This window comes from Lissotriton helveticus, chromosome 8, assembly GCF_964261635.1.
Source record: "Lissotriton helveticus chromosome 8, aLisHel1.1, whole genome shotgun sequence".
Classification (NCBI taxonomy): Eukaryota; Metazoa; Chordata; class Amphibia; order Caudata; family Salamandridae; genus Lissotriton; species Lissotriton helveticus.
Window position 1 is genome coordinate 543,517,675 of NC_136069.1, and position 72,089 is coordinate 543,589,763.

Consider the following 72,089-nt stretch of genomic DNA (forward strand, 5'->3'; position numbering starts at 1 on the left):
ATTCGGATGGAATACCTTCATTGGAGAATGTGTCGCTCATAAACTCTATTAAAGATTCGGTAGTGATATCATTGACCATTTTTGTCACCACCCAGTGTGAATGGAAGTCCGTCAAAGTGAAAATAAATCTTTTATTCATACCAGCTCTGTTGATCGAGCCTATGATATCTAGCGCCAGTTTGTCCCATGGCTTACTAGGGATGAACACCGGCGATAATGGGACCTCTTGAATGCAAGCGCAGCAGTTCTTCATCTTGCTCTCCACCCATGAGTCCATGCCAGGAAACCAGTAATGCTCCCTGAGTCTGTTCTTTGTTAGGCTTCTCCCTAAATGTCCTTCATGGACTAGATCGATGAGTTTGTCTACCAAGATCTTTGGGGGTATTATTTTGTCCTTTCTCTAGAGTAATTCTTCATTGAGGCTAATTTCATTTTTCACCTCCCAGAATTTGCTCAATTCATCATCGACTTCTTTGCGACTCTCAGGCCACCCGTTTACAGTCAGATCCTTCAATTTGCATATAGTAGGATCATTGTTCATACTTTCTGCCCATTACTCTTTGCTTATGGTACTTGAATGTACTTGCAAAATGGGGAATTCTTGAACCTCAAACTGCTCCACCTTGTTCAAAGGTACTCTTGATAAAACGTCTGCTGCCTTGTTATGGTCTCCTGCAACAAACTCCACTTTGAAATTAAAACTTTCTAGACCTAACACCCATTTGGCAATCCTGGGTGTGCAGCTGGTAGCCCCCTTAGAACTAAATATGTACATCAAGGGTTTATGATCTGTACGGATGGTGAATCTAATGCCCCATAGGTAAAACTTAAAGTGTCTCATGGCCCAGAAACAGGCTAGTGCCTCCTTTTCTATCACCAAATAGTTTTTTCTGCACTGCTCAGGGTGCGAGAGGCGAAAGCCACTATTCTTTCTCTGCCTGCGATGACTTGAGACAGGGTAGCACCTAACCCTTTGTTACTGGCGTCCGAGGTAAGCATAGTTTTTCTTGAGGGATCAAAGTTACACAGATATGGGGCATTTAGAATAACTGACTTGATGACATCAAATGCATTCTGGTGTACATCTAACCATTTAAATTGGGCATGACTCTTTGTGAGATCTCTGAGACCTCCAGCAATGTCTGCAACATTTTTTGCATACTTTGCCATATATTCCGCTAGTCCCAAGAAAGACATTAACTCTTGCTTGTTTGTTGGGGCTTGGGATTTTTCTATGGCCTCTAGGAGGCTGAGCTTAGGACGGAACCCTTCTTTGGATATTGAGTGCCCTAAGTAATCTACAGATCCCACTCCGATCCTGCACTTCTTTTCGTTAAGGGTGAGACCTGCATCTTTGAATTTCCTAAGAACTGACCTGAGATACGTATCATGTTCCTCATTAGTGGCACCATATATTAAAACATTGTCTTGAATGCATATAGTATGAGGGATTCCGTCCAATATGTGCTTCATGATCTTTTGAAATACCGCAGCTGCGGAAGCCAACCCGAACGGCATACGGAGGAACATGAAGGAACCTAAAGGAGTGGTAAAAGTAGTAAGTTCTCTTGACTCAGGGTGAAGCTCCACCTGGTGGTAAGCGCTTGATAAGTCTAGAACACTAAAGCAACTTGCCTCCCCCATGGTGCTCAATGCTTCGTGAATGCGGGGAAGTGGGAACCTTTCCACTATAATGCTGTCATTCAGATCTCTGAGGTCTATGCATAATCTTATTCCATTATTATCGGCCTTCTTAGCAATAACTACCGGAGAAACCCATGCACTGCAATCTACAGGCCTGATAACTCCCAGTTTTTGCAGTCTGTCTAGCTCCTCCCTTTAAGGTTCACCCATTAAGTGTGGTATCCACAGTGCCACCAGATTAACAGGACACTTCAGTTCATTCTCCCCTCAGGATCAGTCTAATCACTGTCAACATTCTACAGCAGACTCCAGGGGTAAGGAACATTTCAAGGGGTAGGAAAGGGAGGGATGGAGGAAGATACCAAGTACTATATAACCTCAGGTATAAACCACATACCTTAACCTGTGTAGAGCTAGCTCATTTCCCAATCTTAATAATAGGATTTTAGCAATCTATAATAAGCATATAAATACATTGTGGATATAACATAAGTAGCAACCTGTAACATGTATATACATACTTAAGGATTATAACAGCAACACTTTGTATTTACTAAACCATGCAAAACCAAGCAAAGCAGCTTTGCCTGGCTTATTAAATATCAAAAATGATTTTGCCTTAGAGCTGTGCCACAAAAATAACACAACCTTGACACAAAATCATGATAAAATCGGTCCCTAATTGCGTTATGCGGACAAATTACATATTTAAATATCATTCAAAAGAATTCATATGACCAAATTAAGGCAGGGCCTCTTTAAAAAAAATTATATTTACTATACATTGTATTGACCTAGCATCTGTGTTTTCCCCATCCTCTGAAGCAGTTTAACATGTGCGCAAAGGAAGAAAAAGGACTGTAACTCACATCACAGCTGACAGTGACCCAATCCTCAAACGGATGACATCAAAACATACTTAAAGTAAGAAGTGAATAAATAATGAGCCAATTATCAGAAATTTATGTGTTTGTAAGGTAGATTTGCATACTTAAGTAGCCTTCTTTACTGGTCTAAAAGCATAACTTACTCACACAAGTATTTTTAAATGAGTAAATCTACAAACCTGAGGGGGTAGTGGTCAACAAAGGGCAGGAATAGGCTCTGAGTTTGTGGAAAACAATAAACATACATGTATTTGGGCATCAACAAAGTGTTCTACAACCACTTACCCCACTGGCAAGGGTGGACAATTTACTCCTGTCAAACGCAAGAGCAAATCAATTTCTGAGTGAGAAACGAAAGGGAACACCCCCAAAATGTGTGGGTTGTTATGGAAGTGGTTTCTCAATGAGACAAATCACTTCTGCAGTTGGTTTTAAAAAATCCTTTGTACAAATGTGATGGTATTTCACCATTACAATAATGCATCTTATAAAATTAGTATGCACGAAAGGGCCTCCATATTTTTCAAAATGCCTGTTCACAAAAGTATGCCTGGAAAACTTCAGATGTCCCAGCTTTCTATGTGTAACACAGGAAACTTTTCTGAATGTCATTACTGTGTAAAACTAATCCTATGCATGGTCATAAATTTAAGAGTATAGATTTATATTATCTTTAGAAATTGAGCCCAATACATTAGTTTGAACAGAATCTAATTGCTTAAAACATATTTGTAAGAAATGGGTGTCTGGTTGGCAGGTTTGCACCCTGTCCAATTAGGGACCCTTCCCTCTAGTCAGGATAAGGGGATTACACTTCTAAAATAATCCCTGCTCACCCTCTTGGTAGCTTGGGACGAGCAGCCTTATCACAGAGGCAATGTGTAAAGCATTTGCACATAACACATAGTAATACGGTAAAAACACTACAAAAGGACACCACATCAGTTTTAGAAAAATAGCCAATATTCATCTGTGTAAAACAAGACCAAAATGATAAAGATCCAACAAACAATAGTCAAAATAAAAAATATTGCAAAAATAGACTTAAAATACAATTCCTTGAAGTTGGTAGCTCCTTCTGGGATATCACGGTAGCTTGAACAAACAAATCCAGCAGGTCAGGCCGGCCGTGGTATCATGGGTCGGCTACAGTGCTGTGAAGACCTTCAAATAGTTTCTTGAAAATGCATGTTGTTGTGGACTTTGCGTTTAGATACTAAGAGGTGGTGTCAGTAGGCGTCGGTGCAGGAGTCATCAGGCCCTTGATGTCACACACGTTGCAGAGCAAACACCATGAGGTTAAAGTCAACAGTGCCGGCAGGAATCAGGGCTTTGGTGCTCCGTGGAGTAGTGCGACATGAGGTACCCTCAAGTCACGGTGCAGGCAGCAGCTCAGTGATGGCATCCTGAGGCATCATAAGACCAAGGATGCGTTGTGAAGTGGGACGGTGATCGCCGCGCTGCTGGCAGGTCATGGTGCAAGCAGCAGCGTTGTCATTGCTAAAGAACTGTTGTCAGTAGACAATGTGGAATCGATGGCGCAGGCATTGATGGGCCAAGGCTGCAGTGTGAGATGGAGTGGTGCATTGAGTATCTTACGAGAGGGCCTTCAGGCCATGGTGGACGCAGCGACGTCGATGTTGGCGTAGAGCAGCATCATTGGGGATACCAGGGCGGCGATGTGAAGCAAAGGTGGTGCATGGTGTGGTGTCCTCAGATCACGGTGCACGTAGCAGATCAGCGGTGAAATCAGGATTGAGATGCAAAGCGGGCAGTTCTCTCTATGGTGCCAATAGGTCATGGAGCCGGCAGCGTGTGGTTGGCGGCGTCTGGTTGCTTTTTCTTCTGTTGCAGCACAAAACACAAAGATCTCATTGCTGGTAGAACATGATCTTGAAGTCTTTGCTGTTCCTGAGACTTCTGGAACAGGAGACAAGCTTTGCATCAAGCCCTTGCAGAAATAAGTTGCAGAAAGTTCAGTCCAGTACTTTGACTGCACACGACAGAAGCAGCCACTGCAGGCCAAGACAGCAAAGTAGAAGTCACTCCTAACAGTTTCTCCAACTCCTCTTCTTGGCAGGTTACTTAGTCCAAAAGAGGTCTAAAGTTCTGGGGTCAGGGCCCCAATATTTATAAAACTTTAATCTTTGAAGTTTTAGGTAGAAAGTCTGTGAATTCAGTGAAAACCAGTTCTGTTCTCCCTGGTCTTGCTTCACTTCAGGAAGTGGAGACAGCATTGTGCAGAACAGACACAGCCTATTCAGGTGCTAGTGAAACATCCTCCCACCTCTCTAAATGCAGAAAGGTCTATTCAGCCTTGCCCAGGAAAGGCAGTACACACCCCAACCTCGCTGAAAAAAGTGTTGGTTTAAGAAAGAGGGAGCGACTTAAAAAATATCGCATCCTGGGAAGTATGATCATTATGGTAATGGCTACGCATCCTATCGCGGATAAAGAGAGTCCCCAATCCAGAAAGGTAGTGTCTGTCTGATACGGCAAAACACATTTATCCAAATAACGGCCCATTTTTTGGGGGGGGGGGGCAGTTTCATTTAGAGCAAACTCGACCCGAAAGTATCAGAGCGCTTTAACTGAGCACCAGTTGCATTACAGATGGATTGACCAGAATCACAGGTTGTTGGAGCCTCCCCGCAGACTCGAATCAGATTTTCCAGCTTCAAAGTCAGCAGTTCTAGCCATTTAGCCAGACCCTCATTTGCCATCAAATGGGATTTTTGAACCCCTAGATACTTTAAGGTATCAGCAGTCCAGATTTGTGGTGTATCAACAGTCAGTATTACTTCCTGGGGGCCCAATGGTCTTAGAGGGAACAGATACGATTTGTTCCAATTGATAAGCGTGGTATTTTAGGAGACATGCTTTCCACTGGTTTCTAATTGACGTGTCCACAGCTGGCACTGTGGAAAACTGGTGCAGGTAGGCCTCTAAAAGAGGACAGTCATATAGAGAGCAATAATACACACAGGCACACACAGTTTACTAGTATCGGAAACTAACCCATGTGCGAGTCCTCCCCTTGCAGATGACATGTATACACTATCTGGCTTGCTAGCCGGAGCAAAGGACCGCTGACCCACTACATCCCACTCCAAATTCGATCTTCAAACAGAGTTCCTGAAATCCTTTGAGCACTGGTGATAGCCTGGTATCAGTCTTTGAGGGTTCAACAGGCAAAGTCTTGAAGGTGCCCGTTGGTGTTGTGGTTGGGTCGTAGACTGTAACAATGGTACTGACTTTGGATGGATGTTCTGCCTGGATGAGTTGGAGTTGGCGGTGAGTCAAGATGCACCACCCCTGATGGAGAAGAATCTAAGGTGCTGGTATCTTCTTCCACTTGGCACAGGGTATCTCGGTCAGGGTACGTCAGGTTTCAAAAGTTTGACTAAGATGACACTGAGGGGACCTCTCTAAACCAGGAGATATTTTGAGATATTTCCTCACCCCCTTTTGGGGTGGTTACCATGGTGCCATTGTTGGTCATTACTGTCCAGGTGCCTGGCCCATGGGCGGTCCAGAATTTTCCAGAATTACTGTCACTCCTGGCCGAAGGAATAAGGCCCTGGCATGGCATCGGATGCTCGGTCTTCGGTACGGCCGTTCTTGCCTCACCTGGGTTTCCTGGAGGTTGTAAGGTGTCGGCATCCACCCTGGGCACATGGGGATCAGGTCTCTCTGTGGGCCTCTAAGCATAAGTGCCAAAGGAGTTCAGAGTGTCGTGCAGTGCAATTTGGGGAGGTGTTGTTCAGGGTCCACTTGTTCCACACTGGCAATGCGTAGCATTTTATTTCATGCTCTCATAAACCGTTCCACATCTCCGTTGGCCTAGGGCCATTGGTGGGTGATCCGGCAGTGATGGATCCCACACTGACTGAGGAATGTGGCAAATTCAGCCCCTTGGAATGGTGGGTGGTTGTCACTCTGGATCTCAGTAGGGAATCCGAATGTGGCAAATATGTTCTCCAGGACGAGGGGTATATGAGCCAAAGCGGTCAATGGGACTGGTTCAACGATTGGGTACTTAAAATAAGCATTTTTCAGGACGATTGTGTTCTTCCCTCAGGGGAAACTCCCAAAATCTATGCTCACCTTCGATCATGGGATGGTGCATGCCTCTTCTGTGATGATTGGGTCTGGCTGATTGGGCGCGCTTGTCAGTTGACACGCATGGAAGCGGCGTACTATGTCCTCAACCATCATCTCGAGTTCTGGAAATAAGATCTTTTCTCTCATCCTCGCTTTCATCTTGGTTACTCCTTGGTGACCCCCATGGGCCAGTTGGGTTGCTCATTGTCTCAGAGCTTGAGGTATTCCCAGCTTCAGTCCTTGCCGGATTATTCCATCTGACGTGGCGCTCACCTCGTTCCTCACCCTCCATATCTTCCTCAGTACTTCATGGTCCTCCAGCACCCACGTGTTGGCCTGCTGAAGGTACATATTCTATGACCCTTCTTGGACCTCTTGAAGAGTTTGGGTGTATATCTGGTCTTGTTCAGAGGCTTTCTTGATGTCTTTGAGCGTCATCACCTGAGGGAAAGCCGCTACTGAGCTCATTCTTATGTACTGTTCTGACCCCTCAAGGTTGTCGGTCTCTTTCCCGGGGGAACGGGTGTCGGGAAAAAAAGTCATCTGGGCTCTTTGCCCCTGGTCAGTAGACTACCTCCATCTGGTAGGGCTGGATTTGCACGGCCCATCGCTCGCTCTGGGGAGGTGGGTGAAAAGGGGACCCAGAGGCTGATGGTCGGTCAACACAGTGAATGGCTGGCCCATCAGGTACAGGTGGAAATGGTTGTAGACCCATTTTATCGAAATCCCATCTCGCTCAATTTGAGCCTACCTTGCTTCGGTGGGGGTCAGAGACTTGCTGGTGAATGACAGAGCTGCCCACCGGCCTGGTTCCTATTCCTGGGCAAGCACCGCCCTAGCCCTTGGAAGAGCTCCGGGAACTGGTCCAGTATCTCGTCGACTTGATGCACTTGGGCACTCCTGGCGAATGAAACCAAACCAGGTCTTCTGCAGTGTGACTGCTGATTAGGGTGTCCGTATCACGGTCTATGACCTGGAGGACGGTCATGACCTCCTGGTCCTCTGACCTGACAGGGATGGATATCTTTCCTCTTAGTGGCAGTGGGTTTGGCTCGCATAGGCGAATATCTTGGTCTGGGATGGGGTAATTGGTGCTCGAGGTTGAAGGCGATGGAATTTCTGGAGGCCCATCACATTCACTTAAGCCCCAGTGTCAGTGCTTGCTCTCACCTCTGATTCCCTCAATCCTGACTACACATGTGGGTTGTGACCTACTGCGGTGCTTGAGTTCTTGTGTGATCGAGATTAGGTATGTGTCCACCTCATCTTCCTCCGTAGGCAAGTCTTCCAGCCCTTGGTACCTTCGGCTGGCTTTTGAGGTTCTCCAGCTGTGCAGAGTCTGCTATAGACAGCTGTTTCACTGCTCGTGAAGAAGGCCTTTTGCCTTGGGCATTTCATCTCCTGCACACTGCTGCCAAATGGTTGAAAGTACCTGTAGTAATAAATCACTACTAGATGCGGGTACAAATCTTACGTTTATTAGATAAAGATATCACAGGTGCTCCCAGCTTGGCGGCTTCAAATATCATCCTCGTTCTAACCCGCACTCCAGGATGTAGCGCGGAACATACCAAGGGAGCAGAGAAAGAAGGGGGGGGGCAAAGAGGGTAAGGGGAAGAGGATAAGATTACAACACACCTCCCTCACTATGGAAAAGGTGAAGAAAGGAGAAACAGAAAGGGACACCAAGAAATGGGTAAGGTACAGGTGGAAAAGCAGGGTAGGGGTGATGGAAAGGTAGAGCAAAGCAGCATATGGGTAGGGGGCATGGAACCCCTTAATATAGATAGAATAGAAGAACAGTAAAGACTGCACACTAACAGTGGTACAATGACTCTGAACAGTTTGTTTTCCAATAGGCATGGCAGGGAAAAATGCTTATTTGAAACCTACAGCATGTCCTGTAATGATTTCCTGAATAGCCCTGTCACATATTTATCTGAAGGAGGCAATATAATGCTCTTTACAGTTCAGAATGTATTAGGTAAACTTATCAGGTTACGTCAACCAAACATTAAAAAACTGTAACAGTCTGGTGCAACAAGGGTGTGCACCATTATGGTGTGGGAAATCCAATTCAATGGATGCACGGGGAAGTGTTTAAGGCATCCTGACATTGGTGGAACACATGTGAAAATATCACCACCTTTCCACCCTTGGCTCCCTTGTGTCTGAGGTTGCCACACCGTCTATTTCTCCCTTGGATCCCGAACTCCTCATGCTGGAATTACCATCCCCTTCCGGAAAATTGAGAATGGCTGCACTGTTCTTTTCCCTAGGCAGTAGCTTGGGCCAGGACCACACCCCGAAGACTACCTCTGATGAAATGAGTCTCTCTTTTCCATGTCCTTATCCATGGCTGGATTAGACCTTCTTCTGCTCTCATTTTCTTGGCCATGACAGTATTACAACCTTTATAGTATTTTGTTTTCAACAGCCCCCGTTCATTAGCTTGAGCCTCATCAGCCATAAGTATGTCCTCCTGTTCCCACTTGGACTTGCCATAATAGAACTTATCTGTGTTTTCTGGACACTTACACTTCGGCTTCTTCCAATGACCATAGACAGGACTCATCTTCCCTTCCATGACTTTTAGTGGAGATCCTTTAAGATTACTCTGCGTTTTCTCACTTCCCCTCTCCATACAACCATAAACAAACCTTTGTATGTATACATCTTTGTTCTCTCGTTTTGACTCAATGTAACTCGCACCTCTCTCTCTTTCCAGATCAAAATTGTCCACATACTCCTCTGACACCTTGGTCCTGAACCCAGCCCACTTAATTCTTTGCCGCCTCTCAATGCGATTGGACTGGTTGCTTTTATACATCTGCCCTCCTTGTTCTTTGGCTGTGGTATTTACACACTCCACCACACTTCCAAATTTTACATCAGTCTCAATTTTTTGTTCCCTACAGTCCAACCTCTCTAGTTTCTTACGTATTTCTCTTTCCTCCACCTGACTTTGATAAGTGTTTTTTTTCTTGATGCGTTCGTCCCTAATGGCTTCTCTTCCATACTCCTTTGTACTTGCAGCTCTTTCAATCGCTGTATTACTCTTGGTTGGCTGCCAGCAAACATTGACCATTTCACCTCTGATATCTTGTTTGCTTTGACTCCGTGTCTGCTCATCCCTGTGTCCTTTTAACTTTACCTCTAATGAAATCCTCAACTCCTGTTGATCTCTCCACCCTAGCATGTTGATACCATCTTCCATTATGTATATAGTACACCTCATATTGTTTCCTTTATTAACTACGTCCATGACTTTGTAACCAATAGCTTGTATATCTTTCCCTGCATAAGTTTTCAGGAATGTGTTGGCTTCTTTCAATTCATTACCATATTTTTCCGCAAATTTTCTGTCCCAATCACTTTTGCTTACCTCACTATATCTTGAACCAGAGTCTGTAATCATTTCTGTCTCAATTTCACCTATAATAACGGTACATCTCTGAGATAACTTCCTATCAATTGCATCCTCTTTGCCGACCATTCTTCCTTTGAACCCTTCATCCCTTTGCGCCTCTCCACTTGTGGCTTGTATATAATATTCATCCCACCAGTTCAAAATGTTCTCATAAATATTCCTCTCAGTTCCTTTCGTGAATACGATTTCCATATTGTGATACATTTTCCTTCCTCCCGTACCTAGGTTGTGAAGTAGAATTTCTGCCTTTACTTCCGGTGAAAGAGATGCTACATCTTCCTCCCAGACGGACAAATAGATTTCAAAATACACTTTCCACTTACCCCACTTAGCAATGCTATTATTAAACTCCTCCATGAACTGCACAGGGGAAGGGAGATTATACATTCGGCCCGCTCCATGTTTAGTGTGCTGCAATACACCAGAATTACACAAGAAGATGCCACCGCCACAGAAATACAGCGCCACGGGACACTGTGGAACACTGCTAGTAGATTAACAACGTTGCCCACTTGTACACTTAGGGATTTTAAGCACTTGCGTTTGATAGATATGAGGATTACGACAAGGCTCCTAGAAAAGACTGCTAGGATATCCCTTCAGAAAAATGACATGAAAAAAAAAAAAAAAAACCCTGGCTGGTTCGCTGGTGTGGGATGATATGATGGGTGGCAATTGAGGACGAGGGGAGAATGTTGATATGGCGTACCCTTTATCTCATCGATACAACTGTCATGCGCAGAACAAGGATTTTCCTCGCACTTTAATGCTTAAAGTGTCCACACGGTGGCAGTGTCTTCCCCGTTATGGCTATTATCAGCGGGATTTGAGTAGGATATCAATAAACGTGACTGAACTCGTTTGCAAAACAAAAGGCTGAGGAGGGTTTATCTCCTCACGCTAATGATGCTGATTCCCCTCATTATCTCTTTAGGAAACAGAGTACGCAAGGCACACCTGCCTCAATCATTTTTTCCTCACTCGTACCCTTTTCATGCGAACTTTAGCTCATTAATCAACTCTGTTTCCACGGCTCTTGTTTTCAATTTCCAGACGCAGTGAGAACGATTAACACCCAAATCGTCCTCGCACTGCCCAGCTCTTCACAAACACTTCAGCTGCTCACCTCACAAACTTTCGACATTTACTTGGGTCTCACTCCTTCCCATTTCACCCGGACTACCACCTTTTCCAGAGCTCCGCTCCTCTCCTTTCATTGGTTTTGACTGCTCACCTAACAAGCTTTCGCCTCTTCCAATACTCTACAATTCGGGTCTTACTTCTCTTCACAAACTCAACGCCCGAAGTAGGTCATCTCTTCCAATGCCTCAGCTGCATCTTTCACGGACTTTCACCTACAGAGCCCATTTCACAACTTCATCACCAGGGCTTTTAATTACACTTCAAAACGCGGTGGGAACGATTAACTGCAAAGTCGTCTCCCGCTCCGCTCCGCTTCCTCATTAACCTCTGCTGCTCATCTGACGAACTTTCGCTTATTTCAAAGTTCATCCACTATGTCACTCAGAGTACTACCACGGTTAATCATCAGTTACTGGAACAAAAGCCCGCTACACTTTCTGTCCCTCAAATGTTTTCCATGCAGCTACCATGTACTGCTCAATACAGTTTCGTAAGTATTAGTCACCATAAGTTCCGTTTAACGCTCCTCTTGGTGTTTCGATGGCTCAACACTATGATGCAGTTCAGCTTGGTCCCCTGCGGTTAATCTTCCTTCCAAAATTCATGTAAGAATACTCCCCAATTCTCGGAGGCTTATAATTACTCGCCTCCCTTTAATTCTGGGAGTTAGGTGTTAATAGCTCCCCGATGCTGTCACTCACTCATGCCTCTAATACTTGGCGCTCACCTCAAAACAGTATCTTGCACGAAATCATAAAAGTGACAGCGTTCCTTGCTCCGCTCCCTTCTCCTCATGCAGCTTCCAAGGTTCACCTCACAGTCTTGTGCGTCTCGCTCGGGAACCACCTGGAGTGCTTTCACCTTCCTTTATTTTCTCCAAACTACACACCGGAAGAGTTTAGGCAAACGAAGTCCTCCTTCTACTGCACGTTTTCAGGGCTGGAACTTCCCGTCGACGACTCTGCTTGTGATAAGAACAAGACCTGCTGCGTCTTCTCCTCACGAGAGCTCCCTGCCTCTCACCGACAGCATGACAGTCCTCGCAAACCACATAGGGGACTGAGCATGGTGCCAAGGGACGCCCCTTCAAAACCTGGAGCGGAACACTGCTGCCGTGAGTCGTCCGCTTCACCTCGAAAACGACAGCCTCTCTCCTTGTCTCCCTCTCTCAACCGGCCTCTCGTTAGACCGAATTTTCATTTATCAACTGGGTGAGACTTCCTTGTGACTTTACTCCGCTCAAGCATAAAATATATGCAGGGGGGAGGCACCACACTGACCCTGGCTCAGTGTCCCGTCCTCATCGCCATAAATGTAGTAATAAATCACTACTAGATGCGGGTACAAATCTTACGTTTATTATATAAAGATATCACAGGTGCTCCCAGCTTGGCGGCTTCAAATATCATCCTCGTTCTAACCCGCACTCCAGGATGTAGCGCGGAACATACCAAGGGAGCAGAGAAAGAAGGGGGGGGCAAAGAGGGTAAGGGGAAGAGGATAAGATTACAACAGTACCACACTTTAAGGAGGTCTTGCCTTGCACAGGGCAGTCCTTTGCTGTATGTGGCTCATGCCCACAGTATCTACACCGTGTCTTGGACGTTTCGGGCCTTGTTCTCTTGGATTAGTCACTCCACGTCTTCGATCGGAGAGCGTCAGCATGCTCTGATTTGATAGTCCCCGATTTTCCTGAGTCTTCTTGAGGGCCTGGTCCTTCTCACTTGCTCTCGCAGCAGACAGATCGTGGGTCAATGCCAATATGAGTATGTCTTCTAGAGAGATTTGTGGGTGGCACAAGATGAGGACTCTCAGAGTCTTGTCCCGGCACCCCTGGATGATCTGGGCCCTTATCTCTTTTGACTGGTCATCTGTTGTGCACGTGCTAGCCAGTTCCTGCAGGCAGGTGCAGAACAAATTGATCGACTCCCCTTCTTGTTGGTGTGCCTGACGCAACTTGAATCATTCCAAATCATGTTTGAGTTGGTGGTTGAAGTGTGCATCTAAAGCCGCTACCGCAGCTTCGTAATCCGAGGCGATCCCAGTGTTTGGCAGGTGTTTGAACAACTTGAGTATTTCATCTCCTGCATAGTGGAGGAGTAGAGACCTTTTCACTGCTCCGTCGGTCTCCCTCGTGGCTCCAGATCTTCCACCTCGGAGACGCTGTTGCTGGGTCTTCCAGCTCACTGAAAGTTGGTAGTACCCCTGTGAGTGCGTGTTGCACTGGGGCTCTTTGTTGGGCTAGTGCCTGGTCTTCATATGCCATGCTGCAGGTGGGTGATAACCTTCCTTATTCTTTCTGTTCTTCTCTGCCTGTCTGTGCCTCTCTGTATCTTTCTCTTCTTCTTTTCCTTTTATTTAATTATTATATATTTAATTTTTCTTTTGTATTATTCTCATTCCTCTTGTAGATGTAACTTGAAACTGTGTGATGTGGTGCTTTCCTCCCTTTCAGTTACCTTCCCTTGGGGATGCTCCACTAGCTGGTGCTCAGCAGAAACCACTACTCCTCCTGAAATGCTCTCGCTTGGAGCAGGCACCCTGCCGACACCAACACACTCCTTCAAATGCACTCTCGTAGAGCACAAACATGTGATCTTCCTTCCTTCCACCCGGGGCGCCTACGTGTTAGGCTGCTTCACCCCCTCCATTGGCGGAATCTGTCCAGCAGGTGGTGCGGTGGCACACACATGCAGGGCTGGTCTCTCAGGGAGGGGGGAGTGCAGGACTATTGCTGGACGTCACTGCGCTGCAAACCTGGGATGCTGGGAGGGCTTCGTTGAGGGTAGCACTCACCCCTGATGGCCGACATGCACACCCCTCCTCTGTCACTGTTGGTGCCACGGCGGGCCTCCAGGCGACCAGCGCTGTGGCTGATGGACACACCAGCCGTGGAACGGAGCCAGAATCAGAGGTGTGGAGCATGGATATCAGCTCCGCTCATCACCAGTGTTGTGTCCACAGCTGGAACTGTGGAAAACTGTGCAGGTAGGCCTCCAAATGGGGATAGTTAAATAGAGAGCAATAAAACACCCAGGCACACACAGTTTACTAGTATCGGGAGATAACACATATGCGGGTCCTCCCATTTTATTCAACACCGCAGGCCACGCCTGACCTGCTGATGACATGTATACAGTATCCGGCTTGCTGGCTGGAGCACAGGACCACTGACCCACTACACTAATGAACATCAAGGCGTCATCTGACTACCATGCAGCTCTGTGTTGCTTGCCGCATATATCAATACCCCAATCCTAACTGTGGGTTCATAATAAACAACCCAGCTGTTCTATGGCTAAGATGGAAGTACCTGAACACCCTGCCTGGTTCCTCTATAAATCTGCCATCTGTCGGAATATATCTTATCAGTATGAACCGTTGCCAACGATTGAGTGTATATCAATCGGATTCAATGTAAAATGTTCCATGTCACCCCCACCTTTGCCGAGAACACTAAGGCCGCAGTAGAATATCCAAGACCATTTCAAAATTAGATGTGGTCCTGACAGAAGGGATTGGCATTGAATGCATGAGATCTATAATATAAAACAATTGTCTAAAGTTAATATGTCTATCCTGATACCTGAAGCGTTGCAGCCTTGTTTGTGAAGAATAGTTATTATACTATCCACAGTGGCCTCTGGCAGGACTCTATTCGGTATGCTTCCATCAATGTAGTTGCCATTTGGCAGATGGAGTTACATTTTCGTAGGAAACACAGGAGACAAACACCAATCCTGGTGTTTGTCTCCTGGAGAGGTGATCAATGATGATCTAAATTTCTTGTACATTTAAACCTGAATATTTATCATAGTGTTGCCTCACCCTTGCACCATCCAGGGGGGTGCAAAGGTGAAGCAACAGTAAAGTCAGATGTATCAAGCCATGCAAAGCCACCTTGCGTGGCCCTGCATGGCCTGATAAATCTAGAGTAATGCAGTCAGCACACATCACTATCTTGCGTTAGTGGTAAATCTGATAATGAATCAAAGTGCTGTCTCCCCAGAGGAGGCGGATCAAGGAGAAATATCTTTATTTCTCCTTGTTGTTTCTTCTTCCTACGTGTGTTGCATTATGTAACACACATTAAAAGTGGAAAATGCCTCTGAGTATTTTTTTTTTTGCAAGAAGGTGTTCACAAAAACAATCCTGCCTACAACACAGGCACCCTTGCACAATGGTGCAAGGGTGCCTGCATTGGCCCAAGGCAGTATAGTGTGTGGCAGTGCAAGGAAAGGTCAGGAATGCACTGTATAATGTCTTAAATACAGCACATTCCTTCCCTTTCAGGCAGTGCAGCAAGGTGGCTGCTGGTTTGCTCTGTGTGAAAGTATGATCAATCAGGGCCTCTGATTTTGCTTGGTCCAATATAAATCTTGGCACACAAATGGGGCTTAAGAACTCTTCGATATGTAAAAATGCAAAAGGGACCTGGAGTGCCATACAGGGTTCAATAGTAAGCAGCAAACATTTTATTTATATCAACCTGCATGGTTGCCAGAACCTCTGTGTGTGTTTGTATAGAGCATACAGGCTTATGGGGGGTCTCTGATAAAACCAGTCAAGCTAGTATAAGACCTGCTCTCTCTCTCACTCCCGTTGGAGGGTGAGGTATTTATTAAAATTTAAACATCAAGGGCATAGGCAACATGACAGTGAGCATGCAGGCGATGGCAAAGGGGATGACAGACATGACCCAGTGCTTGAGTGCTCTATGCGACAAATTAGATAGGGACCACTCAGAGATGCGCAGAGATCGTCTGTGTAAGCGGCAACAGACAAAAGCATCGATCCACTTTGCCCCTGCAACCTCCCTGCTGTGCCGCCGTTCTGTTGCTATGCAGGATGCAATTGTGCACTGTTGCACCGATTTGTCAAGGGGGATGGGTAGAGTCACCTCTGCCATGGAGCTGATGCTAACGCAACAGGCAGCCACTGCTGGAGACACAGGTGTGGGGTAAACGGATGAATCATCCAGCAGGAGTGGCTCGAGCACTCCTGTCCCTGAAATGCGTGGGAGTAGCAGGCGCCAATCTGCTGAGCCAGGCACCAGCGAAAGCCTTGAGAACCAGCCTCATGCATCCCGTGCTGTACTGCGTGGATGCAAACATTGAAAATGCCCTCAACCCACAGGACAGGTCAGGGTAAGGTTAACTGTGACCACCCAGTCATGATAATAGACATTGTAATACCATGGTGTGGTATAATTTGAATGCCGTAGTGACAATTAAACCACGTACTTCATACACTAAGCCTGTCTGTGTCTCATTACTTACTTATAAATATTGGCGTGTGATCTCAGCCCGTCTCAGTCTCCCATCTGTTGCTAGTGCTGCTCCTGTTGCATAGGGCTCTGCTTGTTCTGTGTCATCATCAATGTCCTCATGATGTGTAATCTCCACCTCTGTGCCTTCCTTGGTGGCAAGATTGTGCAACATGGCACAGGTCGCTATAATTTTGCAGCACAGGATTGGAGTGTACTGGCGTGCACCTCCGCTCTTGTGGAGGCAGGGGAACCTGCTCTTGAGGAGTCCAAATGTGCGTTCCACAACGTTGCGAGTAGATCTGTGATCCACATTGTAACGCCTCTCACTCCTGGTAGATGGATTAAGGTAGGGGGCGAGCACAAAGAACCACAGGGCATATGCGCTAACCCTGGGCGTAGTACGCGTATTCGCGCTACGCGAAGCTATGTGAAGACGTTCTTGCACTACGCGAGCTTCGCGAGCTTGCGTAGTAGCTTGCTGGACCCGTTCGCGAGCCGTTTTTCTTGCTCGGGAGCGCGTTGTGCGTGTTCGGGGCGCTGTCTGCGTGTTCGGGGGATTGTAGCGTGCAACCTTACCCATGTGGTGGGCTACGGGCGCGGCCATCTTGTTTTTTCAATTGTCCCGCCCGCTCGCGTCCCCTATTTCCTCTTCCGGGTCGCGTATAACGTGTTCGCGTGGTGCACGTCTTGTTCGGGAACACAACTACTTGTTCACGCTGGCAATGTGCGTGTTCGCGTAAAATCGCTCGGAAACTTACCCACGTGGTCGCGATGGGCACGGCCATCTTGTTTTTCACACTCTATGCTATGGTCTGGGCCTAGTTTTCTATCCACCTTTTATCTTTGCAATCTTTACCTATTGTCACATTTTTTCTTACTTTTTTTACTTATCATCTATCTCTCTCTGTCCCCAAGTTTATATTTTGCATTTTATTTCTACTTTTCCACCTTTTTTTTAAACTTTTCTACTGTTTTATTTTATTTCTTTATTTAAGCTCATACTTCTTCCCCCTAACTAGTTTTTTTCCTTTTGTTCTAACTTTTCTTTTCCACCTCCACCTCCACCCCAGAACCAGGGCAAAGGGGAGCAGCAGAACCGGCTCGAAGGGCAAGGCGCCTGCGCCCAAGAGCCAGCTGCCTTGCGGCAGAATGCGACCTTCAGGGGTGAAGGCCCGGAATCTTTTTGGGGAGGCGGAGGTGGCCGCCCTTGTTTTTTTTATCCAGCGCCACCTCCCCTTGACCTTGGCAGCAGGCGGCAGGCCAGGCTCTGGTTACCTCCCAGAGGAGCGTCACCGCCGGTGGGCGAAGGTGCGCCGGGCAGTCTACAGTCTCTCGGATATCCGGCGCACCCACCAGCAGCTTGCCCACCGGTGGGCAGACATTCTGGACAGGGAGCAGGACCTGTTGGAGCTGCTAGGTGTTGAGGTCGTGAGGCTTGGTGAGTAGCTAGTAATAATAATAATTTAATATATAATCTGGTAGTATAATTATTGTGTATAATTCTTGGACGAATAAGTAACACGTTTACTGGTGTGCTTAGTTACATTGCAGATTAATTCCGTCTCAAAATCTTCTGTTATTGTATGACACATGTGGTGCTCGCCACCTCTTACTGGTTTGTAACTTTGCGCTAGCTTGGGCTGGTGATTATTGATGTTAGAGTTTTTAGATAACTGAAGTTAGTTAATGCTATTGCTAGAGTCTAGTCCTTACATTGTCCTTTAGTGAAATAGTGGTGGATGGATAGTATTAGTTCATATTTTTTTTAACGGTCTGCATGACGCCTCCTCTGTCACTGAATGCTTAGTTAGTTCTTATTCATCCCACCCTACCATAGAACCGGTTTGAAGTTTGTTTACTGAGTGGTCGGCTTAGCAGCAATAGCATGGTCGCGTCATTCAGTAGCAGTTCATATGACGCAAGCAACCAACAATTCTGTGTATGCACAAATTTATGCATGTGTCCTCCATCTCATCTATGCATGTTTGCGGGCAAAAATAAAATAGAAATGCCGACTTACTGAACAATTGGCCCGTCTGGATTCTGGAATAGGTGGTGTAGGTCAGGTTGTACTGGCTTCGTTAGTATATTCTGCAATCAGAATGTTTATGGAACATTTGATTAGTGTTCTATAAGTAGACAGTCTGTGAATCCGGCAAGCCAGTAGTCATTTATACTTTGAAGTCAATTTTATTGGAATTGTTGCTTCCTAAAATGTTTGAGAGGATTTTTTGAATGATGTCCTTGTTTCACAGCACTCAATGTTTCTCTTTCTTTATTATTTCTTACATGATCAGCACCACCCAGGGGCAATAAGACGGGGTCCGAGTCGGCGGGACAACCACAAGAGGAGCGCTCCTCTACCGAGGATCCTGCTGCTGGCCCCAGTAAGTCCTACAGTGCTTATATTTTAAACAATTATATTTCCCTAACTTTTTAACGCATCTTATTTGTTCCAACCTATTAAGCCTCTTTCCTAATTCAATGTTAGCAAAACCATCTTTGGTCTTTAATTGGTTTTCCAAATTTTGGGTATCCAATGCCATCCCTGACTTTCAGTTCCTTCAAACTACCTCTGCCCTATGACTCTCTGTGCTACTACTATTAGACTGTGTGTAGCTAAGCTTGCCCTGTTGGCCACTCTTTAGTTAAGGTATTCTTTTGAATAAAGCTGTGATAGAATAGCTGTAGCCACTTGGTCCACTTTTGCGTTGTTCTCTGTAATATCTAGTCTATGTCAATTCCCACCAACAAAATGCGCAACCAGATGTTTGCCTACTAATTTTTGTTCGGTAAGTATACTACTACTACTGTTGTGGTTATTATTCTCTGCACATACAGAACTAAGCACAAGAAAATAGGATGTTGGTGATAGGGAGGTTGGACCTTACTTCTTACACCCTAGTCACAGAACTCAGTCAGAAGAACCCACAATCCAATGACCGTCTACCTAGCTAAGTGTCTCAGTCATAGTCATTTGTCCCACTCCTGCCCCCCATTTGAAGATAGTTATATATATATACCCAATGATTTTATCACACAACCCAGAACAGAGTTAAAGAACACCCTTTTGCTCACTCACTCGTTTCAGTCCACAACACCCCAGACACTCAAAAAATAATAACCACAGAGTCTATGTGCCAGTTCAAAAACTTTATTTTTTTAATAACAAGTTTTGTATTGGTAACTTGTAACTTGTAAGTATTTCCATGAAAAACATCCAGCTCCACCATTGTATTGTATTGTATTGTAAGGGGAATTTATAAAGTGCGCTGACACCATGGGTTTCCTGGCGCTGGCAGACTACTGGGGGGCTGGGAGGGTTTAGCCAGATTGAGGGAAGAGCCAAGTTTTTAGGGATTTACGGAAGAGGGTAAGGGAATTGGAGGTTTTGAGAGGGAGGGGGAAGGAATTCCAAAGTTTGGGGGCCAGAAATGCAAATCTCCGGCCTCCGGATCTGCAGAGTTTGACAGGGGGAATGAGTAAGAGGTGCAGATGAGAGGATCTCAGGTTCCGTGAGGGGCTGTAAGTCCTGATGAGAGATTTCAAAAAGACAGGACAGGAACCAGATAAGGATTTAAAGGTGAGGCAGCCGATCTTAAAGGCTGCCCTCGAAATGACGGGGAGCCAGTGCAGTTTTAGAAGGAGGGGTTTGGCGGATTGCCATTTTGCGATCCCAAAGGCCAATCTCGCCGCTTGATTCTGAACGAATTGTAGTCTGCAGAGAGATGTTTTGGGCAGACCATGATAGATAGCATTCGAAAAATCTAAGCGGGAGAGGACAAGGGCCATAATTACTTGCAGGAGAGCTTCAGGAGTGAGGACATAAGCCACCTTCCTGATCCTGCGCAGCTGGAACATGCAGGAGGAGACAACTGTCCCCACCTGGGGCCCGAGGGAGAGACCGGAGTCAATAGTGACCCCTAGGCTTTTTACCGAGGCCACAGGGGTGGGGGGAAGGCTAAGTTCTGCCGGCCAAAAATGCGGACCCCAGTGGGTAGAGCTCTTACCAGGGAGGAGAAGCTCCGTCTTTCCGGGATTCAGCTTAAGCTGATTTTGGCACATCCACGATTGGATGTGGGACATAACTGCCTGAAAGTTGGGAATAGCAGAGGGGGAATCAAGAGGGAAGATGAGTTGCAGGTCGTCCGCGTAATTGAAAACGGTGACGTCCCACTGCCTCAAGGAAAAGAGAAGGGGTCGAAGATAAAGATTGAAAAGAAGGGGGGACAGAGAGGAGCCCTGAGGGACCCCGCAGGGCAAGTGCTCCCGAGGAGCTCTAAAAGTGCCCAGGCTAAGGGTCTAGACCTCCCGGTCAGGAGGGATTTGACCCATGCCAACGCCAGGCCCTGGATGCCAGCTTGCTCGACACGGTGGAGAAGGATGTTGTGGTCCACCGTGTCGAAGGCAGCCGACAGATCTAATAAAACCAGGGCCTGGGGGGTACCCTTGTCAGCACCGTCTCTCAGGGCATCCAGCACAGCCACGATGACAGTCTCCGTAGAGTGGCCAGGTCTGAAGCCGGCCTGGTTAGTCTCAAGAAAGGTGCAAAATGAAGATTAAATACTATACATTTTGTACATCTAGTGCACGATAGACAGTGAATACAACTATGCCAGTTTTTAGCAGTCATGGCAAAAAGTGCAACATGGATAAGCAAAAGGGACTAACATTACTGGTTTGTCAACCTCTTTAGTTGTATGCAACACTCATGTTGCCTCATTGGTGTCTTTCTTACTGTGCAACAAGCTGCGAGTTAACATGGGCAAAGCAGTAGACCTTGTTCTAAAATGGTTATATGGCTCAGGCTAACTTTCCAAAGAGGAGATTAGGAGTAGAGATTAGATGACCCTAGGGACCATCTATTAAATTAAAACTAAACTCGGTTTCATGTGACTGCTGTACAGTAGGACACAATTTGGACTAGCAGTTGCAACGATTTATGGTGTATGTAACTGTATTTTCAATCTTCCTTCCTGGTGAAAAAAGTACAACTAGTAAAATAGGGGGAGGTGTGCAGGCATCTAAAAAGGTGTACTTGCTTTTATAGCTGCACAATCACTACCAACCACCAGTGCTGACGGGCCCAGCGGCGATGCGATTGCCATCCAGGAGGGGACAGTGGCTGCGGCACCTGCAGGAGCATCAGTGGGGGAGGAAAGTTCAGCAGTGGGCGGTGGTAAGTTACATTCATTACTTATTTGCATTACTAGGTGGAAGGGGAACATTTCCCTCACTGTGCTATGAGACTTAAGAAAGTATGAATTTGAAGTTGTACTCGACAATATACAGTGGTTGAAGAAGACACCCTTTGCAGCATTACCAGTGTGAGTTGAGTAAACAAGGCCTCTTCTAGCAGACTCCAACTCAGCTGTGAAAAGTTATGGAGAAGACTAAAAGTCAGATCAGATGACCTTGAGGGATGTGTTGAACAAAAAGGGAAAGAAGTGAACTAGGGTGGAAGGACTAAAGAGATGTAATAATATTAATAAGACTACCATAGAAGGATACTTTGGAAGGTTCATGCACCTGGCTGATATGAATCCGATGCATGGGTTGATGAAGGATGGGTAGAACTGGAAGGTGAAAGAAAATGCAGGCCTCGTTGGGCAAAACAACAATATGGGTGCATGGATATAGTGGATAGCAAGAATCATGAGCGGAGTTTGTGTCAATGAAACCCAAGCCAAGGAAGGAGTGGATGCATGGGTGGTTGCTGGTGAAAGTGAAACCAGCTAATGTGATAAAAAAGAATGATAGACATTTACTTTTAATGGGTGGATGCCCCCTAAATGTATTGTATTCATCATAGATGGAGACGGTCACTGGAAGCAGAGTCTTACTTTGAAAATAAAAAAGGAGACTGGTGTTCTTCTGTGTACTCAAGTCAACCCATAGTACTAGGGCAAGTATAATGACGGAAAAAACTTCAACAAATGCTACAGGCAAGGGAAACAGGAGGATAGATTAGATAGATACTATAATTTGACACCAATTGTATGTACTGCGCTTGGTAATGCTGCCATGCCACAATGTACTGTTGAATTAATTTTGAAGAGTTTCACTTACAATTCTGTTTCTTTTTTTATAGATACTCATACTCCTTCCCAAAAACCATCAAGGAAGGAGTTGGCAGCCAGGGCCGGGCAACGGAAACTGCAGGCCATTGTGGAAGAGTACCGCCGGCTGGTGGCTGAGGCCGAGGAGGAGGAAGAGGCGGCGGCAGCAGCTGCTGCCTCTTCCACTGCATCTGGCACCAGCAAGGCCCCACCTGCAGGATTACGGCGCCGCGGCCAGGCAGCCGCTCACCGCCGGCATTTAACATCTGCCACCCCTTCACAGCATGGATGCAAATGTAGGTGCCGTGCATTTTGGCAACAACTTCTCCTCCGGGTGGCCAAGCTGGAGGACCAATTAGAGGAGCGCGTAAAGATCATTGTGGACAAACACCTCAAAGCCCGCCACTTGTAATGGACCCTGTTGATTTGCCCCTTTTTTAATACTTTTGTTGGTGGGTGGGATTTGGGTGTTGGGGTTATTTTTGTGGGACATTCTTTGGACTTGGACATTGGTTGGGGTTAGGGTGGGGATAGGGGTGGGATAGGAGGACTAGGATATTTTTTACATGAATAAATGTTATTTATTTTCAACTTACACATATGATGTTGTTTTGTGGTGGGGTTACTGTTGTACGTCACAAGGTTTACTCTAGATGCAGGGCAGCGGCCAGTGTTTGATTGAAATACTTTATTAATTGACCACATATGTAACATGCAAACAGATAGATGCGGTACCCCTCACTCAGTTATATTTGTCCTATTAGTACTACTAACAGCCTGTCCTCCATTATACCTCCCAGCAAACTTCTCTTCTTACCTTCTTTCCGGGGGAAGAGGGTTAGGGTTTGATGAATGGATGGGAACGGGGGTTTGGAGGAAGGTAGAAAAACAGTACGAATGGAGACAACAAAAGCAAAACAATGAAGACGATGATTGATGATCCACTACTACCCAATAAATCTAAAGTTCAGAAAAACTAAATGCATGCATGATGAAGATAAGTTATAATAACTTGATGGTTACTAACAAATGGTACTTAACTACTACTACACAATTCAAAGGAAGTTTTTCTTATATATGATATGAATATGACTTTTGCCTTGGCTGTATGCCCTTTGACAAACCGTAATACCTGCTGTAGCGGGCTGAAAGGTAGCAAAGAAAAGTAAGCAATAGTTTAAGTGAACCATCAATTAACAAACACAAGAGTAAAATGAATGAAGATCAAAAAGGAATCAAAAAAAATTACGAAAATGATACTAAATTTAATGTATGGCATCATTCATTTCATATACCTGTCTTTCTCTTCCTTGTGACTGTCAGATCACAGCTGCAGCAGAGCCTTCAGAAAGTGATGACGAGTTTACTTTAATTTTGGAGCCCTGCTCAAGTTCTGACATTGAAGAGTTGTGTATGCCAGTGCAGACAGAGGTGGTAGCCTTAAGACAGTGATGCATTTCAGATTGGAAACAAAACAGAAGATGGCTATAGTGACGTACGTTTCACTTGTAATGGAGGGACTGTTAGGCGCTACATTATTGTACTATTCTCCATCTCCATCCAGTGTATTGCAAGATGGAAATGTATTAAGGGTGAGTCAGGAAGATGGAGCAGGACTGAGGAGTGCAGTGCACAGTTAAATATACAGATGTGCAACTCCAATAGGTAATGAAAAAAGTAAAAGGAAGGATGGTGTTGGTTTTGAAGTTTGAACAAGAAAGACAGATACACACAAATAAAGGAAGGGAGAATGTAACAATTTAAAAGTCTAGTTGTCAGGGAAGAGGAGCTCGTCCTCAAACCCTGGTGGTTCTTCTGACAGAAGTAGGTCATGTAACCCAGTAGTTATGTCTTCCGACTCACTCTCCTCTTCCAGGTGTGATTCACGTATTTTGTAGTCTGGTGGTATGAAGTGCTGATTCATTTTGGTCATGGTTAACCTCTCCACGCTTTTGGGCGAGAGACTGGTCCTTTTCACAGTTACAATGGCACCAGCAGCACTGAAAACAAGCTCTGAAGATACACTTGCAACAGGGCAAGCCAGATACTTTATCGCGAGCCTGCTGAGCACTGGCCAGGCGTTTCTTTTCCTATACACCAATGGGCTTTGCTCCATGAACACCTCTGTTGTGTCATCCAGATAGGCCTGGACCATCCGCTCAATGTTCAGTGGTGCTCCGGTTTGCTTGTACTCTTTTTGCTTTGTGACAGCAACGGACTTACCCATCCCTTTCTGTAGAAACCAAGCAGCTATTTTTTTGGTTGTGTCTGATGAATCAGATCCTGTTGTTGCTGTTGTTATTGATAGTGTTGGTGACTGCTGGGAAGCACTGCTCTCATGCTTTGAAGAGGAACTTGACTCTGTAGGATGATCAGTAGTACTTGCACTGTCCTGGGCTGGCACTGGCAGGCCTCTAATTGAGAGCCGTTCGTTTTCGAAATCAGTGGCTTCCTCGGCTATTACAGTCTTGTACTTTGCAACATCCCCTTTTGAAAAAGGAATTACTGCATTACTGTTCACAAATAATTTGTACCGTGGATCCAAAATTGTGGCAGTAATGTATTGTTGATGTGACACAATCTTATTTTGAATCCTTGTATTCTCAGATAAGCGGCCGGCTAAGACCTTCGCCAAATAACATGCATCAACTTTTCCTTCAACACCTTCGTATGTTTCAGACACCTCCTTCAGCTCTTGCTCTAGCATGTACAACAATGGGATAGCTTGGCCCATAGTACAGCCCGCCCTGCTGACTGCACGTGTGAAGACCTCAAAAGGAAGTAGCATCTCTGTCAGGCATTTATTGAGGTCCCATTGCCACATCTCAACAGACATGCCTTTAACAGTAGGATCCCCTGATCTTCTAGTCATGACATAAGCATTAAGTGGTATGTACTGCTCAAACAGCCGATCAAGCATGTAATAAGTAGAGTTCCAACGTGTTGGGACCTCCTGGTTGAGTGCTTTCACTGGCATTTTATGGTCACGTTGAATGACCCGTAGCTGCTTTCGGGCTTTAAAAGAATGGTTGAAATGCGTGCAGATTTTTCTGCAAATGGTCAGTAAGTTGCTGACTTTGCTTTCATTTTTCAGAAAGTCCTGCACAACAATGTTAATGCAGTGTGCCAAACACGGGACCCTGAAATAGTCACCATCTTGCATGGCCTTAACTACATTACTACCATTGTCGGTGGCAACAAAACCAATGTTAAGGCCTCTTGGTCGCAGCCATTCAAAGACCTTGGTGTTAAACTCAGCCAAAATGTTTGCAGCAGTATGCGATTTCTCCATAGCAAACATGGCCACAGTTGCATGTCTGCGAGTAGCTTTAAAAATCTCAGCAGTGTCAATGCCTGCAGATACCTTGTCTCTAACACCTGAAAAAGAGATCCAGTGTGCAGTGATGCACATGTAATCAGTGGCTTGGCAACTGGTCCACATGTCTGTTGTCAGGTGGATACTATGAACAGCACTCTGCTGCAAGGCTTTTCCAAGCAATTCCAGCACGTCGTGGTGTAGTGCTGGAACAGCAACTCTGGCAAAATAGTAGCGGCTGGGAACATTCCATTTTGGGCAGAGGGTTGTCACAAATTCCAGGAAACCCACCCCTTCAACAAAAGAAAAAGGGAGAAGGTCCAATGCTAACATTTTATCAAGCTTAGCATTGTACAAACGTGCTATTGGGTGGTTGCGCTCGTACTTTCCCTCTTGCCGAAACATGCTAAGAATGGTACACTGCTTGGTATTTCCTTCAGTTATGCTCAATGCAGTACTTCGCGTCGCAGACTTCGCACCCGTACTCCTTGGTGTCTCCAGGTTACTCTTACTCTGGTGCCACTGAGATGTTGCTGATACGGAGGATGTGGGATCTACCACTGCAGTGCTGGGGACAGGGGTACTTAGTGTACCACTACCAAATAGAATGTCTCCCTCTTCTTCCTGTTCGACCCGTGTACCTTCTACTGCTTCCCCACCAACATTAATGGTTCCTGCTTTAATGCTATGTAGGTGGTCCTCCCACTTGATTGCGTGGTGTTTTTCAAATGGGTCATTTGGCCTCCGGTACCATAGTTTGTACCAAGCTTACCACTACTAACAGAGGAATGACAAATGGAGCATATAGCAATGTTCTCCTCATTTGCGCTAACTGTAAAGAAGTCCCACACTGGGGAGCTTAACTTTTGTCTCCTGCTAGAGGTGCCACTTCCAATGCCGGATGAACTGGACGTTGTGTGTTGAAATTCACTATGTGGCTGTGCAGTAGTACCACGACGTACTTCTGCTAAGGTGGAACTTGTGCTGGATGTAGGACGCTGCCGGCCCGTGCTAATGTAAAAATGGAAGCTGGAGGCAGTGTCGATTTTGGTGTGGCCTGTGTTGGAGGTATGCGTGCTACATCACTACTAGTCGCAGCCATTCTCGCTAGGGTAAAAATGTTGGTCTCCATGTTCTCAGGCCCAGGCGTAATGCTTGTGATGACTGGGTCTGACTCGTCATCACCATCATCATTATCCGGTTGTTCAACATCGCACTCCATAAGTGTAAGGCTTCCTGGAACCTTCCTTTTCCCTAGCCTGGTCTTCTTGGGATGTCTCTCACTCTCATGCTCAGATTGCTGTGGCTCCCAATTGAGATCAAGATCATCAGAAGGGATGCTTGGCAAATAACTCGATTGACTAACCCTCCTTTTCCTTGGTGGGGATTTGGAAAACAATAGATGTCCTGCATCAGGTGCTTCTTCTTCTTGCTCTGCATCAGGCTCAATTTCCTGAACTGCCCCGACTTCGGGAGGAACAACAACTACTATTGCGGGTGGTGGCTATTGAACAACAACTATTGCAGGAGGTGGTTGTGGTTGTTGTTTTCGAGGAACATCTACTATTGAGGGCGGTGGTTGTGGAACAGCTACTATTGCAGGTGGTTGTGGTTGTTCTTTTCATTGAGCATCTACTATTGCGGGCGGTGGTTGTTGAACAACTACTATTGCGGGCGGTGGCTCAGGGTGAACATCTACTATTGCGGGCATTGGTTGTGGATACTGTTTTGGAACATCTACTATTGCGGGCGGTGGTTGTTGTTCATCACTTTTCTGCTGTGTTCCCTCTTGCATGGATTGTGTACTACTTTGAGATAGCGCTAAGTTTAGGTCAGGCTCAGTATCACTGCTTTCCACCATTAGGCTGGCTACCTCTTCCCCACTCATCTGCTTGGGCCTGGGTTGGTGGCTTGGGCCCACTGATGCAGAGGTGCTGGCCCCAGCAAGGACCCCGGTCACCGCTGCTGCAGGCGTACTTTTTTTTTCCCAAAAAAGGTTTTCGGGTCAACACCAGACTTAAGTGTCACTTCCTTCTTCTGTTCTTCCTTCTCAGCAGCTTTCTTGGTCTTGGAGGACCTGGTACCTGCTTTCTTTGGGCCCATCTTCTTCAGATGTCAGCACTGCAGCAGCACTCAGTTGCACAAGTTGCTGAGAATGATGTCTGGTCAGGTGAGTCACACCACACGTGACGTAGTACAGAAGGACGTCCGTCTGGCAGTAGAACAGGCGATGAATGATGACGGACACCTCCTCTCAGTCTTCAGTCTTTTGTCCACCTACAAGCAAAGAAGGCAGAATAACATCAGTTGAATGTGGAATTTGTTTAGCTTTAATTTTAATTACTACTAGAAGTATTAGTACACTCAGTAAGAGTAAGAATAAGAAAAAGCAAATGTAGTGGAAGTGGAACTTGTTTATCCTTAATTTGTGCATCATTTAGGATGGATGCAGCATCAGTGACCTGCAGCAGATAGCAATGGGGATGTGAATAGTAGTAAGCCAACAGGAACAATGGCAAGACACAGGCCAATTTGTCAAAAACAAAACAGCACACTACCACCACAGCTCCCAGCCACATGGGCACATATCACATTCACAGGTACATGGGTAAAGGCCAGAAAAAAATAAACTCAAGCAAGCCTATATACCTATATGGCCAAAAAAAGGAGGATGCCTGTTACACATCACAGCTTAATGCACAAAAAAGAAAATCCCCATGGCTAAAAGGTTTGAAAGTTACACAACAACACAAACAACAAAGGCATTTACAGTTTTTTTACACATACCCAAACAGTTAACTACACCCCAAACACCACATTTGGAAATTCAATGTATTGCCATCCGTGCCCTAAATGATGTTAAATTTAACAGACAAAATGGAAAACCCTACATCAAGCACCCCCGCTGCGCTGACTACCTCTGGGACTCTAGGCCTACTGGCAGACGAAATCACAAGTTTGTAGGCCTGCGACAAAACTGAAGCACGATGGAAGGTCACACAAATGGCCGCCCCCACATGGCCTGGCCATCCCCGACAACATGAAAAGAAAGAGAAGACAGACAATACATGTCTACGGCAAAAGGACAATGCTTGGCTTCACAAAATGGCTGCCCCGCCACCCACATGGTCAGACCACCCTCAAACAACAAAGTACATAGAGGACAGAAACAGTAAGTGGTCCATGCTCCAAAAACTACTACTAAATGACAACCTGAGGAGTTTCTTTAGCAAAATGAACAGCATCAACATTTTCGAGAAGGTTTTATGCAACTCGAGACATATTGCTCGCGAGATTGCAAAATCGGCGTGTTCGGCAGCTGCGAATTGTACAAAAGTCGGTATCGCGTGCCCGAGCACGCACATTGAGCGCGCGAACAAGACAAAAACTGTAAGGTCGCATTGTCACACTGTGCAAAGTTACCAAAACTACGCGAGGTGAATTCTAGGGTTACCTAGTGCGCAGAAAAAGCCATATTATTCAACAAACACCCAAAACCTGCAATTTAACCTCATGAAAGTACAGGCTTCCCTCAATATTAATTTTTAAGAAAGATTGAGAAGCACAGAAAACTGTAGTTAAAAAAAAAAAAAAAAAACATTTACAGTACACCAATTCTCAAACTTACTTGTAAAAGAAAAGTTCAAATCCAAAAGTCCTCAATAAATCCAATCAAATGCTATGATGCAGCAGACATACACAAAGAGTGATCCTTCCAGCTCCAAATCCAAATGAAAGTGAACAGCACATGGACAAAGCACTGGGAGGAGCCTGGTGGACAGGAAGAGGAAGTTGGAGACTCAGGGGCACTTTCTTTCTCTTGAAAAAAAAGTAGAAACAAAAAGAGGACACCTTGCCCAAAAAAATACAGCCAAATCACAATCTGAGGGGTTTTCCTGAGCAAAATTATCATTTTTGATAAGGTTTTAACATTCACGGGAGATATTCTGTGCCAGATTGCAGTTTCTGCGTGTTCGGAAACGCTATCTTACCTACATAGCGCTGTATGGAAGATTGCGCGTCCTAATGACGTATTCGCACGTCCGAATGACCTAATCGCGTTCTCACAGTCGGGTTGGATTGTGCGGCCGGATTCCAAACATCGTAGCGAACGCGAATGGAAGAGAAAAGCGAGAAAGCAAAAGCAGAACCACGGTAAGTCATTACCGCTCACGCGAGAATGCTATTGAGCGCGCGAGGAAGAAAAACGACTACGCTACGCTGTAGATTGCGAAGTAGTCGACACCTTCGCGCTCACTGCGAAGTTGCCGAAAATTCGCAAACTCCGCGAACGGAGCGTAGTTCTACGCCCAGGCTTAATATGCGCTATCACCTAGGTGGAAAAGAGAATGCCATTAGTTACATACTCATGATACATTCATCTGCTATGACTTTCAGGGTGTGTTAAAGTCATTCACCTAGCAGGTATCCATCCCCAAAATCTCCAGCGACTAGGCGTGTGTATATCCCACCTTTCTGGAATATGTACGAGTCATGGGTACTCCCAGGGAATTTAGCCACAATGTCTGTAATGATGTTGCCAGCGTTGCATATCACCTGCACATTGATGGAGTGCGTTGACTTCCGGTTCCTGTATATGTGTTCTGTGGCTGCAGGTGGGCAGAGTGGGATGTGGGTGCCATCTATGCAGCCTATCACGTGTGGGAAGTCTGTCAGTTGATATAAATCTGTCTTGGTCTTTGCAAGTTCCGCAGGTGTGTCAGGGAAACAAATTTAATGATGCATACTCTGCATCATGGCCTCAAGGAACTTCCTAAAAAACGGGTCAGGCAGCTCTGGGACACACCACCTACTGCAACAATCACACTTTGGTAACTCCCAGAGGCAAGCACATGTAGGCTACACAGCAGCTGCACATGGGGTGGGATGGCGTGCACCCTTGGTGTTGGGTGCTCCAGGAGTGGGTGCAGGTCCCTGATCAGGTCCAGGATGGTTTGGGGGTGTAGCCTGTACCTTTGCAGAATCGCTGGCTCAGTCAGTTGGAAAAGTGTTATCCTATGCCTGTACACTTGCTCCTCCCTTATCCATTCCCTCTCTCCTGCTGCCTGTAGCCGCAGCCACCTTGCTATGACGTAGAAAGCGGCCATTCTGGTTACATTGTTGCGTTTTGGGCCTTATTTTATAGCCTGCATCTGGTTACCACCTGCTTTCAATCCATGGTAAATACCGACTCTTAAATACCGAATTTCATTGAATTCCGTATTTTTTTGGTTTCCTACATCTCCAGTCGCATTTTTTACCATTTCTTATTTACCGATTCGGTAAATAAGAATTTGGTACCTGAGGATTCGGTATATTCCGATTCGGGAAAATACCGACTCATATTTTCCGAATCGGTAAAATGTTGACTCCTACATCTCATCTTCTACATACCGGTCGGTAACGGCCAAAATTACTGATTTTCGGCCGTTACCGACCGGTATTGGGCTACCTACATCTGGCCCCTGATGTGTTACACTAGTTTGACATTTTTGCAAGCCTCCAATAATCATTCCTTGTCAGCCTTACCGGTGGTTCTAAAATGCCTAGGTTACACTTGGCTAGTGTGAATTCTCGGATCAGTCATTATTAGGTTGAGCATTCGAGACCTCTTGTATATACTTTAGTAGACCTCCTGTATATACTTTAGTATATACTTATATGTGTATGTATTTTGTGGGCTCTGGAGATCAGCCCTAGGATTTGTCTGCTTCCACATAGGGACTTTTTTTCTGTTCAACTGCCTCTATTTAACTGTCCTGATAGAAAACGACCAGTAGAGGTCAGTAAAATACCAGAATTGCTTTCTGCTTGTTCAACTGCCTCTACCTATCTTGATAGAAAACGACTAGTAGAGGTCGATAAAATACCAGAATTGCTTTCTGCTGAGGGACTTTTTTTCCGGCAAATGCCTCTATTTAACTTTCTTGATAGAAAACGACCTAGCAAAGGTCAGTAAAATACCAGAATCACTTTAGCATTCTCTAAATTCCAGTCCATAGAAATAGTCTTCCACGACCACCCGTAGACAATAATGTTTTTTTCAAATCTTGTATTTTCAGTGATATGACCACCAAAGGCCCTGATTTATATTAAAAATAGAGCTTTGGACTATACCATTTCCCGCTGAAAGGCAATATTTCTCTCCATGTGTTCCCATACCTGGTGTGTCATGCAGTTTGGTGCTTACTTTCCCTCAATGTTAAAAAAAATTGCTGTTTCAGCACCCAGGCTAAGGTGCTACATAGCTAAATACATATAAGATCCCAAAGCGAGATGGATTGCATTGCAAATGCTTGTTTATAAGGTAGGCAGTTTTAATGCATATTTCCCCAATGACAGATTTAAATGCACCGTATTCCACATTAGAGTGAGAGGAAGAGGCCTCAATTCCCATAACTAACATTCTATTGCTTCCCCTTTTGAGTCTCGAAATAGGAGATCTAACAATGCATCAGGTTGTAATCTCCATGTAGATACCGTAGGAACAATTCTAGAAACACTCAGGGGCAGATTTATTAATATTTCATGCAATCCATTGCAGCAAGTCACTTTGCTTTGTTGCACTGTGTGAAAGGGATAGGGCAGGAATGCTCCATATTTAACATTATATTGCTGCATTCCTGTCCTTTCTTGTGCTGGTAGAGTACTCCTTTGGGTAGACTTACTTTTGTGAACACCTTTAGCACCTTATCTAACCAGGTCCAAAAGTCTGTCCGTAGACATTGGAGAATTTTGAACGTGGCTGGTGAAACTATTCCGACACCACTTTTTTCTTTCAAGAGAGGGATGAATTTACGTGACAGCCTAGTTCATACTAGACCGAGACATCAAGCTCAAGAGTCAACCAACACCTTGTGGAACCTTCCTGCGGTCAAGGAGCATTATCTGTGCGGTTCATGCACGGCATGCCCACAGACACAGAAAACCCTCTCTGTGGATATAGGGGCAGGTAGTCTCTGGCTCCTTAGAAAACACACTAATTGCACAGTGGTAGGGTCATTTATATGATCACATGCCCATGTTCGTTAAAGTATGTGGGTATGACGACCAGGAGAGTTAAACTGAGTATTAATGAGCAGAAAAGCACCATTAGGTGTAACAAACAGGCGACACACCTTAGTAATCATTTTTTGAGTACCAAACATAAAGCAGAAGATATGAAATAGGTTGTTTTGGAACAACCGTTTGTTCCGCCACATATTAGTGATGTGACGAGATATCTTTTCCTTAAGGAACAGAAATTGATCTTTAAGCTCAAATGTGACAGTGAGGGACTAAATGACGATATTCCGTGGGATATGATATGACCACACTTGGTTATGGATTGAAATGCTTTTGATATACATATTGTCTTGATTTCGAGGCACACATCCTTGTTGTTTGATGTTGCCATCTTTGCTCACATTGTCTCGAGTCTGACTGTATGATGAGTCCCATAGTAATGTCTCAACCAACTGATGGGCTGACAGGTCCCAATGGTACAGTTCGAGTACATGTATTTTGCGTGGGTGTATTTTACATTATGGACTCTCCTTGATAGACACTATGTTAGGCAATGCACTCATACAAGAGTCCTCAGTACTAGTGGCCTTATCTTGCTGTCCGTATTGATTCTTATGAACTGATTACCAATGTTCATGCTTACACCGTCAGGACAATACATCAGAGCAATGTGCCACTAGCACACCACGCCAGAAGTGGTAACTGTTTCTAATTACAAATTTCGGTTTCTTTAGGGCATGGTTATGTTAGTATAACATAATGGTATAGTTTGCACCGATTGTTCTCTCTTTTGGTCCGCCTAGCCCGTGTACATTGGATACCCAAGATAGCGTGCACTGTAATTCCCAACACCCTTAGGGGTAGACACGTCTATTCAGCGGTATCGCTCAGTTTACGCATGCGCACACTGAAAGTAACAAACTATACTTTTTTTCATCACTGGGTTTTGGTTCCCTTCTGGGTCCGCACTGTTTTGCGCAAGCGCATATCGCTGCAGGAAGTACATGCACCTTATTTCCGGCTAGCGGCCTTTGGGGAAACTGCTCCCTCTCTGGTCCGCTGAGCTATTTTGTGAATCATATAAGAAGGCCCTCTCCGTCCGATCGGTTACCTCCCCTTCGGCTTAGGAATATCCAGAGGTACCGACGGACAGGTAAGGCGGGTCGGGCGCGGCGGGAACAAACATTTACTTAACTCTGCCGTGGCCGCCCGAGAATACGGGTCCTACATTTTTCACTTTAGTCATCTTACCACTCATTTCTGAGGGAGACTTTTGTAACCATCTAATATGCCTCCCTGCAGAGTGACGATAATATATATGACATTATAACTATAAGTAATGACTAAGTTTGTTATACTATTAGTCCCTGTGTACACAATTGAAACCAACTGTATGAAGTACAATAAGAGCCCCACCATGGTTCCATAATGATTTGATATGCACTAAAATGCTATATATTCAGGTTCTGTAGTAATAATTTTTACAGTAATTTCAAATGAGGGTCACTGGCAAACATATCAAAGGAAAGTGTTACAATCATTTTGCTATCCCCTTTTTGCTTATATTAAGTAACAAGGTTTCTTCAGCTCTTCTGAGCCGGCGCAAAATTGAGGCAGGGATATTCCCTTAGTCCTCTGCCATTTTTTATCCACATATAGAGCGGGCCTCATCACCTGAGCGGTTGCCAGGAGAGGTGAGGATTGCTCCCACTCAATAATGGGTGAGTGTATTAACTAATTATTTATTATTTATCCTGAATAATTTTCAATAAATCACTGAGTGATTGTAAAAAAACGTATATGAGGTTATATTGGGCAAAATCATGAGAATCTAAGGATGCGCACTGTGACCATTTTCTTTTTGTGAATGTTTTAGGAAAGAACCTATCAATCAATCAATCAATCAAGGCATTTTTATAGCGCGCTACTCACCCGGAGGGTCTCAAGGCGCTTGGGGAGGGGGGGTCCGCTACTGCTCGAACAGCCAGGTCTTGAGCTGCTTCCTGAAGGCGAGGTGGTCCTGGGTCAGGCGGAGGTGGATCGGGAGGGAGTTCCAGGTCTTGGCGGCGAGGTAGGAGAAGGACCTTCCCCCTGTGGTGGCTCTTCGGATGCGGGGGACGGCGGCGAGGGCGTGGCCGGTCGATCGAAGCTGGCGTTTGGAAGCGTAGAAATTGAGGCGGCTGTTGAGGTATCCTGGGCCTTGGTTGTGCAGGGCTTTGTGTGCGTGGGTGAGGAGACGGAAGGTGATTCTCTTGTTGACCGGGAGCCAGAGCAGGTCTCTCAGGTGTCCGGAGATGTGGTTGCGACGGGGGATGTCCAGGATGAGTCGTGCTGAGGCGTTCTGGATCCGCTGGAGTCTCTTCTGGAGTTTGGCGGTGGTTCCGGCGTAGAGGGAGTTGCCGTAGTCCAGTCGGCTGGTGACGAGGGCCTGGGTGACCGTCTTCCTGGTCTCGGTGGGGATCCACCGGAAGATCTTGCGTAGCATGCGTAGGATGTTGAAGCACGACGAGGAGACGGCGTTGACTTGTCTGGTCATGGAGAGGGAGGAGTCCAGGATGAAGCCCAGGTTGCGTGCGTGGTCTGTTGGTTTGGGTGCGCTGCCTAGGGCGGGGGGCCACCAGGAGTCGTCCCAGGCGGAGGGTGAGGATCCCAGGATGAGGACTTCCGTCTTGTCCGAGTTCAGTTTCAGGCGGCTGTTCTTCATCCATTCGGCTACCTCTTTCATCCCTTCGTGAAGGTTGGTTCTGGCGGTGTCGGGGTCGTTGGTGAGGGAGAGGATCAGCTGGGTGTCGTCGGCTTAGGAGATGATGTTGAGGTTGTGCTGGCGTGCGATGGCTGCGAGGGGACTCATGTAGATGTTGAAGAGGGTTGGGCTGAGCGAGGAGCCTTGAGGAACGCCGCAGATGACTACGGTGGCTTCTGATCTGAACGGGGGGAGGCGGACTCTCTGTGTCCTTCCAGCGAGGAAGGAGATGGTCCACTCCAGTGCCTTCTCCTGGATTCCGACGTTGCTGAGGCGCTGTACTAGGGTACGGTGGCAGACAGTGTCGAAGGCCGCGGAGAGGTCTAGGAGGATGAGGGCCGCTGTTTCTCCATTGTCGAGCAGAGCTCGGATGTCATCGGTGGCTGCGATCAGGGCTGTCTCGGTGCTGTGGTTGGCCCAGAAGCCAGACTGCGAGAGGTCGAGGGATCCGTTCGTCTCGAGGAAGGCGGCCAGCTGCTTGTTGACGGTCTTCTCGATGACTTTAGCGGGGAACGGGAGCAGCGAGATGGGTCGGTAGTTCTTGAGGTCGGTGGGGTCGGCTGATGGCTTCTTTAGTAGGGCGCTGAGTTCGGCGTGCTTCCAGTTCTCCGGGAAGGAAGCGGTGTTGAAGGAGGTGTTGATGATGTCCCGCAGGTGGGGTGCGATGACAACGTCGGCCTTGTTGAAGACGTGGTGAGGGCAAGGGTCGGTCGGAGATCCGGAGTGGATGGAGTTCATCGTGCGGTGTCTTCGGTGCTGATCGGGGTCCAGGCGCGGAGGGTTGTGGTGGGGGACGGTGGTTCGGTCGTGGCGTGCGTCGGTTGGGTGCTGAAGCTGTTGTGTATGTCCGCGATCTTGTTGTGGAAGTAGGAGGCGAGGGAGTTGCAGAGGTCTTGCGAAGGGGTGATGTCGTTGTTTCCAGCGTTGGGGTTGGAGAGCTCTTTAACGATGTTGAAGAGTTCCTTGCTGTTGTGTGCGTTGTTGTCCAGTCGTTCCTTGAATGCAGTTTTCTTGGTGGTGTGGATCAGTTGGTGGTGTTTTCGGGTGGCGAGCTTGAGGGCAGTCATGTTGTCCGGTGTTGGGTCTCTGCGCCAGGCTTTCTCAAGGGCTCTGCAGTTCTTCTTCGAGTTCTTGAGTTCGTTGGTGAACCATGGGGCTTTCTTGCTGCCGGGTCTGCTAGGCGGGGTCTTCAGAGGGGCGAGGTCGTCTGCGCAGTCGTTGATCCACTTCGAGAGGTTGGTGGCCGCTTGGCTGGGGTTCGTTGCGCTGGTGGGTGTGTTCTTGCTCAGGGAAGTTGCGAGCTGGTCGGCTGTGATCTTGTTCCAGCTTCTGCGTGCAACCTGTTGCTGTTGGTGGTGGATCGTGGTCCTTTTGAAGCTGAAGTGGACGCAGCTGTGGTCCGTCCAGTGGAGTCCGGTGGCGTGGCTGAAGGCGATGTCCTTGCTGGAGGAGAAGACGGGGTCGAGTGTGTGTCCGGCGTAGTGGGTGGGGGTGGGGGTGGTCACCAGTTGCTTGAGTCCGAGGTTAGCGAGGTTGTCCAGCAGGGTGGTGGTGTTGCGGTGGTGTTGCGGTCGTTGTTGTTCTCCAGGTGGACGTTGAGGTCCCCGAGGAGGATGTAGTCGGCGGAGGGGAGGGCATGCGGGCAGATGAAGTCGGCGATGTCCTCGCTGAATTGTGTGCGTGGTCCCGGGGGTCTGTAGATGATGGTGCCTCTGAGGGTGGTCTTGGGGTTGATGTGGATCTGGAAGTGCAGGTGCTCGGCGGGTGTGAGGGTGTCGTCGGTGTTGGTCGGGATGCGGATGGAGTTCCTGTGGATGATGGCGATGCCTCCTCCTGTCTGGTTGACGCGGTCCCTCCGGATGATCTAGTAGCCGTCCGGGATGGCGATGGCGATGTCGGGCGATGAAGAGGCGTTCATCCAGGTTTCCGTGAGGAAGGCGACGTCTGGGGTTGTGGTGCCGAGCAGGTTCCAGAGCTCGACGGCGTGTCTGTGGACTGATTCTTGTGAAAACCGTCCTACATATTGAAGCTACAAAGTATGGTAGGATGTATCACACTGATCCTTTTTGATTATAGTTTTTTCATTTTGCACAGTTTTCGTCATATTTTGCAGTAGTGTACTCTTTAGTCCTGAAGAAAGCCAGGGGTGAACCTCACCTGCTATGGCTGAAACATTTAGACTTGTTTAACCAACTAATGATAGTTATTATGTCAAACTATCCACACTCTGTTTTTAGTCTTGACACTGTGGTAAGCATACATTAAAGTAGTGCTAGTTACCATGGTAGCCAATTTTACATTGCACTTTTGATTTTTTACACTCATTATCACCGCAAAAATTGTTTTCTATGCACCACTGACATCTAACACAACTATGGCTTGACTCATCACTGGTATTTTGATTTAGGACAGCTCTCGATTTCACAAGGTGAGCTGTGCTATTATCTACCAGTCTCGTCAATCCCAGATGATGAAGCTCTGCTATTTGGTGGGCTGATGGGATTCCTTTCCAGTTTAGCACAGGTTAGGGTGACGTATTAGATTCTGATTTTGCCGCGTATTACCTTTTGTTACAGACCAGTATTTTCCTTTTTGTACTGGTATAGAGTACTCTTGGCTGCCTAGCACCAATGCAGGCAATGTTGCATCATGGTGGAAAAGTACCTGCATTGAATGAACGATTGATTTTGTGCAGGAAGCTACACCTTCCTCCACAAAAATAATCCTGTGATTCATTTTTCTCTTTCTATGTGTGCCGCAGAATGCGAGCAACAGGTCAGCACAGCAGGGCAGCAATTCCTTTAGAGCAGCAGTCCAGCAGAATGGAAGATCTTGTAGCAGCACCGCAGGACTTCCTTCTGGCAGAGTATTCACAGGTCCAGAAGTGTACTGAACAGTTTGTGTCTGAGGTCCTTCTTTTTATACACAGTTGTGCATTTGAAGTGGAGAAAAGCTTCTAGGGGTAAGCCTTTGAAGTGCACAGATGCTCTGCCTTCCTGTCTCTGTATTAAGAGGGTTTGCATCCATTTAGGTTGAGGCAGAACAGCATATTCAAGTGGAGCTGTGCCCAGTTTCTCCCTCCCATCCTGCCAGTGATGGTCTATCCAGTCCCATCTAAGCCCCCATTGTGTGTGGTTGTGTAGGAGGAATACACAAATCCCAACTGTTACCCAAACCCAGTCATGTGACCTAGAGACAGGCTACAGGCAGCAAATGGCTAAGGCAAGAAATTGGAAAGTTTCTAAAAGTGCCATTTTCAGAATTGCTATTTAAAATCTGACTACACCAACAGTTAGTATTTTAAATTGTGATTCCAGAGACATCAAACATGAACTGGTTATCTCGCCTTTGGAAATTAGACTTATATAAGGTAATAAGTCATCTCCAATGTTATCCTAGAGGAGAGATATGCTGTGCAGTAGTGAGAAACGAATGTAAGAGTTTTTCACTACCAGGACATGTAGGGCCTAATTTATAAGAAACTGACGTATCGGCGTTGATGCATCAGTTTCCTTATACCTGCGTTAAAAGCTCTTGTGGTACAATGGATGCGCTATATTTATGATAAAAATGTGTCAGAAATTCTGATGCATCTGTTGGTGCAAAAGAGCTGGATTACTGAAGTTGGTCGTAAAGCTGATGCAACTCCAGCAATACATCAGAACACATAGGTAAGTCCCATTGTAAAAAGCACTGTGTCAGTCCTTATGCCTGTTCTGAGCAGGCGTAGAGATTTTGACGCAGTCAAGTCTTACAATGAAGCTGTGAAATGTTGTAAATTTCACAGCGCCACTTCTACATGACTTTTTGCATGGGAATGCCAACCCTGCATACATCATACCTGGGGAAGGTATAATGTGATGCAGGGCTCTTCAAACTGACGCATTGTACCCAATGCATCCATTTGTAGATATAAAGCAATGTGGTGCTCTTATTGCACCGCCACTGCGTAAAAAAAAGTGATGCCGCAGTGATGCAAGCTCCTCATAAATGAGTAATGTAAAACTTAGATTTACTTGTCCTGCTCTTCAAATACTTTGCACCCTGCCCTCTGAGCTGTCCAGCTCCTACCGTAGGGGTGACCTATATGTAATAAGAACTAAGGTTTGGCAAAAGGTTTCTTTTGCGTGGTCAAAGTGGCTCTTTAAACTGTACTCACAAGCTCTGCAATGGCAGGCTGGCAACATGTTTAAGGGCTATTTCATGTGGGTTGTACAATCAGTGCTGCAGACCGACTAATCAAAAAACAAGGAGGGTTTAGGCTCCAATCAGTAAGGCTGAGCCCTATACAACAAAGAACACCAAAATGCCAATACTGATATTCAATTCACTAGTTTATGGCGGCCCATGGGGTTGAATCAATGTCATTGTGAACACTGTTTCAATATGATTTAATCACAATTTATTCAGAAGCTTACATGTAACTCAGGTGAAAATAGATTGATACATTTAAAACTTTAAACAAACACAACAATACCTTGTTCTAAACCAAAACACCACAAATACATTACAAATTTTTGACAAACTTAAATTCAATCACCTCTCTTTCAAACTCTATCATCCACATCTCATCCACCATTCAACTCAACCAACCACTGTCACCAAACCATACCCAATTCAACAAAACTTACAACCATACCTCCGTTTAATATTTCATATTTGTACCCAACATAAGAGGACAAACGAAGAACGAAAAGCCAAACAGGAGTAAAAACAGTTTCAATTACAAATATTGACAAATTTTACATTGATTTATACACTTGAGTGGCCAAAAACAGGTTGACGCGTTTCGAACCCCAAGGACTGTGGGGTTCTCCTCAGGACCAATAAGCTGGAAGAAAGCAAAAGACATCTAAGTCTGAATACTTAGTCCAACTTCCAAAAATCCACATCCCTCGTACTCTACCTCATCCCACGGAGTCTGCTTACCTTATTTGATGCAGCGAGATCAGCCGATCCCTGCTTTACTTTACTCAAATTACCTACAGGACAAACCTGCAAAAAAACAGCTAGTGTCAATAAAAATGTCCTCTCCAAGAAAAATGCCAGTCTTTCACTTTGAGAGTAATCCAGCCGAGGCTTTTGATAGCCAGAATCACATCAAACTACAGCTCCCAGAGGACAGCGGGACTTAGGAATTCGAGCAAGATGCGTCAGCGGTTAAAAGACTTCCGCTTCAGTACGCGGTCACCGCTTAGTTAATGGCGGCTTGGAACAAGGATCCTCAACGAAAGAGAAGGCTCATTTAAAAGGTACGTGCGCACACCATTTGATGTCTAAGGGCACTTTGTGCCGCATCCTCTTTGTCTCCCTGCAAATATTTTCAAGTAGCTATTTCTCTGCAGCTGTTGACCATTCAAGCATGAGTTGACCCTTTTCTCTCTACTTTTGATTGTTGGATGGGCGAGGGGCTGCCGCAGCTTCTCTGGTCCCATGACCACTTTACCTGGTGTGGTTGCTACTGGGTCCCTGTTCTGAGCTGACCTCTGAGGGTTCTGATTTGCCATTGAATTAGCCAATCCCCTTATTATTCATGGACTGTTAATACTAACCATGCCTGTGTTAGGAGGGGGCCACCTGGCATAGCTCTGGTAGTGAGGGTCTCAGTTAAAGTCAAACACAGCAATGCTGAATTACTTTCATATGATTCCCCCCTCCCCCCCTCCCTCCAGATGATTGAGTTTCCGGACACCAAATTCTGCAAAGGAATCATACCACTATTTGCTTTGAGAGGGCCTTTGCACCATTCTTTTAAACTACAAAAAATCACTGTCAGTGGTCCCCCTTTGACTTTACATATCGTACTCTTTGCCAATGACGGACAACCATTACAAACCTTAATGAATAGTTAGACCAACATATCCTAAATGTTTGCACCAGAAACTGCACTGCATGATGATATAAGGGGCCAGCGCTGCAGTGAGACATGGGCAAGAGTACAGCCAGAATAAAAGATGTGGCACTATAAAGGAGTCTTGATTGGTGCAGACACTCAAAGAAAGCTCCGAAAAATGACTATTGACCACTATTGAAGGGCCGGTGGCCCTTAGTGTGCTAGATTAATTTGATGTGATCCTCCGGGCTATCTCAGAACCTTTCACTGCCCTGGAGCAGAAAATCGATGCTGTGATAGTGAATGTGGGGCTGCTTCAAGTGGATCATAGGAAGCTCTCAGAAAGAATGACCGAGCCGCTGTGAGTCCAAAAGTATTAGACCTACAATGACAAATGAACGACTTCGTAATGATTTCCAGACACAGCACAACAGAGACAAGAAAATATGTTTTTGGTTGAATAATATCAGGGTTGTAGGGATTACAGAATGGATGTAGGATCCATCTGTGGAACTTTACATTGAAGAATGGCTTAATGTGACTGTTCTCTTGGGCACACTTTAAGTTCTTCTCTATAGAGAGGGCATATATAGTACCAACATGCATTTTTCTCCATGGGAGCCCACTCAAGGCTAGACTGCTCATTTACAGATTAGAGACAACATTTCACAAATTGATTAAAAGCACGGGCCATGGGTTGTTGAGGGACACCTGGTGAATATCTCCCCTGACTACACTGCCCTAGTGTAATACAAGTGTCACAGTTTTCTGGAGGTCAAGTAATTTGGGTGATCCCTCTGCATATCTTATGGCCTCTTCTACCCAGCGAAATTGCATGTAATGATACCTTATTTTTATGTCCCCTAACAGTACTAGACATGGCGGCTAGAGTTAAAAGGACATACTTTGACTAATATGAGGAACAGCATGGTGAAGTGTCCAAGGTAAGAATCCAAGGGAAAGGGGCCCCGGCACTTAACCAAAGCAGGATGCCAGTGAATGAAAAAATCTAGCACAGGTAATCCCCTTCGGATGTTTGCCAGTGAATCTGACGTTCTGAGTCTTCACCTTCCAGTGGGGTCACTCATCTCCAGGAGGCCCCCATGTTACTCCTATGACAGCAAATAGCACTGTTAGACAACGATTCTCTAAGAGGGAGCTAAAATTGTAATAGGAAATCTCCTAACATGAATATTTGTGCAGAGCAGAGCTCTAGGTACGGTGTTGATGGTAGCTTCTCCTTTCTCTGAATGACTACACTGGGAGCTAGATAGTGAGGAGGTAGGCCTCTGGATTTGACAGTGAGTCTTTGCCCCCCAAATGTTTTTGTAAACTTGCACCCACAATTGCTTTACAGTTAATTTATGTTCATTATTATTAACTTTTGATGTTGAGCTGGTCGTGGCGTTTTTCGGCATTACTGGGGAATGAGGGAGAATTGAGAACCATATCATCCACCACTTCATATTTATAAACTTTGTATTATGCTGTCATATTGTGGGAGTAGGTCTACATGTGCAACACCAGGTAATTAGATGGCACATTATAGAAACCTGGGCATTACTGACACTGCTTGGTCCTGGTCCCTGTATGCTTTTGTGATGATTTCCTCAGTTTTTGGCCCTTCTGTTCCTGTCTCTCACCCTCATTTCTAAACATTGGAAAACATTCTGATCACTCAATGGTATCCCCAGTAACCTGCAGAATTGAAGATACACATGTGTTAGAAATGGGATTTCTGGTTGGCTAGGGCTTGTGGCTAAGCCAGGCAGAAACCACCACTCTAACATTGGTGGTCAGCGGTGGGGATAGGAATTGTGTTTGCGCTGTACCACAGCAACAGATGGTTGCACTACAAACTCTACATTTAGATAATCACAAGTTTGGGGATTATTTTTGCTGACTTGTTTTTTCTCCTTAAAGTGTTCTTTTTTGAAAGGTGTTTTCTTGTTGCACTATGGGTTGTGTATCTTGCCAAGGGCAGAAACCAGAGAATCTGAAGGAGGAGATTGCCCCTATGCTGCGTGTTGTGGGGGTGGCCTGCAGTGGTTCATTAATTGGCAAGGAGACACTAGCTCCAGAGGGTAGATACTCCCCTGGGTGCAGTTTTAGTTTTCTGGATTCCCCAGTAGGGGTGGGATCCAGTGATGGCAGCAATATGGAGCCCAGTGTAGGAAGTCCCATTCCCAGTGCCTGGAAGATGGTACCTAGTTCCCAGTTAGAGAAGTACAGGTTGAGATTCAGGGGCAGTAAGAAACTGTCTCTCCTGTCTTGGGGGAGTACGTGGATGAGAGTTGTGATGCACTGGATGATAATTGGCGTGGGTCCTGTGATCCCAAGGAACCTGCACGGGAGGCAGACCTCTGGCTGTGTGTTAGAGGATCTGAAGAGACATTTGGGAGTGATCTTAAAAGGAGTGGCTCAGGTATCTTCCGGACCTGCAAGGTGGAAGAGGTTCAGAGTATCCCAGCTAGGTCCCGGTGTAGTGGGAGGGGTGTAGGGGCTCACGTCCTGTCTCTGCTGAAAAGGAGTGAGTGTGGTGCTGCGTGTCCTAAGGAGGCCGAAACCCAGTTTCAGGGCCTGCATGGTTCCTTAGAGGGTTTACCAGGTTGGGGGCCTAGACTGTACTGGTAAGCCATTTGCGAGGGATCTCCCGGTGTCTAGAGAATGTGGAGCATCTGTAAACATAGCTCCAGTGGTTTTGGTGTATGGCAGTGCCACTCCTAAGTGGAGGGTGCAGAAGTCCAGAAGGAGGGGTGAGAGGGGGAGAGAGTCCCCAGTGGGATAACCAGTGGGTCAGGGACCAGCCAGAAGGGCTGAGTCTCCTAGTAGTGACCATGTTGACACCACTTCTGTCCTGGGGATCTCCATGCACTGTCAGAGGGACAGTGGTCGGGGGATCTGAGCTAGGAAGACTGTCACACAACACATGAGAGATGTGTTACCCTACTGGCCATGAGTTCTCCCCGGGAAGTCCTGGTGCACCAGGCGGTTTCTCAACCACAGGGTTCCATCCCTGGGTTGGGAGGCCAGGTTCAGGTGTTTCCTGGCTTGGAGGAAGGGCAACTATAATCAGTGTCCTGACCGGTGTAGCTTTGAGGGGTCCCACTCCAGTTGGGAGGGTACAGGACTCTGGAAGGGCGTGCAGAGGGAGGGAGTACTTGCCTCTGACCCTGGTGCGCATTGCATTGCATCGGATTGCTGTTAGAAACCGGTGCATCAACTCCCCACAAAGTAAGGAACCGACGCATCACCTTCCCTGCGACCCTTTTGTTTGTTTTGCGTTACGCATCCCAGGTTGGTAGACCAGTTGCTGGAGAGAGGTCCTGAACTGGTGGGTGAATTGTTTTCTGAGATTGCCTCTCATAGGAGGAGAGTGCAGAGCCCCAGGTTGGAGGATCAGTGGCAGTTTGGAACTACACTGAGAGGAAGAGTGGAGAATGGTTATTATGTGCCAGGGGTTACTGCCCACCCCTGTGGATTAGGAAAGACCGGAGGTCTCTGGAGGGCCTAACACCTGGCCCTGACTGTGGACAACTAGGGAGTATCACTGGGGTTGCCTAGTTGGGCCTGAGAGCTTTTTTCAGAGGGAACCACAGGGGTTTAGAGTGGCGTAGAACTGGAGGGTATGCCTGCAGTTGCAGGCCCACGTCTGTGTTCTATTGCCCAAAGCAGGGAAGCCCATCAAGGGAGTGATAGGTCTACCCTGAGTTTTGGCTAGAAGGGGGTTGTATTGGACTTGGCCCTTTTTGAAGGGTCATCCCTAAACTTTTTCCTTTCCTCCTGCCCTACTTCTGACATGGTGAGGGTGGTTTTAGACCTGTGGGCACTCTAGCACTGCTGTCCAGTCTAAAGTGGGTTCACTCTCTGTGTTACATTAGTGAGATTGGCCTGCCCTCCCATAGGAATACTTTGGGGATGCCCTGATCAGTGTGTCTGTGGTAATTCCTGATATGGGAGGAGCAGAATGGTCGAGTTTAGTATGTATGGAATTGTAATAATAAATGGTGCACAATGGTATGCTCAGAAGTATTTGGGAAATGCCACTTTTAGAAGTTGGCATTTCTGTGTGCTATGTGTCTGCCTGTCTGATGTGAATTGCATGTCTGGCTTGGGAGTGACAGGGGCTGGGAGGAGTGTGTGGCTCCAGGAGGGGTAGGGTGAGTCAGCACTAGGCTGAATGGGACATCTGTGCTGGGAGTAGTGGGAGGAGTAGTCCCCTGACCCTGAATAGGACTGTGTCCAGCCTTGACAATGCTGGCTCTACCCCCTGTGGTGTGTCTGATCACCTTGCCCCCACCTGACAAAAGGGAAGAGGAGCTTGGAAACCAAAGTGCTCCAAATCCCCCCTGTACCAGTTGCATCTGGTCCCACAAGCCCTGCGCTGCAGACAAAGAGATCGTGTGGTATAAATATAGGGACTGTGACCTCATGAATGGGTTGTGCTGGTGCTGTTCCTGATTTGGCTGGGGCGTGCTGCTGCAGCTGCCCATGAGGAGTCGCCATGAGGGCTTGCCTCTCTGGGCCCTGCCTTGCCCCCTTGATCTCCAGCAGTGCATTGCGGGTGCGCGAGTTATAGTTAGCTCAACTAAATATAACTGGCGAATTTCTCTGGTTTTATATGAGTCAAATGTCCAACTAACTATAACGTCCCTGAAACCTATGGTTTTTTCAGTGAATTTCTAAGGCTTTTTAAATGCTAATTCCTAACTGTAACGTCTGTAAAACCTTTGGTTTTTTTCAGTGAATTTCTAAGGCTTTTTACATGCTAATTTCAAACTATAACGCACCTGAAACCTTTTTTCAGTGAATATATATACATGTTTATCATACTATGTATACATGTGAAAATGTCTCGGTCCACCTGTTTGTCTCGGTGGCACGGAAAAAATGGGTGGGACTGACATCAGCACGTCGACGAGGTCCTCTTATGGCTCTGATGATGTCATACGCTGTCGCGAGCGGAGACATGCTGTTATGACGTCCTCGTCGATGTGGGAGAGCTAGGAAAGAATTTCCGTGGAATGCTGGCACAGGGGATATTCACCTAAGTGTTCAGGCTAGTCCTTTGGGAGAAACTGTTTATGTTGCCACTCCTGAAACTGAAACCAGTGATCTGAGGGCAGAGGCCCTGCAGATGGCACAAGAGGTGGGGTGCCCAGTTGGTGCACCGGCGGGGCAGCAAAGTGACAAGCATCACAACCCACATAAAAAGGTAACGAGGACACTGAATAACACAGGATCTTCTCACTGTATCTGGCAGGAACAACAAAGTTAAAATTCCAAAATGTAGAAATAGTGCTACAACGGTCTTCAAGAGAACATGCGATGCTGCTTCTGCTTCCCGTACCCTCGAGGTGGCACATGGGTCACATGGTACGTTAATACTGCGGTGGGATGCACACTTGTTGACCTCTCATGGCACTGCTCCACACTACAGGGAGGACGGTTTCCTTTAGCTATGTTTTCTGATGATGTGTCACGCCGGCCCCGTCCAACAACAGAACTCTTTTAGATCCAAACAGACTCTTCCACTCTCTCACCGGAAGTGAAACCAGGCCACGCAGAGACTTTTTGTATCTAGCCTGGCCCCAAGAGGTCGCCAGGACTCCAACACGCACTACAAAAATTCAGATAAACCTATTAACCATTGCAATGCAATTTTATCAATGTATCAAGTTAAATCATCACAATTTCAAAATGTTGGTATACACATTAAAGATTATTTACAATATGAATAGTCACATTTGCATTACATCAATGTGTGCTCAAAACATAGTATTTTTTTAAAAAATTCAGTAGAAACCCAATGCATTTTGGGGCTTGGGCCCCTTCGTCAGGGGTCTGTTTGGAAAAGAAGAAAGGAAACTTTAGTTACTTTTGGTGTTTTTTGGAGGATTCAATGTTTAATAGCTCTTGTAGCTAGTGATGTTTACCAACTTTCTTACCTCGAGTGCGAGGTGACTCAAAAAATCTTACACTGCGTAATCTGTAGCGTTGCTACAGTTGATCTGAAACAAGAGAATTGTTTAAATGAAAGAAATTATGTAAATTACTTGCTAAATTAATTGAACTGTACACGCAATCGTTAGTGTTTGCTGTACTGATTTCATATCTTGTACCTGAGCCTGGCTTGTTGGGGGCATATCTGAAAAAACAAATTGGAAAAAGAAAATATTTCGTTCTTGTAGTTGATTTTACTCGACATCAAACCTAGTCAGTGTCAAGAGACAGAGAAGTCGTTAAATGGTATCTAATGCTCACCTGCAAATCTCTTGTTGTATCGTTAAACGGTAGCCCTATGAAATAAAAAAGTCCCATTGAACATCGAGGTTTATATTAAGGGGTCTACACCATGTTGTCAAAGATTTTATAAAAGTGTGTTTACCTGCGAGCCTTTTCGATATTCTGTTGGTCTCGCTAGTCAAATTTGCGCGTGTTAGCTGTAAATATAAAAAACGCGTTCAGTGGCCTGTTATCGATTTAAAATTCGGCAACATCCACGTTGCTTAATTCTTAGAGTACTCTGAGGGGGGTTTGAGACTTACCATTTCTGCAAACGATATCGCTCGTAGTAACGTCTCAGGTCGGGTGTGTCGACCGAAGCTAGCTTGCTATGTTTATAGTCCCTTTTCGCTTGCTTGCTCGCTGGGTCTATCGGCATGGTAATAGACAAAGGACTATCTTATTTTCTATTTTCGCAGCCGCCATGATTACTTGGTAACCTATTTAGTGTTGCTGTGATTTAAAAATAATGCAAAATGCTGTGAATACTTAAAGGACATCCGAGTATTAAAACATATGTTGAAAAATGAAAGAAAGAAGAAAGGAGCAAGAAGAAGTTGAATAGTACATCAATTAATAAGTACTGATGGATATATGCACGCAGGGACTTTCACAATACCACAGCCTGGAATGCACTTTTCAGTAAAAAAACACATTCCTTCCTCCTAATTAATCAAATAAATGTCTCACTGAAGAACAGGGGCCAGCTTCGATCGGTAAAAAGCTGTTACAACAACTTTTTTACTTCGTGATACCATTACAACGCATGCATTACCACGCATGTGTTTTACATCGCAAAGTCATTACTACACATTTTTTTAGAATGCATGGTCATTTACCACGCATGCCTTTACCACGCATGCCTTTACAACAAATTTTGTTGTAAAGGTATGTATGGTAAATGACCATGCGTTTTAAAGAAAATGTAAACGATCAACGTCGTTGTAAGGAAACAGAGGCTGTTCCGTTTCCTCACAACGACTTGCCCTGCCCCTCAGAGATGACGTGAAGCAGGAACCACGAGGAGAGAGGAACCACGAGGCGTGAGAGGTAAGGGGGATTTGGCATGGGTGGGGGTTTCTTATCTAGGGTTTAGGGTAGTGCAGTGGTGTGTGGGTAGTGTAAGGGTTGTGCTGGAGTAGTGTTTAGGGTTTAGAGTAGTGCAGTGGTGTTTGAGTAGTTTAAACCCCTTCGACGCTCATGACAAGCTCAGCTCGTCATGGAAATGCCATTCATTTCAATGGAAATTACATGGCAAGGATGGAAAAGGCCTTAGCATCCAAGTGGTTAAGGGGTCACGCTGGTGCTAGTATTTTTTGGTTTAGGGTAGTGCAGTGGTGTTTGGGTAGTGTAAAGGGTCGTGCTGGGGGTAGATTTAGGGTTTAGGGTAGTGCAGTGGTGTTTTTGTAGTGTAGGGGGTTGCGCTGGGGTAGTGTTTTAGGGTTTATGGTATTGCAGTGGTGTTTGGGTATTGTAGGGGTAGTGCTTGGGTAGTGTTTTAGGGTTAAGGGTAGTGCAGTGGTGTTTCTGTAGTGTAGGGGATACTGCTGGGGGTAGTGTTTTAGGGTTTAGGGTAGTGCAGTGGTGTTTGGGTAGTGTAGGGGTTCATGTTGGGGGTAGTGTTTTAGGGTTTAGAGTATGGCAGTGGTGTTTGGGTAGTGTAGGGGGTCGTGCTGGGGGCAGATTTAGAGTAGTGCAGTGGTGTTTGTGTTGTGAGGGGGTTGTGCTAGGGGTAGTGTTGTAGGGTTTAGAAAAGTGCAGTGGTGTTTGTATAGTGTAGGGGGTTTAGGGTTAGTGCAGTGGTGTTTGTGTAGTGTAGGGGGTCCTGCTGGGGGTAGTGTTTTAGGGATTAGGGTAGTGCAGTGATGTTTGTGTAGTGTAGGGGTAGTGTTTTAGGGTTTAGGGTAGTGCAGTGATGTTTGTGTAGTGTAGGGGGTCGTGTTTTAGGGTATAGGCTAGTGCAGTGGTGTTTGGGTAGTGTAGGGTGTCATGCTGGGGTTAGTGTTTTAGGGTTTAGGGTAGTGCAGTGGTGTTTGGGTGGTGTAGGGGGTCGTGCTGGGGGTAGTGTTTTAGGGTTTAGGGTAGTGCAGTGGTGTTTGTGTAGTGTGGGTGGTCATGTTGGGGTAGATTTAGGGTTTAGGATAGTGCAGTGGTGTTTGGATAGTGTAGGGAGTCGTGCTGGGGGTAGTGTTTTAGGTTTTAGGGTAGTCCTGTGGTGTTTGGGTAGTGTAGGGGGTTATGTGGGGGTAGTGATTTAGGGTTTAGGATAGTGCAGTGGTGTTTGTGTAGTGTAGGGGGTCATGCTGGGGGTAGTGTTTTAGGGTTAAGGGTAGTGCAGTGGTGTTTGTGTAGTATAGGGGATACTGCTGGGGGTAGTGTTTTAGGGTTTAGGGTAGTGCAATGGTGTTTGGGTAGTGTAGGGGTTCATGCTGAGGGTAGTGATTTAGGGTTTAGGGTATGGCAGTTGTGTTTGGGTAGTGTAGGGGGTCATGCTGGGGGTAGATTTAGGGTAGTGCAGTGGTGTTTGTGTAGTAAGGGGGTTGTGCTAGGGGTAGTGTTTTAGGGTTTAGAGAAGTGCAGTGGTGTTAGTATAGTGTAGGGGGGTTTAGGGTAGTGCAGTGGTGTTTGTGTAGTGTAGGTGATAGTGTTTTAGGGTTTAGGGTAGTGCAGTTATGTTTGTGTAGTGTAGGGGGTCATGCTGTGGGTAGTGTTTTAGGGTTTAGGATAGTGCAGTCGAGTTTGTGTAGTGTAGGGGGTCGTGTTTTAGGGTTTAGGGTAGTGCAGTGGTGTTTGGGTGGTGTAGGGGGTCATGCTGGGGGTAGTGTTTTAGGGTTTAGGGTAGTGCAGTGGTGTTTGTGTAGTGTGGGAGGTCATGTTGGGGGTAGATTTAGGGTTTAGGATAGTGCATTGGTGTTTGGGTAGTGTAGGGGGTCCTGTTGGGGGTAGTGTGTTAGGGTTTAGGGTAGTGCAGTGGTGTTTGTGTAGTGTAGGGGTTATGCTGGGGGCAATGTTTTAGGCTTTAGGGTAGTGCAGTGGCGTTTGGGTAGTGTAGGGTGTAGTGCTGTGGTAGTGTTTTGGGTTTACGGTAGTGCAGTGATGTTCGTGTAGTGTAGGAGGTTGTGCTGGGGGTAGTGTTTTAGGGTTTAGGGTAGTGCAGTGGTGTTTGTGTAGTGTAGGGGATAGTGTTTAAGGGTTTAGGGTAGTGCAGTGGTGTTTGTGTACTGTAGGAGGTTGTGCTGGGTTCTAGTGTTTTAGGGTTTAGGGTAGTGCAGTGGTGTCTGTGTAGTGTAGTGGGTCGTGTTTTAGGGTTTAGGGTCATGCAGTGGTGTTTGGGTAGTGTAGGGGTCGTGCTGGGGTAGTGTTTAGGGGTTTAGGGTAGTGCAGTTGTGTTTGAGTTGTGAAGGGGATCTTGCTGGGGGTAGTGTTTTAGGGTGTAGGGTAGTGCAGTTGTGTTTTGGTAGTGAAGGGGGTCGTGCTGGGGGTCGTGTTTTAGGGTGTAGGGTAGTGCAGTGGTGTTTGTGTAGTGTAGAGGGTCATGCTAGGGGTAGATTTAGGGTTTAGAGTAGTGCAGTTATGTTTGTGTAGTGTAGGGGGTCGTGCTGGGGTATTGTTTTAGGGTTTAAGGCAGTGCAGTGATGTTTGTGTAGTGAAGGGGTCGTGCTGGGGGTAGTGTTTTAGGGTTTAGGGCGGTGCAGTGGTGTTTGTGTAGTGTAGGGGGTCATGCTGGGGGTAGTGTTTTAGGGTTTAAGGCAGTGCAGCGGCAATAATTTTAACGCTGTTCCTTGATAATATGCCCCTCTTTTTGTTAAATGGTGTAAATCCGTTCAGTAGTTCCTGAGAAATTTGAAGAAAAAAAATATTGATATCTGGGCTGAGCCTAACCACACATGTCATCGTGAGAACTGATTGGCTGTCAGCACTTCATCCTGGAATTGCTGGCAGCCATCATCGGACCAACAGACATGATATGATTTGAAATGCATTGTAGTGAATCGAAACGCTTGGGGAAATACCTGTTTTGGCCGTGGACACTGCCGTGAGGGGAACGGCTCTTCAATCCTTCCTGGGAGTGCCGCCGCAGTAGCGAGAGCGCCGCCGTGAGGGGAACGGCCAGTGTAGTCGCAGTAAGCCACCACCGCCGCAGGGACTACACTTCCCAGCTGCCCCGGCGGGTGTGGCGCGACCAACGTGACACCATCGGAGCGCCCCTTAAGAGGGAGGAGCGCCGAGCGAGCGACGAGAACGCTTGGGGAAATACCTGTTTTGGCCGTGGACGCTGCCGTGAGGGGAACGGCTCTTCAATCCTTCCTGGGAGTGCCGCCGCAGTAGCGAGAGCGCCGCCGTGAGGGGAACGGCCAGCGTAGTCGCAGTAAGCCACCACTGCCGCAGGGACTACACTTCCCAGCTGCCCCGGCGGGTGTGGCGCGACCAACGTGACACCATCGGAACGCCCCTTAAGAGGGAGGAGCGCCGAGCGAGCGACGAGAACGCTTGGGGAAATACCTGTTTTGGCCGTGGACGCTGCCGTGAGGGGAACGGCTCTTCAATCCTTCCTGGGAGTGCCGCCGCAGTAGCGAGAGCGCCGCCGTGAGGGGAACGGCCAGCGTAGTTGCAGTAAGCCACCACCGCCGCAGGGACTACACTTCCCAGCTGCCCCGGCGGGTGTGGCGCGACCAACGTGACACCATCGGAGCGCCCCTTAAGAGGGAGGAGCGCCGAGCGAGCGACGAGAACGCTTGGGGAAATACCTGTTTTGGCCGTGGACGCAGCCGTGAGGGGAACGGCTCTTCAATCCTTCCTGGGAGTGCCGCCGCAGTAGCGAGAGCGCCGCCGTGAGGGGAACGGCCAGCGTAGTCGCAGTAAGCCACCACCGCCGCAGGGACTACACTTCCCAGCTGCCCCGGCGGGTGTGGCGCGACCAACGTGACACCATCGGAGCGCCCCTTAAGAGGGAGGAGCGCCGAGCGAGCGACGAGAACGCTTGGGGAAATACCTGTTTTGGCCGTGGACGCTGCCGTGAGGGGAACGGCTCTTCAATCCTTCCTGGGAGTGCCGCCGCAGTAGCGAGAGCGCCGCCGTGAGGGGAACGGCCAGCGTAGTCGCAGTAAGCCACCACCGCCGCAGGGACTACACTTCCCAGCTGCCCCGGCGGGTGTGGCGCGACCAACGTGACACCATCGGAGCGCCCCTTAAGAGGGAGGAGCGCTGAGCGAGCGACGAGAACGCTTGGGGAAATACCTGTTTTGGCCGTGGGCGCTGCCGTGAGGGGAACGGCTCTTCAATCCTTCCTGGGAGTGCCACCGCAGTAGCGAGAGCGCCGCCATGAGGGGAACGGCCAGCGTAGTCGCAGTAAGCCACCACCGCCGCAGGGACTACACTTCCCAGCTGCCCCGGCGGGTGTGGCGCGACCAACGTGACACCATCGGAGCGCCCCTTAAGAGGGAGGAGTGCCTCTCGCCCCGCGAGTCGCGCGCGGGAGCGCCCGGGGCGAAGCCCGGGCAAAGGGCGGGCCCTCTACGGCCCTCATCGGCACGAGTAGGCCAGGCCAGGCCACCTCCTTAAAATCCTTCCTTGCGCACTAGGGAGTAGTTCCTGCAAGTTTTGCTTTTTTGTGAGTGGGGGTGTTAATGCCTTCGGTTGACCGCCTCCTACGTCCTAGCTATCCAGACGGGGGTCGGCTAGCAGACTGGATAACCTTCGCTGATTCGCCCAGGAGCTGGGAAAAGGAGTGGCCCACTGTTGAAAAGTTGACAGCAGAAAAAACACCTCTACGAAACAGGAAACAAGTCCGCAGGACATCTGCAAAAGGCACTGAAGTAAGACTTTTGTTTTAACTTTGAGAATAATACCTTGTCATTTTATTGAATTGTGGACGTAAGACAATCACACACCTTTGTGTAATTATGCCTAACAGAAATCCCCATATGGCATCTGAAACACCAAAGAACACTATGGAAAATTACCTTGTCCAAGTGGTTAACAAAATAAACAGTGAGCGCAGACAATCATTGGGTCTGTCCCAGTCACCTATTCTCCATCCCTTGAGCCCACCCACTTCCTCACAAACAAATGAGTCCCTGCTACTAGACTCCAACAATGATGCCCATGAAACAGCTTCCTCAGTAATTGTTAATATTGATACCAGTGCAGATAATGTGGCGGACATTGAGCAGCATGCGGACAATGTTTTAGATGCACAGGTTGTAATTGAGGCTGAAGAAAATGAAGAAAAAGAAGAAGTGGAAGATGAACCACCTGTAAAGCAGTCCTCAAGGGCAGTTAGAGCCTGTCGCAGACTACAAAGTAAACGTGGGGGGACACGCTCAGGAAAAAGCAAGGTTATATCACCGCAAAAATCAAAAAGTACTTGCCAGAACAATGAGGAGAACAATCTGAGGGAAATATTGGATGAGGACCCAATGTCAAGAATAGCGGAGCTGTTAGAAATAAAAATTCAGACTATTATTAAGCCACTCATTAGCAAGATTGATAAACTCTCTGCAGAGATAAAGAAATTGGGAGGTACTCAAAATGTATTAGCAGATGCGATAGAAAATGTTTTAAGCAATGTCAATTAGGGCCGTGATTGCCCAAAAGAAGATAATGAATCTGGGTTAATATCAGATACTACCCCACCAGGGCCAACTCTTCCAGAATGCCCACAAACTGGCCACACTATCAATGACTTGCCACTAGAAGCCCCAATTGTTCAAATAATTGATCCACCACATGTCACAGTGCCCCCTACCTTTGAGGAAAATTCTACACAATTTGTAGTTGAAGCATCACCATTGGTGTTAGTGCTAGCCAATACACCAATTCTACCACCAGGTCAAATCGAGTCAGCCTCGTCACTAAACAGCAAGGCACTATATTGGCTGTCAAATAATATGCGGATGGCACAGGGGGGAGAACAACGGTTGGCTGACGAAATTAAAATGGCAAGGAGGATTGGATGGATAGGAAATAAGCAAAAAAAATGGAAGGGTGACTGTGTGATATTAAATTTTTGAACTCCAGCTGCTCTTCCTGATATTCTATCCAATATACTTCCACCTCAAAGAAGAAGTAGTTCTATAATCCCCCTTACATTAGAATTTTTTTATAACGAGTCGCAAAAGGCCAACAATCATAAGCCCCTGAAGCCAGCTTGGTTAGTGAGAGATAATGGATGGGGTGGGGGACCTACAATGTTTGACATGACTTATGCTCCCAAAAATAGGGCTGGCCCATGGCAAGTTAACCAACAAAACACTCCTCGTCACACTACCCCAGGGCAAAACTGGGATCTAATGGGTAGACGAGGGCCTGGTATACTAGCTAACAACCGTGGGATTTTAGGTAGTGTTAATTATAACGGAGGATGGCCAGGTATGCAGCAGAATCTATTGTATCCTAATACCCCAGCACCCATAGGCAATGGTAACTATAATGGAGGATGGTCGGCACTCACCAGAATCCACCTTTTCCTATCACACCTGCACCTAGATGGAATGTACCTGCAAATGGCTGGGGTTTTGGGGCCCCATCTTATAATTGGGGAGTCAGCACCTCAAACAGGTTCGAGGCCCTAGCTGGTCTAGCCGATTGCGATTGACTTGATGGCGGAGTTTTGACAATGTCATGTGGCGCAAACCATATACACCTCGGTTTGGTTCCTGAAGCTGCACCAAAGCAGATTGCACTTGTCAAAAATCCTCAACAGTTATTGCATCCTGTTGACACAACGGTACGAACACCACATTTAGATGTAAATGGATCAACGACATTACAGAAGGCAACAGAGAAACTAGACGTTCTAGGTTTAACAAAAATTATCTGTTGGAACATCGCAGGTCTGAAAGAAAATCATTCTGATCCGGCCTGGCATGACTATCTGGCTAGTGGGGATTTAATTATGTTCCAGGAAACCTGGGGGCTCGAGAACTATTTTAAGGTTGACTATAGATCTTTTTTCATCCCCGCAGTAAATACAAATGGGGGAAGACCTTCTGGCGGCTTAACAATTTGGGTGAAAATTACAGGAGGCCTGTCCTTTAAGCATTTTGATACAAATAATCCCGACCTTTTATTACTTGAGTTAAAAAACACTACGGGTTGTAGCACTTACGTGATCAATATCTACAGTAGACCACATCGATCATGTAAAGAATCACCAGTTGTAACCCACTTGAGCAATATTGTGGCGGGGTTTGGTCAAAATGCAAAAATGATTATAGGTGGTGACTTCAACAGAGGTTTTGAACCTATAATAGGTCTAGAAGACATCTATAAGGATGAGGACAGTGCCAACAATATCCCTTTAGTTGACACGAATTATAAAGCACCCTGTACAGTGAGTGCCTTACAACTATTGAATTTGACCCTAGAGTCAGGCCTGCGTGCCTGCAATGGGCGGTTGCCATCAGACTGCCCCAGCAAACCAACATTTACTAGAGGGGCGAATCCCAGCCATTTAGATTATTTGTTAGTTTCTGTGAACTTATGGCCCTTGACCATCGACTTAATGGTAGATGACCGCATAGAAAGTGACCATTATCCCCTGATTTTATCGGTCCAGACTCAGATCTTTAAAACCCTTGATAAAAACGTTATTAGTACAGTTTCCCTGCCACAGGACCCTCTAGTGGCAAATAACCGTAGATCCCTGAAGTGGCCAGTGGTATTAGACAACACAAAAATCATTAGCCAAATCTATAACGTATTTGTGAGGCATATGTCTGCTCTTTTAGGGAATACCACTGTCATCAAAAATCATCGCCCGATAGAATCCCATGAACATTTAATTAACCAACTTGGTGAGATCCTGACTAAGGCGGTAAAAAGATCATATAACGCCCAAAAGAGCAAACAAACAGGGATTACCTGGTACAACCAGGAATGCCGGAAAGCCAAAACAGACTTAATCATAGCGGTCAGGGGGGACTCAGCGGATATTGTGAGATCAAAGAGAGCCCTGTATAAAAGAACCTTGTTAATGGCCAAAAAGGAGTGGGACGAAAGGGTTTGGTCAGATTTGTTGGACGCATGTAAGTGTAAAGACCAGACTTCCTTCTGGAGCCTCATTGCTAGAGGCACCAGGGGGGCGACTGAATGCAAAGATAAATTCTTAGAGGAGAAAACATGGGTCGAGCACTTTACTTCGCTATACTCTTGTGAAAGCCCAAGCGAGATAGAAGGCTGGGATATTTTGCAGGTTCCTTTTGCAGTGCTTGACACACCTCTTGTCTTCTCTTTGACAGAAACAATCCTAGCAATCAAGGCAGTTAAGCCAGGGAAAGCGCCAGGCCCTGATAAAATACCAGGTGATCTTTGGAAACACGAAAATTATATCTGGGCTCCTTATATCAACTTATTATCTAATGATATTGCCCGAGGAGCTCCAGTTCCAGAAACCTGGAAGGGGGCGGAGATTGTAACACTGTTCAAGAAGGGTGATAGGTCAAATCCTTCGCATTATCGGCCTATCAGTCTAATTGACGTGTTGCAAAAAAATTTTGCCCGACAGGTTCTTGGTCGGCTCTCCTCTTGGATTGAAGAACACTCTATCTATACAAAATACCAGGCAGGTTTTAGACCAAAGATAAGCACTATAGACCAGGTTTTTAGATTTTTATGTTTAGTCTGGAAATATACGATTATAAGAAGTTCCCATATATACGTGGCTTTTGTTGATTTGAAGGCAGCTTTTGACATGGTTCCAAGGGTAGCACTATGGAAGACACTAAGTAAGATGGGCGTCCCTGTGAATATCCTTCAAATTTTAATTAGACTACATGAGAATAATTATGCACGAGTTAGATGGGGACCAAATGGAGAAGTCAGCGAGAAAATAAAAATAGCAAAAGGGGTAAGGCAAGGGTGCATAATGGCACCCACCTTATTCTCTTTATACGTCAATGACATTCCCGATACTCTTTTGGGCTGCGAGCATGACTCCCAAATTGAGCGGGCAAGCCGTTCCGGCACTATTGTTTGCAGACGACACTATTTTAATTTCCCAGACACCCAGGGGGCTTCAAAACCTTTTAAATACATTTAGTTTGTATTGTCACGACAAGGAATTGGAAATTAATTCCTCAAAAACAAAAGTTATGACAATCAACCCTCATAAAGGTTTTAATAAGGTTTTTAAGATAAATAATGAACCTATTGAAGAAGTCCCAAATTTTAAATACCTGGGTATTATTTTAGACAGCCACGTCACATGGAAAACACAATTGGAGAACTCAAAATTAAGGCTGACCCAAAATAAGTGTCCGATTTTAAAGAGGCATAAGAATAGCCATTTTAAAGCAGTCTCACCAGCCATTGAATTATTTAAATATAAAGTGCAATCATCTTCACTTTATGGCACGGACCTTTGGGCCTATGCTTTAAAGGATACTTTTCGAGTGAGGGAAAACTCCTTCATTAGGCAACTTTTAGGGATACCTGGGTCAACACCACTGACACCCGTACTATGGGATCTTAACTTTCGACGTACAGATGACTATGCTTCTCTTCGTCCGCTCCTCTATTGGATCCGTTTATGGTCCGTCGAGGAGCTGGCTGATTATAGAGAAGCATTGAAAGAGATATTGGCTATAAGGAATATTACGCATTTGCCATGGTTAGAGTACGTCAAAAAATGGTTTGAAAAACTAGGGTTAAGTGACTTCTGGTTTGACCCTGATTCCCTCACAAACAGCTCAAAAAAGATCCTGAAGCAAAGGTACTGGGACTATATTAGAGATTCAGTGTTATCAAATCCTAGAACAGGGACTCTAACCTCGAAATTTTTTGAAATCAAAATGACTATGCAATTGGAGCCCCTTATGGATGAAATGTACCCTCCACTGGCCAAAAGCCTATATTTAAAGTTCCGGTATGGTATCCTGCAATTAAAAGAAAGGACAACTAGCTGGAACTCTAATAAGGGGTTGGCCGGGGTCGCTGGCTCTGACATATGTAAGCTATGCGAGATGCGGCTGAAAGAGGATGAGTTTTATTTATATGCCCAGCATACCTTAGAGCCAGGAAAAAATGGCTTAAGCCAATCTGCAATAGGTTAGGCCTCAGACAAATTAAGGTTGGATTTAGAATTTTTAAGGGAGACACTGCACAACCGATTGTGTTCAGCATAAGTCGTTTTCTCTTATGTGTAGCCTTGATTAGGAGGATGAAAAACTTAAATACCTAATGAAATAAGGCTATTTCACCATGTTATTGAGTCATCTGTTAGCTGCTAAAGTGATGCTTGCTTTACTGTCCTGATGTGTATCTTTTTTAACAAAAAAACAAATGTTTAATTTATTGTTTTATTACCTTGTATATTTAGTGTTCTGTATACTAGAGGGGCCAACTAAGATCTAGCCAACCTCAAGTGGATGACTTGGAAAATGAATCGATTTTTAGGTATTTTATGCAGAGGAAATGTGTTGATATTCTTATCCATTTTTATCATTATGTAATATATTGTAATATGATGTACCATGATTGAATGTATTGCATCTTTCAAGGTTTTTTAAACCGAATAAAGATTGAAATGAAATGAAATGAATCGAAATTTGGAGGGTTACCAAAAGGAGAGATATAAAGGGTGAAAACAGACTTTAGTTACATTAGAATTAATTTGTTGATGGTACCATACTAATGTCAGGAATTGTGGTGTATTCTAAGCTGATTTTACCCTGTGAAAAACCTTATGCTGGGATATCATGAAAACTAAAATAAGGTACTCCAGGAGCTAAAATGAGAGCATATTTTCTGTAAATTCACATTATCTTTCTCAGCTATGTGAGAATGAAGTCTGACATTCTCAGTAAAACATGTACATCCAACAAGGGCAGGATTCCTTTGTGTTCTACTGCAGCTTCCCAGAGTGTTCTAAAGAACAACTAGAGCGCTAAAAGTCTTACTTATGACAAAAGTAAGGCACACCTGCCGCCATCTTGATTGGAATAAACTGGTAACACTTATTACATTTAATTTAAAAAGGAACAAAATGATGGGGTTTATTTTGTCATAGAAATTATGGTTAGTGCAGTAGAAAGAAAAATTAGGACATGTTTCAAGTGTGATCTCAAATATCTTCCTGTTATATTTCAACAGGAGCAGCCTGTCAGTTGATGCATTTGTGTTCTACTGCAGCTTCCCAGAGTGTTCTAAAGAACAACTAGAGCGCTAACAGTCTTACTTATGACAAAAGAATGGCACACCTGAAGCCATCTTGATTGGAATGAACTGGTAACTCTTAAAACATTTAATTTAAAAAGGAACAACATGAGTGGGTTCATTTTTACATAGAAATTATGGTTAGTGCTGTCGAAAGAACAATTAGGACATGTTTTAAGTGAGATCTCAATTATCTTTCTGTTATATGTCAACAGGAGCAGCCTGTCAGTTGATGCCTTTGTGTTCTACTACAGCTCAAATCCTCTTCTATTTCATTAGCGCAATCTGAAATGCAGACTGAAACAATCACTTTCAATACCAGCGGTAGAATTCCAGTTAACGCCCTGCTGAGCAGTAGTTTTACTACAGTGATCTAATAAACAACTAGAGTGCTTACATTCTGAATTTATGGCAAATGTGTGACACAGCTGAATGCCTTCTTGATGGAATCAAAGTAAAAAACGGAAAGCATTTCCCACTGAGGAGACTGTGGTAAATGAGGTAATTAGGAAATTTCATAACAAATAAGTCTCCCAAGATGGCCACCAGAGAAAAAAGAGCCCAAATGTAGCACAAATATCACCCAGATGTATCCCACATATAGCCCAATGACAGATGTGACAGATGTCTCTAAGAAATAACAACTTAGGGCCCAATGGTGGCCATGGAATTAGAGTCAGATGGCAACCTGGTAAAATAAAATATATTTAGTCAAAAATTAATTGATAAGGAATATTAGGGAGGGAACAACACCGTTGTACTTTAATGTTTTCCCCTAATATAAGTTACATTCACAACTTTGGGGATAAATTATGCAATATGACCATCTTCTCACATGCTTTGCTTCCTTTGTTCGTGGAAATAATTTGCAAAATACATTCGATTATGTTTTTACACAATCAATGTAGCATTCAGTATATACCACTAACTCTACTCACTCTGTCTGTGGAGTTTTGCAGTGGCACACCCTCCAACACTGTAACCCTGTGTCAGGAAACTCACAGATCATCTCATGTGGAGACAAAATTATCCATCTATGCTTGTTTTCCAATAAGCAAGAATTATTGCTATCAAAGCACCAACTGCTGACATATAGCCACACGACACCAGCTCAAAGTTGAAAAATATGATCAACTGCAATGGCAGGTGGGTAATCTACAAGTAGCTGATTGGGGCCGGTTAGCGCTTAACTTCGGACTCACAAGAAGTTTCAAGAAAAACATTTCTGACAAGGTAATGTTCAGTGGGGCAAGGCTTCAGACAGTAACAGAGGAGGGAGCGGCATTGTCAGGGAGCTGCTGTAAGATTTCACTCTGAAGATTTCAATGTTCGGACTTGGTCACTTATACAGTAGTCGAAAATCTCCAGCGGGATAAAACAGGAGGCTGTAGCCAAAACACCACAGCCAATGGTGAGTAGTACTACTGCAGCACCTGCCAGTGGCATGATCGTCCATAAGGTGTTTCTCAGGCTCCCATTTTCACATAGAGGATCAAGCTCTATCTGAGGAATCCTGCTTAAAATTATTCTTGAGCAATCATATCCAGCAAATAAAGCGAGGATCCTTTGCGTCTGATATAACTGGCGTTGTTTATTTACTCCAATAGGAAGTCTCTCTTTGAAGCAATAGAACATGTGAATGGTCCCTCTGATATACATGTCAGAAGAAAGTTTGCCATGCCATATACGATGATATCATCCATTTCTATCTTTTTGATCAGTTGGATCTGGAGATGTTCTGGGAGTTCTGGGAGTAGAGAAATAGCTCCAATATGCCCAGTTCTTGATACAGCTAAAATTACTTTAACTCAATGGTCATAAAGCCAAAAACTAGTTATGAAACTGCATGCATGCATTTTATTTGGCTAGACAGATTAGACCTATCCCCACTGTTTATTTAGAAGGCACACAAAATAGGCGTGTTGTTTATTTTCTCCTTCACACCCCAAGTAAAGGTAGCTTCCATGAATGTGTTTCACCATCTAGGACACTCTTCACTTTCACAGCTATTGATTTGATTTTTAATTTTGTGTAGCGCTTGAATGCCCTGGGGAGTCTTGGCACTGCTAGTGATGTAGGAAGAAAATAGTAGAAAAAAGTGCTACGCTGGTGACTGAAGAAGCAGGTCTTAAAAGATAGCCTGAAGGACAAGAGGTCTTCAGTTCTTTAGATTTATAGAGAGACACTTCCATAATTTCACCGTCCAGAGAAAGAACCGTCTGCCTCCCCATGATGCTCGTTTGTCTCTGGGCAGCACTAGTCACGTGGCTTCTCATGATCTGAGTTTCCTGGATGGGGTGTACCAGATAAATCTATACTGAAGATAGCCTAGGCCGAAGGCATGCAATGCCTTCAGTGCCCTCTGTCTGCAATTCTCTCTGTCTGTGGCTGTGGGGGAGATCTGCCCAAACTCTAATGGACCCAAAATCAGACATACAGTGGGCTACAGAGGAAGGTTCGACCAGTCTGAGCAAGGCAGTGAAGATTTTTCGGTCACCGAAGACTTTTCCCCAAAGGTTGGCACGTGAAGATGATTTTTAGGAGCCCTGGCACATCATTTGGGATGCATTTGGTAGGGGGACAGTTTTGTCTGTCGTTTTTTAAATGTGTTTTTGAAATTCTATATTATGTTCAAGGCACTATGTCTGCTTTCTTTATAATTCTCCAAACATTTATTTCCTTTTATTAGCACTACTACACATTGCACAATCCCCCAGTGTTATCCCATGTTGTAAATGATGCTCACATAGTGATTATACTTTGAGGCGTCAAGAGACTCGAGGGATTCAGAAACGAATGGAAATTGAACTGAACCATAAGCCAAAAAGCTCGACTAAGCATATTATGCAAAAAAGATGTAAAATGCAGCATGAAGCTGAAAAATATCATTCGAAGGTTATGTTGACATTAAACCACTGAAGATTCATCGGTCTGGTTGGTAATGCAGAAACACTTTAACATGTCTGCAGGTATTTGTGTCAGCTTTTAAGAATGCCCATCGAGGTTTCAAACTGAAAACAAAAATGTCAGCTCGATGACTCAGATACTCGTTGCTCACTTTTTACCAGCTAAGTACATCTGCTGCTCTGGTGCAAATTGAATTCTTAAAATGCTTTAAATGTTCAGTCCATATGCTACTTGCTTGTCACATTGTGCTTGAGTCTGGCACGAGCTTGCTGTGACCAATTTGTAGAGCTGATAAGGTTTTCACTGCAAGTTATTATTTTCAATGACTGCGGCTGATGATTGCATCGCCTTTGTACCATCCATAGAAGGGTATTTAGGATTCATATTTTTCCTTTCATAAAAACGTATTTCTTTATTTGACTGTATTTCTTTATTGGTATCGTTTTGATTATCTGTTTTATTCTTAACTCACTCTATAAACTGAACAGTTTTTCCTTGATCGATAGTTGACAGATCATGCTCTTTAAAATTATGTGAATCATTTTAGAAAATTAAAAACATGAAAACAGTATTGAGGGCGTCAAAGAAAACGAGAGAGTGAAAGATATTTAGGCACTGACAAACCAGGCAAGAGCAAAACATTTTACGACCATTAAATTCAGGAAAGGGCATACGTTTTACTACATTTTTGCAGGATGGTAGTATAGGGGGTTGTCCAGAAAATACCTTGAGAGAGGTGTTTCCCCCGAGTTAGTCTGCTGGCAGTTGTGTATGTGACTTTTGTACACAAGATATTATCCTTCGCTTCCCGTTAGATATTGACCCTGAATTTGTTTGCAACTTTGCGCAATCCGTTAATAAACTACGAGCCAATTACTATTTTATTTTAAGCATCTGATTAAGATGGCTTTAAGTGTATATTGCAAATATAGAATTAAAATATTTGATTTAAATATTATTCGCAATTGAAACAGCCAAGAAATCACAGAAGCAATGTTCTAATGTATTCAGTTCATTGAATTGAGAACATTATGAAGTGAGTCAAGTCACCATATAAAATACAATGTTAATTACAATATTATGCTGAGGTTAGTAAATGTTGATTCAAGAGTGCATCAGCATTGTTAGACTGCAAAGACCTAGAGCACCTGGCCTAATGCTGTCATAATTCACTGTTATATATTGAATTAGGTCCCAGTACATTTGTTCACAGGCAAATGCTTAAATCCAGAACCTAAATAAGTATCACATATAAACCTACGGATAGGTAGGGCATCGTCTACCGTCTTGTGCAGATATGGTTCAGACCCCTTAGATTCACTCAGTACTGGAGGAACAACATGTCCCAGAGTTCAACCCCTCATATTAGTGTTAGGTGCAGCTCCTAAGACCCAACCTTTGCTTTAACCTTTTGGCCAACTTGGTTCCGAAGGGAATTGATGCACAGAACAGTTCTAAGAGCAGCAGGGTGCATGTTAGACCTGGCACCCTTGGCGTTAGTTCCCCTAACTTTTTGCCTTTAGACTTTCTTTTTGTGCTGACTTCAGTGTAGCTGTCCTTAGGACTCTGGGCACTTTACCATTGCTGAGCAATGTTAATGTGCTTGTGTTCTTTCCCTAAAATGTGTTAACATTGGTTTATCCACAACTGTCATATTTAATGGATTATAATTCCCTATGACCTGTATGTGAAATGCTACCAGTGGACCTGCAACAGTAGGTGTCTTTATGACTCTGGGCACTTTACCCTTGCTGAGCAATTTAATGTGCTTGTGTTCTTTCCCTAAAATGTGCTAACATTGGTTTATCCACAACTGTCATATTTAATGGATTCAAATTCCCTATGCCCTGTATATGAAATGCTACCAGTGGACCTGCAACAGTGATTATGTTACCCACTTAAGTGTTTCCCTACTGCAAGGCCTATATCTCCAATATGCTAACTTTGGGATAATCGTATTACATTTTATAAACCTAATTTCCAAATGGGAACACATACCTGCATCAAGTTTGCTGTCTCTAAAAGCCCAATTTGAAATGTGTACTTATGCTGAAGTCATATTTCAAATGACAATTCTGAAAATGGCCTTTAAAAAGTGGGCATTTTCATGCCTTAGCCAGTTGGTGCCTGCAGCCTGTCTCAGATCACATGTCTGGGGTGGGTGACAGCTGTGGTTTCTGTATTCCACCTAGACAGCCACACACAAAGGGAGCATAGGTGTGACATGATGGACCATCTTGGCAGGATGGAAGAGAGGAGCTGGGCACAGCCTCCCTTACACCTGAATAAGCTGTGCCCTGTCCACACACAAAGGGCTGCATTCCCCCATAGTGAGTCTGGTGCTAGGGCAGGAAGGGGGAGCATATCAGCACTTCAAAGGCATATCTTTGAAGCCCCCCACTTCAAAGGCACCACTTGGTAGAAGTAATGGACTTCAGACACCACCGCTTCAGTACTCTTCTGGACCTGTGGATACAATAAGAAGGACTGCTGTGCAGCTGAAAGGACTGCCACTCTGCTGGAGTGCTACTTTGCTGGACTCCTGCTTTCCTGTGCTGACCTGCTGCCTGCTTCCTCTTGTCTAGCTGAAAATGACTGTTCCATCATCCCCTGAACCCAGAACCCAGAGTGATTCCAAGTGCTAGTGGTTGGCATCCTAATCTTAAGCCCCAACATTATTTGCAAATGTACCTGGACTCTCTCATCTGTGCATCTACCCTTCCAACTGGTGCCAATTCATGCCCTGGACCCTTGGAAGTGGACCTATGGTGCTTACTTGTGGAACTGATGCATCTTCTTGGCTGAGAGGTGCATCTCCAGCCAAACCGGTACATCTACTCGGTTGAGCAGCGCATCCTCAAGCAGAACCGACGCATCACTGTTGCTGTATGGGTTGGGCCTGGTGCAGAAGGTATGCATCAGCCTTGCATCCTCAGAACTGATGCATCGCTAAAGGTGTGGTGCATCTCTAACTTGGATCCTCAGGTCCTTAGTCAATGGCAGATTGATGCTGATTCCGGACTTCAGATCGCAGCCTCACAGCTCTTCAGAACTGATGCATTGCCTCTGCTGCGCACCATATCCTCAAAGGCGGACTTCACATCACAAGCCTCATCAAGGGGAACCTTCATGACGATGCACAGGACCTCACACAGCAGTCTCACCACATCTTGAAACAAACATGGTCAGCCCAAACTCGTGACTTTGTACCGGTCTGACGATGCCAGATATCCCTGGTTGAAGCTTTGTCCTTTTTAGCGCTATTGTAACCTAAAACTTTGAAATTCAACATGTCTATTTCCCCTGATTGGATTTTTGTCATTTTGGTCTTGATTTAGTTAATAAGACAAATGTTTTTTTCTAAGTTGGTGCAAAGCTTTTTGTGTGGTGTTTTCACTGCTTTTACTGCTTAAAGGGTTGCTCATATACTTTACTCATTGCCTTCAAGTTAAGTCTCTCTGTGCCAAGCTACCAGAGAGAGAACACAGGTTAATTTGTAACTCTGGGCTTAGTTCGCAAAGTAGCACTACGCGTAGCTATGCAAAGGGCACTTCATACTACGCGAGCTATGCGTGGCGCTACGCGAACTGCGTAGTGCGCTGTTTGCGATGATTGCACAGTGCCGGATGCTTGTCCGCACTGTGCAATCATTGAAAACGGCATCTTGCACAGTGCGAGCTGTCATTTTCTGCCGCTCGAGTAGATTTTTATTCGAGCAGCAGCTTTCTCAACACGGACTGGTAGTTTCTCGCGAGCATGCGCGACCACTTGCAATGAGAAACATGACCTCCCCGTGTTGAGAATCTTGCCGGGAGTTTTTTTTTCCACGCTCGCGATCACCAACTTGATGTTGCTGATTGCGAACGAGGAAAAAGTCTCGCTGGGGTGTCATTTTGCTCGCTCGGGGTCGCCAACTTGATGTGAGCACCGCGAGCAAGCAAAAAATGAATGCTACACGTGTTCACACTGTGCTACATGCAATTTGCGTAGTGCGAAGTAGCGCAAACTTCGCAAACCACGCGAGCGTAGCGTAGTTGTCCGCCCAGGATTATTCATTTGGAGTTTGCTTGTACCTTACCCTGACTAAGATTGGGGTTGCTGCTTGACCAGGGCTCACACACAGTCAACTCCAGGCTTAATGTCTCACACACCCTTCACTTTAGCATAGGAACACTGCAGTAAACATGCAGTTTCATTCTGCTCCCTGAACACTGATATGCCCAAGCCAGCCTTTAGGCTAGGACGCAAGACAGCACCTATAGCTTAAGGTGGAAAGTACACTATTTAGGGGTCAGTCCAAAAGAGTATTACCACTAGCTCCCCATTCTACACATCCTATAGGGTCCAGGACCAGTGTACCCATCCACAGATGACACAGCCAACCTGCATTACAGTATTACAGCACTTCTTTCTTGAGGGTCATGGTGGCAATCTTTAATACCTTCCACTCTGGGAAAACACTACTACCCCTGTGTATTGGTTAAGGACCCGTCCTCACCCTCATATCCGCATCTCAATGTTCACACCCTGAGATTTGTGCTTGAGCTCAGGTTCTCAACTTAGAGTCCGAAATTTTGCCTAACAGTCCATGACTGCATAACAGTCCATGACTTCATTGGTTAGCATGTAGCCAAAACCTTTGGCGAGCATTTAACGTTCCCTTTTGGAACGTTAAATGCTCGCCTACAAATTGCTAGCCAAAGTGCTTCTCTGAGAGGCATTCTGGATGCTCACATTTGCAGATCCCCATTCTGTTTGTTACTACTCAGTACTAACTATGCAGTGAACAGGCAGACAGCCATTGACCTCTGTGCAAGAAACTATTCCATTCCTATGTGACGAATGCCATTGGGTGTCATACTTAAAGTTGTGGGCACTTCTAACATGAACTTTTATTAGATGCAAGTGGAAAAACATTCCCCTCTTTTTAACATTCAATGACCAAACTTGTGCAACTGTATGAAATATATGTACACAATTACAGTTCACGTACCAATGTGTTAGTTTACTACAATATAAAGGCAAACATTCATTATTTTTGGGAACACATTTGGTTTGGGCACAAACCAAAAAAACCATTATGTTTCTCAAAACACCGATAAAGGCTAAATACAGTACCTCCTTGTTTGTAGGGACATCATTTATTAAAAGCAAGATTAACAGTCACTAGGTGAAATCCATCTGGGACATAAATTGTGTCTTTCAGTTTCGCCTGTAAAATTGTATACAGTAGGTTTTCCTAAAAAATAAAATATATTCAAAGACATGTCCTATTAGTAATTGTCCGTAATTTTTTTATGACCTTTTTGAAAATCATAAACTCTGGTTCATCCATAATGTGGGCATCCCGCATACATCAAAGAAAATCAAATAGAAATCAAAAAGTAAGGGCACTCTCAAACAAAAAAGTGCTTATCCTGACAGGAAAGTAAAAAATCTCCCCTTGGGAAACCTATTTATTCTTTAAATATCTACGGTCTGATAGAGCGCGAACGAGACCCGTTAGGGTATCAGAGCGCTTTACAGGCATAACCCATTGTATGAAAGGTCAACATATGCAATAAACATGGATAGGGATAGAAAGAAGTGACTACATTCTGACATAAACAAGGTATATACAATAATCAGAGGAGCAACATGTCAGCAATATGCAGAGAAAACCAGAAATTACATTTGAGGGGCAACATGTCAGCAATATGCAGAGAGAACCAGCAATTACATTTGAGGGAGTAATAAATCAGTGCAAAGAATAGGAGCAACCAAGCAGACAACACTTTTGCAGACAAACAAAAGCAATGCTGCAGAGTAGTGTGCGCAATGAAAGAGATTTATGGGAGGAACTTGCTTATTAGGAACGTTTTAGCTTCCTTTTTAAAGAATGACAGAGAAGGTATTCTTCTGATGGAGGGCAGCAGCATGTTCCAGATTCTAGGTGCAGCCCCAGAGAGGGCACCATTATACGTTTTTTCCTTATGGAAGCAAAATGGCTGGAGCACAAGGTCTCCAGCAAACCCGGAGTTTCTGACTCCCCAGATATCAAGATTTTTTGGGCGAGATATGCAGGGGAATTAGTGTATAATGCTTTGTGCATCATACAGACCAGTTTGAGTTGGATTCCGGCTTCAAAAGGAAGCCAGTTCAGCGCCTTCAGATATGGTATGATATGCGTGTTAAGAGTCTTGCTGTGGCATTGAGGCATGCTTTAAGGTGGGCCATGAAGATCTTGGATAGGCTAGACAGGGTTGAGCAACCGTATTCAGTTCTGGAGATAACTAATGCCTGAACTACGGTTTTGAGGTCCGCAGCTTCAAGGAAAGGTTTTAGTTTCCTCAACTAGCTCAGGTGGAACCTGGCAGTTTTGGCTATCGAGTTGATGTGGTCATGCATATTTAGGTTGCTGTCCAGGGTTATGCCAAGGGATTTGGCAGATTCCACTATTGATGGTGTGCAGTTAAGTGCTGTGATCGAGTTAGTCCATTCCAAGATATCAGTTGTTCTTTTAGGGGGGGAGATGAGAAGGAACTCAGTTTTTTGTGCATTAATTTTGAGCTGGTTGCTGGCGAGCCATTGAATGGTCAACTTCAGAGCCTCATTCAAATAGTTAATCCCCTCTAGAGATGAGATTTTGATGTAGTATCATCAGCGTACATGTGGAAGGAGATGTTAGCAGTGCAGAGTATTTTGGCTAACAGTTCGAGGTAGAGATTGAAGAGGGTAGGGGACAGAGTTGAGCCTTGTGGGACACCGATTGTTATCCAGGAAGGAGTAGCTAGATCACTTTTGACTAAGAATCTCTGGGAGCTGTTCTGGAGGAAGGAACAAATCTATTTGATGACGCTTCCTCCGATTCCCATCCAGTGTTTGAGTAGTTCAAGTAGTTTCTCGTGGTTGACTGTGTTGAATGCCAAAGATAAATCCAGTAGGATTAAGAGACATGTTTTGCCTTTGGTCAAGGGCTTGAAGAGCGTTGTCTACAATGTGGAGAATGGCGGTGTCCGTGCTGTGCCCAGGCCCGAAACCAGAATGGAGTTCATATAACAGGCTGATTTTAGCGATGTGTTGGCTCAGTCGAAGTTGCACACATTTCTCGAGCACTCTTGCAAGAAGTGGATTATTGGATATTGGTCTGAAGCTGTCTAAAATAGCAGGATTCAGAGTGGTTTTTTTTAAGATGGAGATGACTTGATAGGTTTTTAGAGAGTCAGGAATCGACCCTTCTAGAAGGGAGGCGTTGATTATTGTAGTCTAAATGGAATGATGAATATGATGAAAGGGGAGGTCGCTGCCAAGCAGTAGGAGGGGAGTGGGTCTTGAAAGTGGTTATTCGGTTTTAAGGAGGATAGAATTTTCAAGATGGAGTGGTCGTCCTATAACTTGAAGTTGGACCAGTGAGCTTGGTTTTTGGGTGTTGCCTGGGGGGGTGAGAAGAGAGATGTGTCCCAGCACAAGGAGGTGAGAAGTTTGAGGCAGAATTAGGATTGTTTCCTAGGGAGTTAATTTTTGCTGCAAAGAAGGACCAATACTCCTCACAGGTGATCAGGCATTTGGTAGCTTCTTTGGAGATTTTAGCTAGTTTGTTTGATCGGTGTTTGACCATTTCAAAGAGCTTATGGGGTCTGTTCTTAGCGTTGCCCAGTTCCGATCTGAGGAACTCATTTTTGGATTTGAGGATGTTACTGTTGCATGCATTTCTGGTCTGACGGAGAGAAGTTTTAGTTGGGAGGCTGAGGGGTGCTGTCTCCAGTTTGGTTTCTTTCTGTTAGCCGGTGAGCTTTCCTTTCACTTTCCTTTCACTGTTGAGGGGTCCGTTGAACCAAGGGTTTTTGTCTTTGATTTGAATTCTTTTTAGCTCTATGTATTGCACTACATATGAAACCACTTAATTTAACTCTACCGTTAAGGCCTTGTCTTACAGTATTGAATTTGGACATAAACCATTGTTACCTGAGTTTCCTTTTCAAATTAATATTATCACCTCTTTTGCTACTGATAATTTCGATGATTTTCTCTAAGAGGCACCATTCTATCTCATTGTTTCTGTCTCCTTTCTCTATAAAGTGATCCACCAGTGGAGTATTAATCTTTTGTGTCTTGATCACTGATTTGTGATTATTAACTTTTAACCTGAACTCCCTGCTCATCTGACCTACATATCCAAGACAACATGGACACATAAGGAGATAAAAATTATTATGGTGGGGCTTGTTTTCTATCATCTTAAGGAATATTTGTATGAATGGCCTCAATGTCTAGAGTAACTAATAATTCACTATTGCTGAATTTTATCCCTTCCACTGATTAGAACATGGGTGCAGAATCTTGTATGTATGATCTCTGTTTGCTTACTAAAGGTTTCAATTAAGAATCTGTATATTTGCTCTCGGGCTCCTCTAAAGAGCCCAAACATGAGTCAATGGATCTTAGGGGGAGATTCTGTAGGCTCTTATGAACTTTTGGTAGTCCATAAAATGCTGGAATGACGGAGTATTCATTAATAAGGAATCTATATTCCTCCTCACAAAATCAATTTAAAAACATCTCTTTTTTAACCATCCAAGCTTGTTTTTGATACCATCTGGTAGTTCCCCGTAACTGATACCAACGGTAATACCCTAGACTATGAGGTCCATGGTGTCAAAGAATACCACTCCACCCCCTTATTGGTGGGCTTAATGGTAATACTGAGATCCTGTCTAAGGAAATCCATTGCTCCTCTATGTATTTTAGTTTATTTGTTAGTCTGGAAGCATGGTCATCTAGCATTCTTCCCTATCTGTGCTATGTTAGCGGTAAACCTGGATTTAGGCCTGAAATGTTCATGATCTGCCTTAAATGGATCTCTCTAAAGAACGCTTTTAAATCCCTTTTGGCTTCATACATACATACACCTGTGATGGCCACAAAACCAAACCCTTTCTCTAGGACTACTCTCTCTATGGTGTTGAGTTCCCTTCTGGATAAATTAATTGTGTCTGTTCTAATAAATCCCCATCATCATTATTGGAAGTGGGGCTCCCAAACTCCTTTCTAACCTGGCCTTCCTCTTCACTACTGGATCCCAAGGACTCTGAGAAAATGCTTGTTTTCTAGTTCTGTAATGAGGGAATTTACCTTTTGGTTGTCTCTCCTAAGTTTGATCTTTTCTTTCTACTTGATAATATTCCTTGTCCAGATATCGATAGGCTAACTCATTGCTAAATGTATTAATACCTTTTTTAAAAATTATATTATTTTTATTAACAAGGTGTTCTTTCTACACATTGTTAGAAATATGGGTCTCTAGTTGGCAGAGGTAGGTACCTTTGTCC